This window comes from Sinohyriopsis cumingii, unplaced genomic scaffold, assembly GCF_028554795.1.
Source record: "Sinohyriopsis cumingii isolate HCF-2022 unplaced genomic scaffold, ASM2855479v2 utg000426l, whole genome shotgun sequence".
NCBI classification, from domain to species: domain Eukaryota; kingdom Metazoa; phylum Mollusca; class Bivalvia; order Unionida; family Unionidae; genus Sinohyriopsis; species Sinohyriopsis cumingii.
Window position 1 is genome coordinate 5551787 of NW_028315897.1, and position 72089 is coordinate 5623875.

The 72089-nt window shown below is 34.0% G+C and overlaps 2 long non-coding RNA genes across 5 annotated transcripts; one reads left to right on the forward strand and one right to left on the reverse strand.

Annotated features, from left to right (window-relative positions):
• Positions 1 to 7109: 7109 nt before the first annotated feature.
• On the forward strand, positions 7110 to 28361 carry LOC149774117 (uncharacterized). Of its 4 annotated transcripts, none has more exons than XR_016416970.1 (8): positions 7110 to 7157; positions 8532 to 8651; positions 9847 to 10095; positions 12437 to 12589; positions 14382 to 14558; positions 16544 to 16630; positions 21659 to 21846; positions 23845 to 28361. It is a non-coding gene; the product is annotated as an uncharacterized LOC149774117 (long non-coding RNA). The 4 variants fall into 4 exon arrangements; XR_016416971.1 differs by lacking the exon at positions 7110 to 7157 and adding an exon at positions 7169 to 7708; XR_016416973.1 differs by lacking the exon at positions 21659 to 21846.
• Positions 28362 to 38017: 9656 nt separating this feature from the next.
• Positions 38018 to 41624, reverse strand: LOC149774118 (uncharacterized). The gene is made up of 2 exons (XR_016416986.1): positions 41395 to 41624; positions 38018 to 40022 (listed from the first exon to the last, which is right to left on the reverse strand). It is a non-coding gene; the product is annotated as an uncharacterized LOC149774118 (long non-coding RNA).
• Between the last annotated feature and the right edge of the window lie 30465 nt (positions 41625 to 72089).

Genomic DNA, 72089 nt, shown 5'->3' on the forward strand with positions numbered 1-72089 from the left:
TTTCAAAGGATCGACTCCTCCGTGTTCCATGAACAGTTCTCGAAATTTTCCACAGCAACGCCGTAAAATGTCCACGTCGGAACGACAATACTTTAACATTTCTTCCTGAAAGTCGAAAGGGTCCGAGGCGTGAGCTTGGTGCCAAGCGTAGAAAGCTTCTCGTTGTTCGGTACGCATGTTGTCGGGGTTGTAATAGTGAGCCTCAGGCAAATGGGGTAGAACAGCATGTTGATTGGCTTCCGTATTGAAAAAGTGTGGAAAGTACCCTTTAGCCATTTCTGTCATTCCAAACGTTTTAGGCATTCGGCTCAAAGGCATGGCCAAGTAACTCATCGAATCTTTAAACTGTACTTGTCCCACTTGCATGAAAATGATTTTGGCTCCGTTCAAAATCACTTTAGGACGTTCGGTGCCATGTTCCGTATAGTACCTCAAAAGAAACTGTCCATCGTATCCGGAGAAATTGTGAGCCATCACCGTGGCATGACGATGACAATCTCCGTAACGTTCGATGTCCTCTTGGCTCCACGTCTTGTCGATGGGGTCTAAGACCCATTGGGCAAAATCGGCTAACGTGTTTGGTCCCCGAAAGATTTTTTCACGTCCTCCAGGAATCTTGCTGCAGTGAGGGCAATGACTGAAGATAGGTTCTTGAATGCACTTCTCACACGCTCGATGAGCCACGCAGAAATTAGGGATGTGAATGCCAGTCTCTTGCATGCATTCGAAATCGAAAAAAGATGAAATTGCCTTTCTTCTTGTGACCGTCCTCCTTCTCTGGTGGGGGTTGGTATTTTTGCACGTAACATTCGTGTTCCAAGTCCACGATGTGGTGACAAATGTGACATTTTTTCTTTCCTCGACATACGTGTGCCTTGGCATTGTTGGTAAGTATGCCTTGTCCACACGTAGGGCACAATCTCAGGAGTTGACAAGCACATTTCTTCTGTGAACCTTGTGTTTTCAAATGTTGTTGGTAACAGGTAGGGCTGACAAACGTGCGCAGACAAGTCGAACAAGGCACTGGTTCTTCGCTCAGACAGGGTGGAGAGGCCAAACATCCTGGGCATTTCAATCCACAATGCTTGTGTTGCTCTCGATTGTTATAACCATAATCACATTTCTCACAATAATAACCGTATCCCAGGAATCCGGTGATACTGGTAATGGTATCGAAATGGTCATCGTGATGATAAACATGAATGTATTTTCCGTCCTTAAAATCATGGCCTCGAAACAACAGAGACCCGCGCATTTCTTGAGGGTGCACTTTCAAGGTGTAGCGTGGAGCTAGGGCATCTTGCAATTTTTGCATCTCAGGAATGCCACAGGGTGTGTCTTTGGACAGGCCAGCTTGTTGCAACAGGAGTTCTGCTTCGTTTCGTTCTTTGGCTCGATCGGATCGTTGAATAGTGTTCCAGGTTCTTTTCCATTCTGTCGTGTCGTTCTTGTTGGCATAGGTTCGTCCCACCACGATGGCACGGGCTAAACACATCTGGTCATGAGGATTGTGAATTTGGACAAGACTACGCTTAATGCTGCCAAGCTCGTTCACCAATAACATCTTTTTGCGTCCTGTCCCTTGAGGAAGAGAGACGTGGGCCATTTTCAGTGTGGCTTTACCATCGGTGATGTCAAACTGGTCATTAGATTGTTGTACGTGTTGAATCTTGTCCATGATTTTGGAAGGGGTTAGTTCTGCAGGTCTGCTAAACTCGATCCAGACAGGGGATTTCAAACCGTCGTGATCTATGGATAGTGTCAAGCGATCGTCTTCTTTGGGTTGACATTGTCGCTTGAGTGCGGTAAGCAAAGAATCCCACATCTCGGTGATGAACCCTTCTGCTTTCTCCAAGGGTACGTCGGCCTTGAAATCTTTAAACTTCACCGTGTAGGTGTAAGCCGTGGTTCTAAATTTTCTAGAGGAACGCTTTTCCGTCTCTCGAATGGAATAGTATTTTTCAGAGTTGACTAAGGGTGACGAACTTGGTTTAGAGGTTTCAAATTCTGGTTCACTCATGTCCTCTTCAAAATCACTGGCATGAATCTGTGCCAAGATTTCAGCCCTGGTACGAGGCGATAGATCACGTTTCTGCCTCTTACTTTCTTCTTCTTCTTCTTTCTTCTCGAATGAATGGGATCGTTTCATCTTGAGTGCAAAACGTCAAATGACTCAAGTTTAAACACCATAGACTAATTTATAGTCTTGGCAAACCAGCGTATATAAAAAGGGTGTGTGTCTTGTCCTTTCACTGTTCATTTCACTCTCAAGCTGAGCACAACGATGGAAGAGACTACCCAGATGGAACGTTTCGTCAGAGCTTCGCGAGGGGTCATTAGAAAATTCTCTTCAGACCAGCCGACAGACTACTCTCCTTCCTTTCGAGATAAAAGTCAAGATACTTGCTATATCTGTCAGAAGAAAGGGCATTGGTCTTCAGAGTGTCCAGACCGTCAAAAAAGAACAAAAACAGGGGCTAAAAAAGACAAAAGTCAAGATACCTGTTATTATTGTAAAGAAAAAGGACATTGGTCTCCAGATTGCCCAAAAAAGAAACAAGAGGAGTCAGAAGAAAAGAAGGATTCTTCAAAAGAAGAGAGGGATTCTTCGGAAGAAGAGAGGGATTCTTCAGAGGAAGAAGAGGAAGAAAGAAGACAATTATATTTAAAAGAGGCAAAGAAACAGGAGAAGAAAAGAAGAAGGGAATAAAATGAGGAAAAAACGGTGAAGAAATTCAAAAAACAGAGAGACTAAATAATGAAAAAGAAGAAGTGTACGAACTTTTTAAAGTGTTCTGTGGTGAATTGTGAATTGGATTGTAAAAAAATGGATAAAAGAATACATGAATGATATAAGTTAAGTGTCTTTGAGTTTTGATTTTAAAATAAGAAGCTACACCCACGCACTCATACACAGACACGTACTATAAGGGTAAAATGGGTGGGTTTATTTTTGAGTTATTGGCAAATTGAAATTGTATTTCTTTTCGAGAAATGTGGGTGGCCCTGAAAAGGGCCTTTTTTCTTTATGGTGTAGGAGTGAGTTTAACCAATCAACTTTAACTGCCTTAAGCCTTTGCCACGGCCAACGCCTACTTCTGATGATTGGGTTGAAATCACTAAGGGTGGTACGACAGGCTTAGTCACAGGGTTGGCGTGTTTATCTCGGGAAGGTCGTATTCTCTTCGGTCGTGATAAAGAAGTCTGATACATTTGTTTCAGACTTCTTAACTCCGCTAAAATGTCCAACAGTACCGTAGCCGTTTGATTCTCACCCTCTTGTTTCTTTGCTGCTACTTCGTCTTGCTGTTGTTGCTGTTGTTTTTTTTCTTACCTCTTCTTGTTGCTGTTGCTGTTGCTGTAGGAGAAAAGCTTGTTCCGCTTCCTTTTGTCGTTGCATAAATTTCTCCAATTCTTCTTTCTGTCTCTGTTCAAAATTCTCCACTTGTTGTAATGAAGAAGGTAACAAAGGTTCCGGAACAAATTCTTGCGAGGTAAGAAAATCCACAAAATCCCAATGTACCTCTTCTGAAAGTAAGTCCGGGTTCCCTTGGGCAGTCTCCCATGCTGGTGCACCCCAATGGATCGTTTTCTGAGTTTCCGTCATGTTGAATCACTGTCGCATAGATTGACTGCACACAAGCGCTAGCGAATCTATATAGACCAACTGACGTCACAGACTACTCTCTTCGGATTGGATGCGGGCTGACTGAATTTTGTAACGCGTGTTTGGATTGGTGAATGAACTCAATCCGTTTCAATCCTGCCTCTACCTATAAATAAGCGCAGTTCAGTGCATTGATTCACCTGTTCTCGTCGCTTCAAGATGTGGACCGATGTGCAATCTTCTACGCTTGTGTCTTCCATGATGTTCCGGACGGACATACCCATGTATGTCCGATCCAAGTGGGCCGTTGTCCACAGGACAAACACCAGCCTGTGGATACGTAGGATCTACGTAGAAAGACAAGGATGCCTGAAAAGAGTGCTGATTTACGGACCAACAGTGAGACGTAGCCTAAGGACAAGAAGAAGACCAATGCGGTACCATTTATGTTAATGAATACATTAACATAAACCCAAAGGCCCTTTTCAGGGCCAGCCATATTTCTCGAAAAGAGATAGCCTTTCCATTGCCTACCCCTTTTTTTAAATTTAAATTTTAATTTAAATTTAAAAAAACTTTAAAAAAAAAAAAAAAAAAAAAAATCCCTAAAGCCCAAACTCTATTCCCCATGTTAATTTCCCTTGTCCCTAGACAGACCCAAACTCTATGTTAAATTCCCATTGTCCCTAAAGTGGCCCAGCGTTTTTCTCCATGTTAAATTTCCATTGTACGTATATTGTCCCACGATTTTTCTCCATGTTAAATCCCCTTGTACGTATATTGACCCACGATTTTTCGCCATGTTAAATTTCCATTGTACGTATATTGTCCCAAGGGTCTCCGTAATGCTAATTCCCATTGTACGTATAGTATCCCACTTAACTACTCTTATATTCACTATAATAAGACAGAGAGTATTCCAGACAGTATTCACAATGACATGGCATGCATTAATCAACTCAATATTCACCATGACAAGACCTGGAAGAATCAATGATCACCGTTATATGGCCTGGAGTAAAGAAACCAGTATTCATTCACTATGGCAAGGTTTGGAGTTATGTAGCCATTATTCACTATGGCAATGCCTGGAATAATGAAGCCAGTGCTCACTGTGACAAGGCCTGGAATAATCAAGTAAGTATTCACTCTGTCAAGGCCTGCACTAATCAGCTGAATACTGACTATGAAAAGGCCCTGAATAATCAATACTTACTGTAACAAGATCTAGAATAATCAAGTAGTAATCACTCGAACAATGCCTGTTGTAATTAAGTCAGTAATCAAAGTACAATGTTTCAGATGATTGTCTCTACTCAGTGTAACAAGGCCTGGACTAATCGAGTGAATAATAACCGTAACAAGGCCTGGAGTAATCAAGTCAGTAATCATTATGTGAAGGCCTGGTGTAATCAATTCAGTAATCACTTTGGCAAGGCCTAGAGTAATCAAGTCAGTAATCATTATGTGAAGGCCTGGTGTAATCAGTTCAGTAATCACTTTGGCAAGGCATAGATTAATCAAGTCAGTAATCAATATGTGAAGGCCTGGTGTAATCATTTCAGTAATCACTTTGGCAAGGCGTATATTAATCAAGTCAGTAATCATTATCACAAGGCATAGAGCAATCAAGTTGCTACTCATAACCATCTATAATATTGATAGCTAATTTTATAAAATCAGAAATAATAGGTGATTATACTTTTGCAGCCTAACTACTAGTTGTATAATAATTGTAACTTAATAAATTTGTAATAAATAAAGCACAACTAGATAACAGCATAAGTAACTTTCACAGAAGTTTAGTGTGGGTAGCTTTGGTTACATACTTGATATCCACTGGTGTTTTTGTTTTAAGAGAAGCTCTATATCTATGGTGAGCGTTCACTCGTTATTCCAGCAGCTGCCCTAGTTTTATAAAACCTGACGTTTTATATTTTCAGACAAATGGCCAACTGATTTTAGTACTCATAGCGAATTGTCATCCAAAATTAAAGGCATTCCATCAGGCCACTGGTCATGGGAAGGGACACGTAATGCAATGCACGGTATGATACAATTACACACATTATGTTTGCAACAATAAAGGGCCGATAAATTTATACTGTTATTATTATTATTATTATTCTTAGTAGTAGTAGTAGTAGTAGTATATATGGAATAATCCCCAGAACAGTGAAATGTAACTATGTGGGGTAATAATAACAATGCTTTTCAACTTTTAATATCTTCCATATATTCCCTTACTGCAACACTTCCCTTAAAAACCTTTCTTAGCTTTACAATAGTCCTTAAATGATTATTTTCAAAAATGGCATGTATGCATCATAAAACAACTTGCAATAACCCCCATAATGTAAGTTTATGTGACAGTAGTAAAATTCACTTCAAACATTTAATATATTCAAAATATTCATGTTATGCAGCAACTCCCCTCCAGATCGGTCCACCCTGAAAAGAATCATTTTAGTACTTAATAAAAAAAAAAGTCATGCAGGCATAAAAGCGAAATTTAACCCGGTGAGGCAATAGTAACAACACTTTTAGACCTTTAATATTATCCATGCATTCCTTTTCTGCAACGCCTCTCTTGAATATCTTAATTACCTATACAATGATCATGACATTATTAAAATCCAAAAATGGCATACAGTCATCATGTAAAAATTTCAAATAATTTTTTGTGGCTGTGAAATATAACCCTATGGTGGATACTAAATATCCTTTTAGACCTCGAATACCTTCCAGATATACTTTTCATGAAACAACATTCTTGGTGTACCACAATGAACAACGTAGTAGTCTTCATTATCCATGAAACATCAATAAACGGGGCTATTGTAATGGACCCATTAGATCTTGTCTCCTTCAGAACTAGTCTTTTTGGAGACTAATGTCTGAAAATCCCATTAAGGCTATAATAAGCAGCTGTGAAATGTGACCCCGCCATCAGAAAAATGTCGTCTTTGCCTATGTATTTTACAAATAATTATGTGCAACATTCTTAAACAAAATGTTTTGATTCAGTCTTTTTGAGCAAGGTTTAATCACAGTTGTTACAAACAAGATTAACATTAATGATTAAATATAAATCAATAAATAAATCATTCAATCAAAATTTTAATATATTTTTATTAAATATTTTATTTTTACAAACATATATTTCAAGTACAAAGCATTTTTTCAAATATGCCTTATAAAGGAAAATTAAGATTAAATAAATACATATTTCTAAAATAAATAAATCAATACATATTTCTAAAATAAATAAACATGAAATAATTAGATCGCTCAGATTGGTACCAAGATTTTTGGGTAAAGATTCCAGGCTTATTTTCTTGTTCTGATACTTAATGAAGAGAGAGAGAGAGAGAGAGAGAGAGATTCCGAGATTCCAAGTTATTCCTCGCAATTGCATGAGAAATGGCCAGCGACCCTTGCAATTTCTCAAGCAAGCAACAATTTGGAATTACAAGTTGTTGTGCGCAATTCCTGAAGAAATGTCCATTCTAAATTGAACCTGATTATCAACAATGGCGTTAGAAATATGGTACGTTCTAGGATGTAGTAATGCATCTAAATAGACATTAGGCACACAAGACTGTATCAAATATTGCTATTCTCTAATAAATAACTTCATTAAAGTTAATAACAAGGTAGTGACAGGGTAAAAAAATCAACATAATTGAGAAACTTAATGAAGACTATTCGCTAACAAAGCAGTCACGTGTTTTCGATGAGGGAATGTCGTAAAATTGTTAAATTGAAACAAGGTATACATGTACACTTAATTAGGATTAGCAATAAAACAACATGACGAAACATATATTTGTGGGGTGGCTTAGCATTAACACCAGCCATTAGGAATTATTATCACATTGATGAGAAATAGGATTTATGTACATTTAAGAAAATAATTTTAATTTTCCAGTGCCGCTCTAGTCGCGCAATTTTTTTTTTTTTACATATTCATTACTCACTGCGTGTTCAGTAGGTGTTTGCAAATTACAGCTATACTGAAAAGTTTCGTTGTTAATAATTCAGCAAAAAAACAAAACATTTATATACCGGTACAACTGATATATACAGGTGCTTTACACAGTAAGTATTGATAACTGAAATTTACAGTTAAATTCATTTATAAATGTTTGGATGTACCTAAAGATCACACACACACACACACAGATATATACATATTGTTTTAAATTGCTGATGAGTTCCGCATAGAGATGCATCTGTATGGTATTTTTTTGACATCTTTAGGTCCAGAGGTCCACATAGTTTTCTCTTTACAGTTTCATCAACCAAAATCCATCCACTTTACCAGTTTCAACTAAGTTCTCAATTATACACTGTCTTAGAAATACTCAATTTGCATTTATTCAATTCCAGAAATTTTTTCTTTCCAAAATATTTCATTGGGCATTTTGTTTAAAATGATTTATTTATTATACTAACATATACAGATTAAACAGTCTGTGTCAACTTTGCTAAATTTTAGGCCAGAAAACACTTCACTTTAAACAGTAATTATTAATATTGATCCAGGGGAAGTAACTTCTCAATGAACTGAATTAAGTTTGTCATGATGTACAGTCTTTTTCTTGTGCCTTAGACATATTTATTTCTGCATAGCACATTATTAAGAAATGAAATGATTTGAAAAAGACCAGCTTCAAATTTATTTTAAATGGACCTTTTCACGGTCTTTGTAATGTTGAATTAAACCTGCTTATTCTTTTGGGATCAAAGAATTTTACCTATTCATAGGCTACATTGTAGCTATGAAGACTGATTCTCTGATCATAATGTTATTTTATGTTTACACCAGAGTGTTATATTTTGGCCTTGAAAAGTTCACACATTTCATTTGTTATCTTTTTCAGGTCATTTTCTTAATTGGTTGTATATTTCCGATTTTCAGCTTGCTGTTTCTCAGGGTGACAAAAGATTGGCAAAGTTATCTCCCTTCTAAAGGTCATTAAAGATGGAATTGTTCCACTAGTTACATGAACTCAAGACCTGAAAGCCGTCATTACCAAAGGTAAATATTCATCAGACTCTCTTTGATGATTACAGGGCATTCAGGGACCTGAGCATCCTGGTCAATGATGCGTGAAGTTCTCAAAGGGCATGCCATTTCTCCCTGTGATACATCTCATTTTCCCCTTTTCATATTCTGGTCAGCCCTGGACAGTCTTTACAATAGTTGAAGGCTAGGCTTAAGTAAACAGGCAAGAAGCCGGTATGACTAATTAACAGTTAATGCTTATCAATGCAGTTATCTTTTTGAAAGTACTATCGGACGTACTTAAAATAAACCATGTTCCATTGAGTGCTTATGTAAGTCCCAGCAATTGATTTGCAAATAAATGATGCCCTGTATTGTTGCAGTGGTGTTTAAATTAAGTTGGTGATGATGTGAATATAAATCATGAATATAAGCAAAACTTTCTCAATGAGTCTGATTTGAAAATATTGTCAAATCATTGATATGATATAACAAAAATAATTGCTATTTAAGTACATGTGACTTCTTCAGGGCACTATAGTATTAATGGAAACCTTCAAAACTAGTGCAGAAAAAGTACATTGACTTGCAAACATGAGTTTGCACAATCTGTTCATGTTTTGGAAAAGGGACTTGTGATGAAAATAAACCAATAATAGGAAGAAAAAACAACAGCAAGGGGGAAAGTTCCATTTGGTTTGTGATATTTGAGTATGAGTACCTTAAGTGTGTATTTGTGAATTCATCTTGACAACAGTTCAGATCTGCAGTCTCAAGCAACATGTATTCAGGTATATGTGGCAGCTGTATCTTCTGTCATGCCCAAATTATATCCCACCTTATTTCCTTAGGGCCAGCTGGTAAGGAATTTTAAACTGTTTTTAATTAACATGCTTATTCTGAATTAGTTGGTTTTTTTGCACATATGCTACTTTGTATGTCACTATTTTTTAAATTTAATTTCCATTACAATAAATTCAGTAAATAAGACTCAGAAAATACATTCAAAAGTAATGTTTTTTTATTATCACCAACCTATTCCATTCCAATCTGTTGAAGTATTTTAATACTAAAGGATACTTGAAAATGCTGCTGATTGTTTATAAATGTCAGAGAGTGGTTATGCAGTTGATACTCTTTCCTTTCATAGTCACTTGCCCAAACTTTGGTCCATTTCTGGAAAGTGAAATCAACATAGCTGGACATAAGATTACTGATTATTTTCCAGTTCAGGTTAGTGGTGGCAGGAATGTGAAAAGCGGATTTCAAGTCAGTGGTGGCAGGAATGTGGAAAGTAAATGTGGAATGAAGAAAGTACTGGAGTTTTTCTCGGAGTGGAGGATGATATTTCTACAGAGATTTCAGATCCTGAGTTAGACATACCATACAAAAAGAAACCAAATGTGCAGGAAAATTTCACTTCAGAATTCTTGTTTGTCTGAGTACAAATGGTTACAACACAACTCCAAGACCGGAGGTATGTTTTCTGATATTTGCAAAATTTGTGGGAAAAGTACTGTATATATACTGTCATATAAGCCAGTTCATGCATAAGCTGATCCCTGACCCCTTCTTCTGAAGATGTAGGTGGCAGGGGACAGTTTCGTAAATTGTCTCCTGGCAAATTTCTTAAGAGGTTGGTGTGACCTTTTGAGCTATTTTTCTGTAATAATTAATTTTATGGATATATTTGTGAACTTTGTGTTTCAGGCTTGTGTTGTTCTTGAAATTCATGTGAGGCATATCCACCTCCCATAGTCATTGCACAGTAAGTGGCCATTGAAATACCAATAGTTGGCTAGGAAGTAGAGCTAGCCACCCATAGCAATAGACATGTGGGTTCAGGGCGAGTAGAATGTTTCAAAAACTGATTGGATGACAACTGTTCTGAATTGCATCAAGCTGTTTATTAGACAATGTTTTACAAAATAAACATCAGAAAAAGGGCTTACTTTTGCACTGTGAGCACCACAAGCTGCTATCAAAATTGGACTTCTGATGTGAAAAATGCATGTATAAAATACGGTTTTGGGGTGCATAATCTTTCTATTCTTTGAATTTCAGTGGGCTTGTCAGGTCAAGTGAATGATATGCTTATGTTCTGCTTCATTATACCTATCTAAAAGTATGGGCTATTTTGACCTCACTCATGTATTATTTTATTTATGAATTTGTATATTAGGCAGGTGCATGCCCCATTAAATTTGTATATTAAAGACTGTCAATTGCACCCTTACTAAAGAATGCTACATATTTGTTGGTGCATTGAACCACGTGTTGTATTTTTTTTGTTCCTTATGCATATTCAATTAATTATTGTACATTAGCCTCACTATAGTACCTACATAATTGTCTCTTTAGGTGGCAGGGTCCAGTTTCGTAAATTGGCCCCTGGCAAATTTCTTAACTTAAGGCTACGGTGTGATTTTTTAAGTTATTATTGTTTAGTATTTATAGATATGGATATATCTGTGAACTAGGTGTTTTGGCCTTGTGTTGTTCTTGAAATTGATGTCAGGCATGTACACCTTCCATAGTTGCTCTGCAGTATGTTGATAGTGAAATACCAATAGTTGGCTAGTAAGAAGAGCTAGCTTCCCATAGCAGTAGACACGTGGGTTCAAGGCAACTAGAGTATCTCAAAAACGGCTTGGATGACAACTATTCTGAATTGCATCAAATATTTAGTAGACAATGTTTTTCAAAATTTTCATCCATGGAAAGGGCTTGTGTTTGCACTGTGAGTGCCACATACTGTAAAAAATGGCATTTGGATGTGAAAAATGCATGTATAAAATAGGGATTGGGGTGCATAAACCTCTTCTGCTGTGAATTGCCATTGACTTCTCTGGTCAAGTGAATACTATTCTTATGCTTTGTTTTAATATAGGTATCTAAAAATATGGACCTTTTTGACCTCACTTGTGTATTTGATTTTTTATGATTTTTTATACTAGGTCGCTGATTACGGCATTAAATTTGTACATAAAAACTGGACCCTGTCCCCTTAAGGAAAATTGATAATTTTTTGATGGTGCAGTCAGCCACATCTATTATACTTTTTTTGTTTCTTTGTGTATATTTAAATAATTTGTATGCATTAACTTTATTATATCTCCTTCCTTTTTCCATATATCACTTAGTGTTGTATGTAATGCTCTTTGGAGAGGGAGGTAACTGTGTTTTGTACCTGAGAACTGTTTACATCATGACAAAGTAGCATATTTTGGACTTAATTTACTAAATATGGGAACAAAATGGTAACCATAATGTATTGTCTTGCACTTTCTGTAGCTGTCAAGGTTTTGCACCCCTATTTTTTATGAATAATATTCACATTTCAATACAGACACACCTAAACAATTGCATAGCATGTCAACATGTATTCTTTAAAGTAATTTAACTCCACAGGAGCAGATAGAATTCAGAGGAATCATACATAAACATACTGTTGTGAATATTGAATGTCACCAGTGGAAAGGTCTTAGAAATAATGATGCATATGGCATATTACTTGCTATATTTTGGTGAAAAGAATGAAAGTTTTAGCACACCGACATAGTTTCTACCTTCATGACCCCACTCTGAAGTTGACATAAGAGATTCATATCTCACACTAGGGTGATAATAGAAGATATTTCAATGTTATGTATATATTTTGAAATTTCTACGTTCAGTTAACAAAGGGGGAAAAGCTTAAAATTAAATGGCAGCTTCATGCATTTGACAATACACATACAGTTTCTCCCCTGAAAGTCTTATGTTTTCACTGAATGTTAAAAGTACATCAATATCACTGGTTTCTTTTCTTTTTGCAGGTCTCAGTTTGCATGGTAAGAGATTAGGATTAATCGGTTAGTCATGCTGAAAGAAACAGTAGCTTCAATCTCATCCAGATACTCATTCTGATCTAAGTGCACAAGAGAGTGACTTTGACGGAGAGATTTAGCTTCTGCGGGAGTTGTTTTGCGGTACGTGCTTATCAAAAGCTAAGCTGGTAAAATGATTTTTACCTTGAACAGGATTTTCCGCTATAAATATTTGTTCTATACCGTATCTTATTATTTACTATGATTTTGTTAACTTCAGAAAACATTAAAGTCAGTTTTAAATAAATTGGTGTCTGAGAAGAAATTTCTCTGTTAAATTGTATTGAGTAATTTGTATATGTATGGTCAATTTCATTGGCTATGTATCAATGAATTTATTTGATATGTCACTTTGTAAGTTTTAGGGTCCCACACATCAGTATATCAATACTCCAGCATTGTCTAATGTTAATTGATTAAACTTTGACTTCTCCAGACTAGCTAGACTTGTGTTGCAATTACCCCCCCCCCCCCCACAACACACACTGACACAACACTGATGCTGCTATTGGCATCTCCAGAATGATAATGAAAAGTACAGAACCACTTCTTTTATATCGGTCTAAGAGTAGTTCTAAAGCACATGATTTACTTAAATGTGTGATTTCTTTAAGTTTGCTAGAAGAGTTTATAGAAGCTTTTCATTTCTGTCACTGACACCTAACATAGGATTTCTGTCATTCTCTCCTAAAATTTATAACTTCCAGATCTCTTCTTGACATTCATGAGACATTGTAAAGGAATTTTGATTTTGTACAGATGCTATGGTGGTAAACAAAGACCAAAAGCATTGTAGGTTGTAAACAATTTGAAATCTTTCAAGAAATGCAGTCAGTCATAATTCACAATGTAAATAATGCAGTGCTTTTTGCAGCAAAGAGGTAACTTTTTCAAAAGCATAATACCATTTTTAGTTTTGAGCACAAAAAGTTTTCCTTTATACCTTTGTACTAGATCATGTCTAAATATGTGATATGTACACAACTTGTGACATAAACCATTTTCAGCCAAATTCTTAAGGTGGCAGGGTCAAGTTTCGTAAATTGGCCCCTGGCAAATTTCTTACCTTAAGGCTTTGGTGTGATTTGTTCAACTATTATTGTTTAGTATTTATAGATATGGATATATTTGTCAACTAGGTGTATTGGGCTTGTGTAGTTCTTGAAATTGATGTCAGACATGTACACCTTCCATAGTTGCTCTGCAGTATGTTGATAGTGAAATATCAATAGTTGGCTAGGAAGAAGAGCTAGCCTCCCATAGCAGTAGACACGTGGGTTCAAGGCAACTAGAGTATCTCAAAAACGGCTTGGATGACAACTATTCTGAATTGCATCAAACTATTTAGTAGACAATGTTTTTCAAAATTTTCATCCATGGAAAGGGTTTGTGTTTGCACTGTGAGCACCACATGCTGTCAAAAATGGCATTTGGATGTGAAAATGCATGTATAAAATAGGGGTTGGGGTGCATAAACCTCTTCTGCTGTGAACTGCTATTGACTTCTCTGGTTAAATGAATACTATTCTTGTGCTTTGTTTTAATGTAGGTATCTAAAGATATGGACCTTTTTGACCTCACTTGTGTATTTGATTTTTTTATGATTTTTTATACTAGGTTGCTGATTGCGGCATTAAATTTGTACATAAAAACTGGACCCTGCCCCCTTATTCCTAATCTGTAAGCTTTATGGAAGATTCATTATACAAGGGAGGTAACTTCTTTTTACACCCCTAAATTATAGCTATTTGCATCAGGACAAGTTAGCTTATTTTGGGCATAACTTAGTAGATATGAAAACAAAAAGGGGATTATAAAGTATTTACTTGCTTGTCTTGTAAGTATCAAGCTATTTACTCCTATTTTAATGAAAGTTATTCATATTTCATTGCAGGCACAAAAAACATTACATGACATGGTGTCACACATTCTTCAAAGTAATTTCACTCCACAGGAGAAATAGCACTTTAAGGAAATCATAAGTTGACATACTGTTATGAATGGTGAATGTCATCAATGGAACAGTGTTGCAAATATTGATTGATATGGCATCTTATGGACAGTGTTCCAGGTAAAAAGAATTAAAGTTTTAGTTTACCAACTTGTTACCTTCATGCACCAACTGTAAAGTTGACACCAAAGATTCATATGTCACATCTATGCAACAATAAGAAATGTATAAATGTTCAACATCTGTCTGTTGAAAATTATAGCATTAATAATCAACAGAAAGTCTGTACAATAAATTCAGAATGTTTTGGACATTACGATCATGATAAATGTAGTAAACATTAGACTGTTATGTTTTTGCCTTGTGCATGTTCCTGACTTGTTAATGGTTGGCATTTGTGTATAATGAATTTGCATAGTTTTCTGTTACATTTCTTTTTGCGACTTACATGGCGGCTGTGTTTTTACAAAAATATTACATTCTTCAATGCATTGTATTGGCAATTCTTATCATAGAGTGTCATTTGTCAATAGAGTGGACCATTCTTTCCTATTGATATACCAAGTACCTTAGCTAAAATTAGATCTGACCTACCTTTTCCGACTGAAGAGGTATTGGCAATTCTTATCATAGAGTGTCATTTGTCTATAGAGTTGTTCATTCTTTCCTATTGAGATACCAAGTGCCTTAGCTAAAATCAGAGCTGACCTACCTTTTTCAACTGAAGAGCTATGTGCAGCAGAGCGACATAGACCACCAAATTGTTTACTCCACACAGCATTCTTTAGAAAAAAATGAAACGCCTGGTTATGAAGTCTTTCTCATTTATTGTTTGTAGAGAGCCGAGACAATTTGTGAAGGTTATTTGGAAAAGACTTTATCTAAAATGGTTGTATCTTACTAATATCTGCCTTAACTATAGCAATATTCTTTCCATAGGGCAGATGTTTTGTGTTATATGAAGCTAAATGAGCAGTACAGACTAAAACATTGTGAATACAGTTATCATGCCTACCTTGAAAACAGACCAAAACATTGTTGATAGCGTTTTGACTCTGACATACAAATCATGCTTCTGTTTGACAGGGCTTTCTAGTGCATATTGTCTCCAGCCTGACTCTTGCTCTGATGCAAGTTGCAAGTGTTTGTGAATAAGTATCTTTTTCACTTCCAAGTGGAGATGGTTTTAGTTTAACATTTTTATTTGCTTTTGAAGAGTACGTAGCTTATGTACCAAAATTTGTACTGCATAATTTTATGTTTTGCATTAAGACCATATTCTCTTACTGCCTTTTCAGTCTGTGTCCTGGCATCACTGGTTATAATGTATACTTTAAGAATATTATTCGACTCTACCTTTTGAAGAATTTTTACAAGCAATTTACCTTCGGTTGAGGCAATCAAGACTTTTGTATTATAGAAATTTCTCCATGTCATTGAATCATGAACACGCTTTCTTTTCGGGCACAACTTGTTGGCAGTTGCCTGTGACAAAACCAGTTTTCTCCTTGTATTTTGTTCTATCAGAGGGGATATACTCTTTGTAGCAGCTTTACGTCCAGATTTTGGGTGATTTTGGGTGGCTGCTGTATAAATTATCTGTCTCCACATGAGCAATATTCTCCATCCTGTTGCCATATTGACTATTTTGACATGCTCCTGATTTGCCAATACCTGCTGCTCATTCAGATCTGTGACCATATCAGCCAATTGATTTAATTTTATTTGCATCACCATCATATCTGATGACTTAACATTTAAGTAGCTTACAAGTAATTGTATATCTGATATAACCCTCTTGGCCTTCAACACTGGAATTAACAATTATTTATTCCTTATTCCAACATGTGGGCCCCTACTTTTTTAAACTTTGGTGAACAGTTCCACCATATTGGATTTAAACATACATTTATTGCATTGCATGTCTTTTCTGTACTGTAACAACCATAACAGCATTCTCACATTGATATGGCTGAAAAACTGTAATTAATGTAAGTCTGAAAGTTTATTGATGTTAACTACGCAGTTTTCGTCTGATATACTGGTAGTCATTTTTTCACTGAGTACTGAATGAGTACTTATATCAATTGTTTTCCATTTTTCAGGTCTCGGTTTGCATGGAATAATATTAGGATCTGGTGTCTCAGTCATATCGGTTAAAGTACTTGTGTTGTTCTTGAAATTGATGTGAGGTATGTCTGTCTCTCATAGTCCCTGCACGCAATAAGTTCTAAATGCATTTTTAAGTTAATATAATTTGTTTGAAAAGTCACATAATTTATTTAATTTTTTTGTTTTCTCATTGGTTCTGTCTAATTCAGATTTTGTGTATAATTTGATCAGACAATTACAAGTATTTGTCTAGTTAATTATTGCTTGTGTAAGCATTATTAAATTGAAATTTTCTATCAATGCACCAGTAATTATGATTTTATTTTGCCTATAAAGTGTAAATACCAAAGTCATTATAACATGATCCTAGTATGACAACAATGAAAAACAATAATGTTTAGTTTGAATGCTCGTTTTTACGCTAGTGACATCACAGCATTTATATTGAAAGTTTGTACTTGCGCTGGATGAAGTACATGTACATCCCTTGGAATCGAATCATAGACACCACTGCACTAAACTGAAATGATAGCTCATAGATACAATATAGAAGTTTCAGAAATAATGCTACGAAAATTTGTGTAATGCTGTAAAAACTGAGTTGTAGGTTGATTTTGGTGTTAATCATCCTTAAACCCCATTTACACAGCTATGGTAATAGTGCTAATATTATGGAGTAAAAGGCAATTACACATCAAAGTACCGACTTAGGCATTGATCAGAATTCCCTCATAATCCAAATCAGTTTCAGGGTTTTAAGGATTAACTGGCGTGAATTGCTGTCAGAAAACAGAAGTCAAATCTGCCAATTCTAAACAAAGGAGATGCCAAAACAAGTATTTTCCAATGTGAAGGGAATTATAATTTTGTTCCATCTCAGAATCAGATATAACAATAGGTTGAAAGGAGAAATCTTACAAAGTATGGGAACTGTTGTTAAAATGTGCGGTAACATGAGATGAAAATGACTGATTGATATAATTTCTATCACACTGCATATATTAGTATCACAATCATTCTTTCAATATTAATAATATGAAAGAAACATTTAATATGCATTGTGATACTAATTATGCAACATCAAATGTTTTTTATTTGATCACATGCAAACAAAATGGGGCATCCAGTATATTGGACAAACCAGTCAAAAAATATCTAAATGTATCAACCAACATAGACATGCAAAATTATATAAGCTAAGAGAGATTTTCTTTTGGATCAGAACATCTAGTATTGGACATTAAGGAAGTTTTAATTGAACATCGGTACACAATTGATCATTCTACAATGATTATTAGTTCTGAAAAACTCAAAAGGGAAATGGTTTTCAGAAGTTTATTAACTTTATTTTTGAAATATACAGTATATTTACAACTTGTTAAACCCCACTCTGGTGGCCAAGTGGTTGGAGCATCCACCTCAGGTGTGGGAGGTCATGGGTTTGATCTCTGGCCGAGTCATACCAAAGACTTACAACAATGGTACTTACAGCTGCCTCGCTTGGCGCTCAGCATTAAGAGGTTAGTGCTAGGACTGGTCTGCCTGGTGTCAGGATAATGTGACTGGGTGGGACATCATACTACATGTCTGCGACATGATGCCCCAGTGCCAGGCATCACTATAAACTGCCACACTGCAGACATCATAGCAACATGACTGAAAACTTGTTAAAGTACATTAAAAATCCAAATCACACACACACACACACACAAATTGTTAAACAAACTGTACATGACAGTGTATAACAAAATGCAGGACGATCACTTGAGTTTTCACATGATGAATGTCAAATACCACTTGTGATAAATGGGGGCCCTGAGAGGCCGAGTGGTCTAAAGCATTCATTTTTATGGATCACTGCCATCTCACCTCTTTATGCATGGGTTTGAGTCTCAGGCTTGACCTTTGTGGGTACGTGAGAAAGCTTGCCAGTGGGTTCTTGTGAGTTGGTGTTTGTTTCCGGGCTTTTCACAGGTTCTTCTTCCACCATTTATATTGGCTGCTATGTATAGCCTATCTTGTGCTGAAAAATGGTGTTAAACCCTATAACAACTAAATCAACATCTTGTGATAAATTAAAAGTTGTTTTTTCTGTCTTATGCCACAAACATGAAAAAAGAAAACAGTATATTACAGAATTAGAAAAGATTGTGAAACTTTTAAAAATTGAACTTAACTGAGCAGGAAAAAGGAAGAGTAGATGGAATATAGGAGGGCAAAGTGAAAGGGGCTATACTCCATTCCAGAGCAACATGGTTTCACGGAGCAGAAATATGTATTCTGTCTTTAGAAAAGAAATGGTAGCAAAATGATGCATATGTTAATGAGATGTGATGCATTTTACAAGAAATTAAGACCTATTTTGAGCTTTTCTATAAATGATGAAGGGGACACTCTAAATATTGTAATAAAGGTGGAGCATGCGCATTTGGTTATAGCGCCCCGTTTTAAGGAATTCTTCGATTTGTGTGATTATTGGAATTTGGTGCAATGGAAATATCCTTAGCCCGAAATAATTAGCCAATTACTAGGAGCAAACATCACGGAGTGAAGTGTTAGTGACTTTCCGTGATGCCATGGGTCACTAGTAGTGAATTCAGGCCCAAACTGAATGAATGTCCCTGGAGTAAGATAGTCCATATTAAAATCTAGCGGTGTACATTGGTGGTGTGATTGCTAGTGGCAGTATTTACGGTAGGAAACCGGTAAATTACACAAAGGAAAAACTAAGAAGGGACACGGCAGTTACCGTTTATGTCGCTATGGTGGCAAATGGGGTGCAGTTATACTGGCAGAATGTGCCTGGAAACTATGGGTTGACTGGCCTAGGATGGCGTAGTTAAAATAATCCCCAGTGTTAGGGGATACTCATATAGTTTCTACAGCCTGAATGGCTGGTGGTACAGAAACCTGATGAAGATAATCCATGCAGATATGTGGTTGATAGATATTTGGCAGGTTGTTTTATTTGTTTTCTTGCATTGATCAGAGTAAAAGTTATGTAAAGAATAGACATATCGGTTTTTCTAATTTACAACTGAAGTTGTATGGAAGTCTTTGGAACGTTGGGGTAAACCTATGACTTCTAGTGAGAATCGCACCAGGGTTTTGACAACCGCTTGGTCAAGTAAAGACCCCTGGCTTGTAACAATATATTATGTACTTCTTAGATAGTGTTAGATGTAAGATGAAGTTGTTTGCATTGGCAACATGCACATTGGAGAGAATGTCGTCATACCTCTATATTACTTTCATGCATTGTAACTGAACTTTATTTGGATATTGGACTTGTAGAAATTATATATAATCTAAGAACTAAAATAATCACTCGCTTGTGCTCAAAATTCATCCTGCATTAGTCACAATTATACTATTTTTAGCAGTTGTTAATGTAGGGATTGTGCCAGGTTGGACAATGGCAGTTTTGAAGGTGCATATATTGGCACTTTTTATAACAATTTATCTGAAGTTTATGAAGGAAGATTGACTAAACAGAGCTCACAGACTTTTGATAGGTGTACATGTGAAGTAAGGCAAATATATATACTGTGTAACCCAAATTATGCCCATCAATTATAGGCCATTATTTTAACAGTATCTAAATACACAAGGTTCTTTTAAAGAACCCATATAACCAGTGAGGAAAACATAGGAAATTAATTTTCTTTAAAAGTCTAACTCTTTGCAAGATATGTAACTGTAGAGTGCCACACAATCTAAATGATCTTTTTAATAATATGAATGTGAATGTCACAACAATGGATAACTTGCAGAATCTATCATCGGAAGGTCATATATCTTATGCGTAAGCATTAAGATTCTTGAAACAGATGGCAGACAATATAAGTTCAGGTTCACATGGTTATGCCACTGATGTTTTTAAAGTGTTTTCATTGTTAGATCCATAAGTTATGGTTACAACCCCGGCCGAGTCATACCAGAGACTTAACAAATGGTACTAACAGCTGCCTCGCTTGGCATTCAGCATTAAGAGGTTAGTGTTAGGACTGGTCGGCCTGGTGTCAGGATAACGTGATTGGGTGGGACATCATGCTACATGTCTGCGGCATGATGCCCCAGTGCTAGACATCACTATAAACTGCCACATTGCAGACATCGTAGTGATATGACTGAAACATTGTTAAAGCTACGTTAAAAATAAAAAATCACATCACATCACATATGGTTACAATATAGGAGAACATTCATCAACATTGACAAATGCAATACTTGTATACTGAAGGACATGAACCAAGATCTGTATCTCTAGAACTGGGGATCAATACAATGGCTTAATATTTCATATAAAATAACCTCTTCTTGTATTGCTAAGAGAGTGTAAAGCATCTTACCTAACCTTACAAATGAGGATCAGATAGGTTTTATTAAAGGCAGATGTACATGTATTGGGGGAAAGCATCAATACATTTCAGAATTTATTGCTTTACACTAAAAAATACAAAATTCTGGAGTTATTAATATTAATTGACTTTGAGAAGGTCTTTCATTCTTTTGATTGGTCCTACATTAAGAATATCCTATCTTTCTTCAATTTTGGAAAGTCTATTATAAACTGGATATAAATTTCTTATAATATAAAATCATGTCTTAAAGTAAATTGCTACATCCCATCTTGGTTTTACATGCAGAGAGGGTGTAGACAAGGAGACCCCATATCTACATATATATTTATCCTTTTCGCAGGGATATTGCCACATATGGGAAGGGTGTTTGTGTCTCTGTGATTTGGATTTTTATTACAGCCTCAGTTTTCCAGTTATATCGCTAAAGTGTCTGCTGTGTGAGAGTTTATAGTGATGTCTGACACAGGGGCATCATGCCACAGACGTGTAGCATCATGTCTGAGTCACATTATCCTGAATTCAGGCCAACCAGTCCTAAATCTAAAACCCTTGAAACTTGCGAGCTTGGTGTTTTGACATTATCTCGTACATTTTAGCATATTTTTGTGAGACCTTGTTTATTTCAGAAGTAGTTCAATTACTTATTGACACATAATGATAATGTACTACTGTCATATCATTAAACAATTGACACTATTCAGTTCCAAAAATTGCTATTTTAATAGCTAACTCTGTTTCTACTAGGCATAACTAATTGGCTACCAAGAACTCTGTCTTCCCAACAATTTTCATTGGAGGTTCAATCAGTCCATAGGAGCCTTCTCCCCCAATTCATATTGGTTTTCTGTTTACTATGATGTGGAGGAATCACAACAGTTGCAGTAAAAGCTACCCAGTAACGGACAGTTCCCTTTACATTGTTAAAGAAACAGGTAATGTTTTCTCAACTTACACTGAAATATCACTTGCTTATCATTAGGTCACGTTTGTTTGCCACCATGAAGTTCATTCCCAGGATCCCTTCATTTTGAAGTACTCCAAAAAACATGTTTATTTATTTCCACGTGTTGTGTTGAAATTTGTTTTACCATAAAATGGTACAGTCTTATCAGTTACTTTTGGTAATTTTCTATTCACAGGGCTGATTTCTGGTGGATTTGGCCATTGTTCAACTATACTTTCCAGTAAAATAGACATATCTGACCCGGTGTCATGAAGTAATTTCATTTCATTGTTTTCCCAGTGCAAAGTACCTATCATCCTTTTGAGTCTTGTAAGTTTTATTATTGAGAACCATCTATGAGAGGAGTTGAGTTTCTGTCCTTACACTCATCCCATTCCAGGTTTCCTGGTTTTACCTTTGAGCTTGACTTTTGTTTTCTCTCTAAGCACCTGAAAATGTGCTTGAATTTTCATATTTTGACAAAATATTTTGGATTCTGTCTGTTGTTACCTCCCCATTTAGGTTTGAAATCATTTTTTTGATGGTTAATACCACCATATCTTCCCTTTGACGGATTTGTGTGATTTCACTCATTCATCTGATTTCTTGCAATTTGGAAATGTTATTCTGTATTGCTTTGCAGTGTCAATTTCATTTGTTGAGCAAGTTGATTTATTGTTATAGTGTTTTGTTCAAGATCTTAACAGCCTATACATACATTCTCTTGAACATAACCTACTATTCTACTTCACTATCAGATAATCTGTGTAATTCAAGTTCTACAGAAAATGGCACAGCATGTGACATAGTGTATGGCCCTTGTTCCCCAAGTCTCAGTCCTAAGTTAGAGTCACTGATAGCTTTAATGAATTGATCCTTTGCTGTGATTTCCATCAGATCACGACTTGCAGAAGGATATGCTAATCATGCAAGGTATTTGCTATTCTGGGCCAATTCTGCATTACCTCCCCATCTCTCTGTATCTAGGCTTTAACTGTGGGACTTGCGGTACTAATTCAGTTCCCATAGTAAACCTATGCAAACACCATGATATTAAAAACTCAATAACTTACAATTTGTGAGTGCTCATGATCAAACAAATGTTTATCAGTATAGGTGAGACATGGATATTAGCTGTGTACAGGAAAGGATATGAGCCACGGCATTTTCTAGACCTATATGTGTTTGAAACATTGTGTTTTCAATTCCGCATCCAAGAATCAGGTGCTAAGTTTAGTAATGAGTGTTCCAAACTCAAGACTGTTAAAGGACTGAAATTCCATCAATAAAACAATGTCTCTATTATTTCACTTACAACTAGGATAAGCTCGCAAAAGATTATTTCTTCTAAAATAGCAGCTTCAAACTACATCAAGCAAACTGCTAACTAGGTACAGGATTACACAGGCCTTTGATTTGAGCCACTGAGTGAGACTTTTGTCATGATCTACATTTCCACCAAATTGCAGGGTTTATTTTTGTTATGTTATTTGTTCCACTGTTATGTTGGGCACCATGCTATGTTTGCTGATAACTGTTTGAAAGTTTGCCTTGAGATTCTTTTGCACCAAGGGTTTCTTTTCAGTTTTCTTTAATAGATTGGTTACTTTTAACTTTTTTAATCTTATCCTGCAGTGCATGTAAATTGTGGGAAGCTTTATTGAATTATTTACTGAATTGCTCACTCTGAGACAAAATTGTATCTTACACATCATATGCAAACTGAATCAGCTTTCTATCCAAATTGTCCTTTAAGTCAAACATGGAGTACTCATTTCCATGTTCTCATTCTCGTTTCTATTTTTATTTTGTTTATCAATTTCACTAGAGGGAAATGTACCTACTAAAACATTCTCCAAAGAATTACTTGTTCTGTTTCCAATTTTTTGCTTCCACCACCAATACCAGGATAACACATAGATATTCAAAACTCAGTAAAGTCAGTTGAACCCTTGATATGTCCTAATTTTTTTATTTTATTTTTCAGGATCCCAATTCTGACACCATTTGTTAGGATTGTTCATCAAGGTTCTTCCAGTCCTAAACATCCTGGGTTCAAATGATACTTGCTTTTGAGGTCAAAAGAGGGTAAAAATATGCAAGTGGACTGTTGGTGCAAATATTTTTGTATAATGAAGTCTAAACACACATAAAAGATCACAAAGAATGAAGAAATATATCCTAGTATGATGTCGTAAATAAATATAGACTGTATTATGTTTGTCTTTTATTATGTTGTTTCTTTTTTCACTTATTTAGATAATCACAATTTCATTTAGTACATGCAGTGATATTGGTTTTGATTCATTACCATATTACAAACTTTAAAGAACAAGGCATTCACAACAAAACACAATGTGTAATTAAAAATAACAAATTTGCTAATTATCAATAGTATGAGGGATTAAAAAAAACTAGGTTAACAAAATATATACCAAAGGATATTTTCTGAATAATACTATTTATGTTTTCAGGGTGCAATTCACTATTTGGAAATCTACACTGTTTATTTGAAGACTCTAAAAACTAGCATTCATAAGTTTACATTTTGCATAAACACGTGTTAGCACAATTTGCTTACTAAAAATTGAACATTGGTTAAATAACAATCAAGATATATTAGCATGTCCTTAGTGAGTCATAAAATGGAAGTAATAGGACCAGTTGTTTGGAACTATTTTGTTCCACATAACATGCAGATGTGACCTCTGAGTTGCGTAGCATAGGTATAATATCCAAATTTGGATAGTAAATCACCAGATAGAAGAAATACCTATTTTTTGTGATTTACAGAATGGAACATATTAAATTTAAAACCCCACAATTATGGCACATCAAAATTAAAGCTTTGGTACATCTGATTATGTTGGTTCCATCATCAAAATCAAAGTTGTGGCACATCTCATTGTTTTGGTGCCAACAAAATCACACTTGTGGCAGATCACATGTTTTGTTGACAGCATCAAAAATCAAAGTTGTGACATATTTCATTGTTTTGTTGACTTTCTGAGAGTTATTCCACATGTTTTTACATCAGCCCATGTGATACAGAAGTGCCAATACGGAGAAAATACCCTGAAACTAGCTTAACCATCAAATTGCTATTATGGTTTACTTTTAGCTGAATATCAGCCTAATGACCATCATATGCTATTATGGTGTAATTTTTAGCTGAATATGACCCTAATGACCATGAAATTGCTATTATGATGTACTTTTAGACCAATGACCATCACATGCTATTATAATATACTTTTATCTGAATATGAGCCTAACAACCATCAAATGCTATAATGGTGTAATTTTAGCTGAGTATGAGTGTAATGACCATCACATGCTATTATGATGTACTGTTAGCTGAATATGAGCCTAATGACCATCATATACTATTATAATGTACTCTTAGCTGAATATGAGCCTGATGACCATGAAATTGCTATTATGATGTACTTTTAGACCAGTGACTATGATATGCTATTATAATATACTTTTAGCTAAAAATGACCCTAATGACCATCAACATTGCTATTATGATGTAATTTTAGCTGAATATGAGCCAAATGACCATCACATTCTATTATGATGTACTTTTAGCTAAATATGAGACCAATTGCCATTGCATGCTATTATGATGTACTTTTAGACTAGTGACCATCACATGCTTTTATAATATACCTTTAGCTGAGTATGAGCCTAATGACCATCGCATGCTATTATGATGTACTTTTAGCTAAATATGACCCTAATGACCACCAAATTGCTATTATCCTGTAATTTTAGCTGAATATGAGCCTGATGACCATCACATGCTATTATGGTGTACTTTTAGCTAAATATGACCTAATGACCATCAAATTGCTATTATGCTGTACTTTTAGCTGAATATGAGCATACTGACCATCTCCTGCCATTTTAATGTACTTTTAGCTGAATATGAGCCTAATGACCATCACATACTATTATGATGTAATTTTAGCCTAATGACCATCTCATGCTATTATGATGTACTTGTAGCTGAATATGAGCCTAATGACCATTGCATGCTATTATGATGTATTTTTAGCTGAATATAAGCCTAATGACCATCACATGCTATTATGATGTACCTTAAGCTGAATATGAACGTAATGACCATTGCATGCCCATTTATGATGTACTTCTAGCTGAATATGAACCTAATGACCATCTCATGCTATGTTGCTGTACTTTTAGCCTAATGACCATCACATGCTATTATGATGTACTTTTAGCCTAATGACCATCTCATGCTATTATGATGTACTTTTAGATGAATATGAGCCTAATGACCATCACATACTATTACAATTTTCTTTTAGCTGAATATGAGCCAAATGACCATCGCATACTAGTATGATGTACTTTTAGCCTAATGATCATCACATGCTATTATAATGTACTTTTAGATGAATATGAGCCTAATGGCCGTCACATGCTATTATGATGTACTTTTAGCTGAATATGAGCCTAATGACCATCACATGCTATTATGATGTACTTTTAGCTGAATATGAGCCTAATGACCATCACATGCTATTATGATGTACTTTTAGCTGAATATGAGCCTAATGACCATGAAATTGCTATTATGATGTACTTTTAGCTGAATATGAGCCTAATGAACATTGCATACTATTGTGATGTTATTTTAGCTGAATATGAGCCTAATGAACATTGCATACTATTGTGATGTACTTTTAGCTGAATATGAGCCTAATGAACATTGCATACTATTGTGATGTTCTTTTAGCTGAATATGAGCCTAATGACCATGAAATTGCTATTATGATGTACTTTTAGCTGAATATGAGCCTAATGACCATCGCATACTATTATGATGAACTTTTAGCCTAATGACCATCACATGCTTTTACAATGTACTTCTAGATGAATATGAGCCTAATGACCATCACAGGCTATTATTATATAATTTTAGCTGAATATGACCCTAATGACCATCACATGCCCACTAATGCCTCCTGATTTGTTGAAAAGTATGTTTCATCAATCCGTATACAATTCCTTTCATTTTTGACATGATGACAGCCTTTCAATAATAGCCATTATTCAAACAATGCATCTTCTTTAACATATTTCCATTCTATATTTTCATGTCTGGCAGAAGGCAGTATATGGAATTTGCTTTGTCCATCTTTGTGTTTATCTGTCTTCCTTGAATATGTGTTACAAGTCTTTGCTCTTAAAAAAAGTAAGAGAAAACAGTGAAAGACAACAAGCTTTGTAAAATTAAAAAAATATAATTTATTTTCCTAGAATACAAAGAACGTACGGTGTTGCAAGTTAATTCCCACAATAATCCAAGAATTACAGGCACAAGTCCTGATAATTTAAAGTCCTGAATAAAACTCAGTGCAAGTACTGAAGAAATTCAAAAATTGAAGGTGATGATAAATCTATTATAGCTTATAAAGTGTTGATGTGTCAAGTCTTTTGTTGAATGGCAGTAATATAATTCCAGATTTGAATTCAGTATAAATTCTAGTGAATGTCTTTTTTTCAACAATTGTATCATAGCTTGTTTGTATTTCCAGAGAAAATAATCACATGAATTCAATTATGTGAAGAACAAAAATTCATCACAGCTGGACACAACATAATTCAACTTGCAGGTGGTAGATTGTAAAGCATAAATAACCACATCCTCACAGTTACAAGATTATATAGATCTCTACATGACCTCAGTTCACAATTAGCATTTTATAAAAAAAAAAAATTACCTAATGGAAAATAACCTTCTGGAATGGTACTGATGTTTACAAAACAATGACCTGGATTATGTATAATTCACATAGAAAATTCCAAAACTTTGACTCCAGTTAACATAGTTACTTTATCTATTAAAACTAATCCTGATATCAAGCCCATACACAGAGTGAATAATTTAGCATGTATTAGTTGTTTACATAGAATTTAAAAAAATGTCAGTTTGGGTCAAGCAGAAATGAACTCAATTTTAGACAAGGTCAAGTCCAATAAAAATGTTACATTACAATATCATCTAATAAAATAAATTGAAATATAACTATCAAACAATTAAATTAAATATACGTGACATACGATATAGCTCTTATGCTTTTTTTTTTACAACCATTGTATCTGTAATGAGTATACTTTGTTCCATCCTTGTGTTAAACTACAGTATCACCCTTGCCCATGTTATAACTTTGACAATGTTATACTTACAACTTTATAACACTCATTGTGGGTGAACTAGGATGAACATGTGTTATATACCAATACGATTTGCAAAACAATACAAAGATCGCTTCTTTATATCATAATTCATAATACATACAGTTGTCATGTTCCAGCTATAGTATTATAAAGAATACTGCAGAAGATATGCTTTAATAAAAGTCGAGTCCCTAGTCTGACACCCAAAATACATATAACAACTCGTGATTCAATAGGTGAAAAAAATTATTAAATGTAAAGAATCAAAATAATAAACATATTCCACATAAAGGCTTCAATTTATGGTAAGTACAAAAGACATAGGAATTGACCTGGTTAATCAAATTCCCATGTATCAGGTTAATTCATCATTTGGAATTGTTCAATCTACGTATGAAGAAGTCCCTATTTTTTTGTTGTCTCTCCTACACATCTGATATCTTTCTCCTCCTTCCTTCCTTCCTATAGTTTCCACCTCTTCCTCTTTTCTCCTTCTTTCTTTCTTTTACTAATTCATATGTCATTCATTCCATCCTTAGTTCCTTCCTTCCTTCCTTTACACCTATTTCTCCTTTCTCCTTCTATTTCTTCATACTTCTTCCTTTAAATCCTCCTTCCTTCCACTCTTGACTTATCCTTCCACCCTCTCCTACCCATCCACCTCATGTATGCACCCTGGAAGCTTTTGAAGGAATAAAAAAGGGATATGTTTTCTTGCATCCCAAGCATACTTTTCAGAATCCATCACTCTCACTGACCTTCCGTCATATCAATGGGCAATCAACTTTACAAGGTCCAATGTACAACCACAAATCTCCGCTTACATAATTCATACATGCCTTATGCTCTGAAGTATGAATAATGTTACTTATATGAATGTAGTAATACATATACACCATCTGAATATTGATATATTCCTACACGGTAACCTACAACATATTTAATTAAGTATTAATTCATATCATATGCAACATAAGGATTAACTATATATATATATATATATATATATATATATATTCTCAATGTCTAACTGTGCATAATTATGTTTAATTGGTCCATTTTTAATTTAACTTGGTATCAACCAACCCACAATTGGTGGCTTTAATATGGGGTTATAAGAAACCCACTATGCCCAGAAGCTGATCAAATGGCTATGTTCCTACAAACCAATCTTAGTAGCTCCAGATCATGTACCACCCAAGTTGAATATCTCATTCACGGGTGCATGTAAATTAAAAATTATGTCATGAACAGAATTCATTACACCCACACGTTTGAGGATACAATTGGAATTTTATTCTCATATTTTTGCTCCGAAAATATACTAAATTATATATAAAGACTACACTATTTTCTACTCGCTTGAACATATTGTTCATTCCTCTCGATAATTCTAGTGTTGACAATGTATGTGGTTCAACTCATAAAGTCTGCCCCAGCTTTCTTGGCACCCACGATGCACGTTATCTGCATCCACAATTGTTGCAGGAACAGTGACCACCTCATCAGGCTTCCATTTCAGTGTTTTGCCTGCACAAGGCAGATAAGTGGTTGATGGTCTGTCTCAAAATTCAACTTTCTTCAGTACAAATATCGCTCGAACCGTGATATGTCAAACACATTTCCGAGTCATTTCCATCTCTGATGCAGAGTATTTCTTCTCGGCTGCGGACAATTTCCGACGTGTCATGAAAAGGGTCAAATCGTGTTCTTGAAGAAACACTGAACAAATTACTTGGTCATGTTTGGTAAAGACAATGACATAGGATGTCAGTCTGTCCTTCAAGGTTTGGAAGGAATGCTCACACAGATTAGTCCATGTAACCTTATTCGGAATCTTCTTTTTGGCCAGACTGGAGAACAACCAGGCAATTATGCCAATGTTTTCAACATAATTCCGATAGTAACTGGCTAATCTATACTTCGGTCTTAGTAGTAGGTCATTTTGGTGTTTCCAAGTTGTTCCAGCTTAGACTTCTTTGGTGACAGTGTGTCCTGGCTCAGGGTATGTTCCAAAGAGTCCAACATGTGAAATCTGATGCGATTTTGATGGACAACTGACAATCCCGTCTTTGATGGAACTGCCCTAGAACATCTGCTACAAGAGACAGATGGTCACACCACGTTTCCGTAGTCAGTATACGATTGTCCATAAAGTTGGATATACATCTGTCCAACAAGGGCTCCATAACTTCCTCATCATTTTTCTAAAGAGGCTAGGTGGGGTCTGGACTCCAAAACTCATGATCCAATATTGATACATTATGTCTGGTGTTGAAAACGTTAATTTCGACGTATGCTGCCGGGGACATGCCAATACCCCTTAGTCAAATCTATCTTTGAGAAATATTTCGCCTTATACACGTTGGCGAACATGTGCTCAGGATCCAGTAACATTTCAGCCTAGACTTCATCACCTGGTTTAAATTATGATAGTCCACGCAGAAACGATGGGTACCATCCTTCTTCTGCATCTGCCCATGAGGTGAACTATATGGAGAGTCTGCTGATTCGATTACTCACAAAGAAACCATTGATTCAACTTAGTTTCTCGCCACTTATAACTTTGCATTGCTTAAAGGGTAAGGTTTGCTTAGGATTCCCTTGTCCTCTGATGTCAAGCTCAATTCGCCAGGTGGTGTTCTCCCTGGGAGTTCACTTAAAACATCTGCATACATCGTTTGCAGTGTCTCGACTGGATCCTGTTTCTTCACGTTTGATGATGTCTTTTCAGTTATAAGTGGACAGCTCGAACCCGTGCTCACACCTTCCGTATCGCCTTCGGTTCCTCGATGAAGATAGTGGCAACGACAGCATCAGAGGTTGACTCCCGTTACCGGTACCTCTTCAACAGATTGCCACTGCACAACTTATCTATGTTCTTCAGTCGAACGCGATACGGTTGACCCCTACCTTAACGTTGACGAGATACGGTCCTCTCCGGGAGACTTGCATTTTATTGTGCTCTTGCGGAAACATCAACAACACCTTGTCTCGCCATTCATATTAGCATGGTTTAGCTCTCATGTCGTAGAACTTCTCTTGACTTGTCTTCAAAAGCTTGAGCTTTTTCCGCGCCAGGACACACACCCTGCAGTTTGTTACGTAGGTCGGTTACGTACTGGTAGGTAATGCCTACCTCTTCAACAGCGTAGTCGTCGGACCACAGCTGTTTCCTTACAGCTATGGTACCTCCTACAATTATCCCGTATAATGGATCAAATGGCCAAAATCCCAAACTAGCAAACTACCCCCCCCCCCAAGTACGAATATCATGTCTGGAATGAAGCGATCGCAAACTTTCGGACGGCCTTTACGCAACATCTTTTGCTTGTATTACAGGATCCCGTTGAAGAACTCGCTCAATTCGTGGGACTGGATATGATATGGTATAGTAGTTTATTTTTTTTTTCAATCAACGTCCGCCGATTCACCTCTTCAATCACTTTACACATAAACTGATTTCCTTGATCAGTCATTATTTCCTCAGTTACTCAGACTAATATCCTAATTTCAAGCAAATCCTCGATGACAGTTTCCAAGTCAATATTACGCAGCGCAACAGCTGCCGCCTAGCACGTAGCGTAATAGGTGACGGTAAAAATATACCGATGTCCATGTGGCGGCGCGGGTTTATTTGGTCCAATTAAGTCGCGACACGTCAGAACGGTTTAGAAATAAGAGTTGAACTTCCCAGAGCAAGGTTCTGGTGATCGGTATTCCTCGCTATCCTGCGCTACGTGTCGCACTAAAGACAAAATCACTGAACGTATCCCTGGACCCCCAGCTTGTTGAATCCTTTGACAGGATGAACACACGTCTCTCTCCTTGCCCTAGGTACGACAATCTTAATGAAGTGAACGAAACCCTTCTTTGCGTATCCGTATAATATTCCTGTCTTGCTGACAAACTTTAATTCGCCATCCGGAGTTATTGTCACCGTTTTCTCATTGGCGTGTTTCCACAACTGCGCCATAATTCAGTCTTATGAAGTTTTTGTAAGTTCGTTTGGCAACAAGTTTCCAACCGGCGGCTTCGTAGCTTGCACCGGCGTCGACCTTGCCCGCGATAAGTGGAACTGGTGGCATGGTGGCGTCGTCTCCGGTGACGTGGCCAAACGTGAAGTTTACCGGTTTATGGGACTCTTCAACCCCACGTGTCTCCTTGACAAAGGCATTCATATGAGCTGGTTTGTCCCGAAGACTGTCACTGGAAAATGTCCTGCGTGTTTTCGAAGGCATCATTCTCGTAGTTCCGCCGGTTCGCAAACTTCTCCGTAGTTTGAGTCCGTCCTGCTCAGTGGGATGAGTCCTTCCCTGTAGGATCACTCACGACCTTCCCCTCAAAAGGACGGTTACACCCGACTGGCGTTCCCATAACCAAGCAACGTGATTCAGAGTGAAGGAGTTTGTCTTTACCGCTGGTGAGTGCTCTTGCCAATACCTATCTGCCAATCTTCCTATCTTCCTAACGTCGGGTGCTTCCTTTCTGCCAGAAACACGGATAACTCTTGCTGGTGCGTTCTGAAAATATGTTGTAGTTCGATAAAGAGCAAATGATACGTATTAAATGTGACTACTGCTGATAACTTTATGGATCCGGGGGAACCGAAGTATTCCGACAATTCGACACTATCCAGGCTCAAGCATATCGGGCCTCTAATGGACTGCTCAAGAAACGTACAGGGAAAAAGTTCTTGTAATATCAGGGGACACCCTTCTCCAACTGATAAGTTAGATAATGATGTTCAAGTATTTAACAAGCGTTGAGTTCAATGGAGTAAGCCACCCTACACTTCAGGGCTTTAAAAATCGTGCTCAGAGCGTTTTAGATAATTTGCATTGAAAATGCATACTGTGGCAGAGCACTGATTTACAGAAATTGATCCGTCGTCAGAAAACGGACAATAACTCAAGCGATTATTCCGAGCGGCCTACAATCCTTGCCTTTGACCATTCACAAAGTCGCCAATGTATGCTCACCCAAACTAGAAAGTTGCTAAAATAAGCAAAGAAAGAAGAATGATTTCGTATGGATTCCATGCCACATAAACTGTCTGAGTAACAAACCAACCTGAACGAAGCCAGATACAAACATGTTACCTACAGCATTCCAGAATTTTATGAAAATTTGTCGCAAACAATCATTGACTGCAATCGTTAGGAATCGTGAGACACGTCGGATAAGTCAGACACCTGTATAATCATAGAAAGAAACATAAGAAGACAATTACAATACCCAACATTACACGACCCATACGATGCGACTTAGCAAATAGTACAAGATAATGGACAGCAGTATACTGATAATGGAGAGCCTTGTAATTCCAACACTACCCAACACTAGGTAACAATTAAACTTGTGATAAATATATGCCCCAATTACGAGCAAGATAAAAACTGTTTCAAGAACATACCTAAAAACCGATCTCTTTCAGGAAAAAACGTCCCGAATATGCAGAGGTCAAAAAGCAAACGCTTTGGATTTACATATGATATTTTCCTGGCATTCATAACTAAAACAGAGGCAATGTATAAGATAACAACAAGAGCGGACTCTTAGCTGTTTTGGATAGTAAATCATAAAGCACTGCCACTGAAGGAAGGTATTGGTTATACCATTCCCGACAGAGAAATTGGTTGGAGGGGCCTTTGAAGTAAAGGAGCATTAAAACAACTATACTACAAAGAGAACATAATAAATCCGAATAAGGGAAAGAAGATCATATCTGGATAGCGCAGTATAAAATAAACAGGTACAGAAGGAAAGAAGTCGAGGACATACGAATAAAGCAAGGGGAAAAAGAAGAAGGGGATGGGGATTAAGAGAGAGGAGCTGGCAAACAGGATTGTAACAGAAGGAGAGGAGAACACCCACGTGATCAGAGGAGAAGAATGACGGCAGGAAGAGAAGCAACAATACAAGAAAAATAAGAATCAGTCGGAAAGTAGCACGAATGGAAACAACAGGAAAGATACAAAATGTCTTTCTTGGGACCATAACACATGAAAGCAAGTTGTATCATCACCCAACATGTATAACAGTTAAATATTGCAATAAATAAGGAGTATGCGAATATGGTCATTGCGCCCCGTTTTTAGGAATTCGTAGATTTTTGTGATTACTTGTCTTATTATTGGAATTCGGCCAAACTCCTTGGTACAACCATTCGGAAAAGTACGTGCATTAAAAAACAAAGACACAATATTAAGAATGAAAATTGACAGGTATGAAAACTTAGACCTGGATATGTAACTAACACATATTTGCTGCTACCGTAGTGACCACCCCTCAAGAATAAGAGAATGGTCAAATCTTTGTAAAGACTTAACATGGGAAAATGACAACTAGTGAAATAGAAATGTTGACCGGACAACCGAAGTGCAATGGGAGACAGTCGTAAAGGCCGCAATGAATATAGCTGGGAGTAATGGATACCTGCGACCCGCAGTTTGCTTGGGATGCATTGCAATTACTTTTATCATATGAATTAGTGCGCACAACCGCATCAGCTGATGTATGACAATAATTCAAATAAGTTAAGTGATAATTTTCAATAGGGTGATATATGTTTTTAGGTAAACGATATCAGTCTTTTCAAATGTCAGTAGCAGGATAACGTATTAAAATATACATGATAGCATGTCGTTTCGTTTGTGCGGTGACAAATAACTCTCATTCCACAACCGCCACACTTTGAAAAAGGAATGCAAGATATTATACATATTCGAAAAGTAGTCCCTGATTGCGTATCGAATGGAAAAGTTTGTTGTCGATTTTTGAAGATATCCGTTCATTGAAAAGTAACCATAGATATCAAATTAATTTGAATAATGCTATCCTAATCTCTTAGTCGTAATATAAACAAACTCTGAAAATAATATCCGATTTCTAATTGATAACCTGATAGCATTTTATCCCCCCCCCCAAAAAAAAATCGTGGTCAGCATATAATAAACAACAAAATGACAAAATAAGAAGTTATTTTATCACTAGACCACTGTATTTACAAAACTGGCATAAATCGGAAAGCGTGCGATTATGTATGTAAGAACGAGGGTAATACTATAGGAACTCACCCACACCTGTGTTGGGTCATACGTAATAATTATTTTATAACGAACTGACATATGCATACATTTTGATAGACCGTTAGGTATACACACACCTACTTAACGGCCTGTAATATTGTATGGAATGGATATGTATGTCTTCAACATACAAAATAGAATGTTACTGGTGCTTATTAACAATGCAACATTTGGTCTTCTGATGATATAAATCAGTAGCAGAAAGCATGTCTTATAATTGTAATTAGTTCTAACTCATACATTCATACATTATAGTAATTGCCATTATGTAAACATTTTTAACAACTTGTTATAAATAAAAACAAACACAAGATTAAGAATTTAGCTCCTAAAGCTTCAAAATCTATATCAAATCTATTTATGTGATAGTATAGTATAGTACATTGCCAAACGTTTTCTCACATTGTGGACATTGCTAACGTGGTCACCAAAACCATGGTAAGTGGAATATGTTCAATTACGCGCTTAACTGGTCAGTTTCGAACTGGAATACGAATGTTTTGATTTGGTAAAGAATTGGGAAAGTTTTGGAAAACTCAATAAACAATTGTTTGTTCTAGTAGCAATTGAGCAACATAACGTGTATGGTGTACGTTCATAAACGTTCATACTAAAGTCGGTGTTCAATATATAAACACAGAGAGAGAATTTAGTGTTTAGCAATTTGACTCTTGGCAAACAGGAGACGACCGATTTACGTTACCATGTTATAGCTACCTTCATAGCACTAGGCTCTGAATATTTGATAATAAGGTCTGCACTTCCCTGATCTTCTCAAAAACTTGAATGCTGAACCATATGCAAAATAATGATCAGCAGGTACACGTACATCAAATCCGGACAGTTGCTATACATGCGTGTAACAAAACATATGTAAATGACAGTAATGTAGCAATGTCAGACAGGAGAAAATAATGACTACCATACGAAGAGCATACTGTAAAATCCTGGCGAATTTAGGATATTCTCAGACTGATATCCTAATTGTTGTTGTTGTTGTATGGTGTAACGCCATTGTTCAGCACAAGATAGGCTATGCATGGCGGCCAGTAGTAATGGTGGAGGAAGAACCCTGGAAAACCCAAGGAAGAACCACCGACCCGCTAAAAGCTACTGGCAGGCTTTCTCACGTACACACGTTAGCCGAGCCTGAAACTCGAACTCACGCAGACAGAGGTGAGATGGCAGTGATCCGTAACGGTAAGCGCTTTAAACCACTCGGCCACTCGGGGCCCCGATATCCTAATTAAAAACATTTCTGGATTTCTTGATTGCATCCTATCTGGACACTCATAACCATTGGATTTTATACAGTAGTGAATGGACATTTAGGTTTATTTGGAATTTAATTCATAAGATTGAAAGTGTATTTTTAATTTTCATTTATTCTTGATGGGCAATAAATTGATTATTGATTTTTTTTAAACATTGTGAGTTTCATAATGTAAGACCTAGAATTACAATAAACCCCCATGAGAGCTTTTTCATACATTTTCATATAGTCCGCTGCTGACTAAAATTTCAGAGTATTGAACAACCTCAACAAATCTTGTACTTGCAATACAGCAACAGACAATCTCATGGATATCGTTAAAGAAACGAATCATGTTGGTCCTCAATTTAAATATAATTAACCCTTGCTTATTATTTTGGTTAGTGTATTCATGGATGAAGTTAACTTCTTAAGAATGATCAATTTTATTATTGCATTGCTCTCTCTCTATCTCTCTCTTTCTCTCTCAGCGGATGGTTTCAAGTAGTCCCACACAATGTTTATTTTAAGGCAACACATTTACTTATTGATACCGTTCTACTATATCACTACTTTCAGAAAGAAATGCTAGTCTGGTAAATTATCAAACATTCTGGACAAGTACAAGAATTAGCTTCCATCCATATATCCAGCTGTTAACTTTGAGCGGAATATCAATGTTTTATAGAGACCCAACTTTACTTCAGGATTACTCCAGCTTATGGACCAAAGTTAATTTCATGTTCATACTTAAGTTCCTTAACCAGTTATGGAGCAGAACCAAATAAGCAGGAAGCTAGGTAATGTGATTTGCACGACTATGCTATTCGTGTGTTTCTTCAACTGCGAAAGATAGTTATAAATCCCTAAATTTAGTTGCAATCAGTACCTTTATATTTTCGCACGTGCACTATTAGTATGTGTGTCATGACAATGTTTCTTTTCAATCCTTTGAATTTGTTTTGAAATTGTTTAATACTGTGACAAGTTTTCTTTCTTTTAATGAATGCGTTGTTTACTTTCAAGTGTTTAAGTCCTTTCCAGCATTACATGTTATTTGTGTACAAGGCAAATACATGTTTTATTTCAAATTATCTTATTATTATTATTCACCCATACTATAATATTCGTATTATGATCATGGTAGCTTTATAGTGTCTTCAGATATAACTGAAATCTATTTTCTCATTATGTATATTAGTTCACAGGGGCGAGGTGCACCTCACGAATATTATCAAGGTAATGCGTGTGCGTGTGTGTGTATGTAAGTGTGTGTGTGTGGTTATTGTCTCCACTGGCAATATCAGGAGAAAGTTGAATATTTTTATTCTGATTCAAATGCATGCAACCCTGTTATGTCTACAATTTTCTTTAAAAGTATTCAACTTCTGACACCAATCGTAATTAAATATCTTCATGTTCCATGAACATTCAAAAATCCTGGTTCTTCTGGTACTATCGTAAATATAAAGATTTGTAGAAATGTTCGTGTTGAGCCTTTGCTGATATATATGCTGAAGAAAGTCAGGAACGACATGAGATATAACAGCATAACGTGTCCAGAGGAAATGTTGAATATATGTATATGCAATAAATACAAATAGTTATATTTTCATTTTTTATTGTGCATGCAATCCCGTTTCTGAGTTGCATATAGTTACGTATTCAGTATTATATGATGACATTTACATTCAATTTCTAGCATAACATAGGAAGCATTTCAAGGTACAACAATGTCCAGATGTTCTTAAATTAAATTTACCCTAATATAAGTATTACGTCGACTAGACATATTTTCATTCATGACACATATTTGTCAGGACTTGATTTCTAAATTCCTTATTTAATATCAGGATTAAAGAAAACTAGTAAATACAATCAAGATCTTAGACATTCAAACATATGTTAAGCGGAAAATCTTTGAATTTGCAATTTGGTGGAATAATGCACAATGTATCCGATTATAACACTCTTCTCATTATATACAAACAAAACCAAGCACTATACTTCTTTGACATTGTATTGGTGTGGACTTAGTGATCCATGCTTTGGCATACTGCAGACTGTAGTTGTATGTCTAGTTTCAAAAATAATATACAGGTCAGGATTCCTGCACAGTTTCAGCTTTTAAATTCTCAGATCATATCCCATATTAATCTAGGATATGAGAATACACCTCCGATACTTCATACTTTATATTATGCTAGTATTGTGGTTAGGGACAACACTGTACCTTCTGCCTTTAAGAAAGATACGGTCTGCATGTTGAACTCGTTCTCAGACTGTTTTGAATAAAATGAATTCGTATATATCTATACATCTATATATCTATCTATATATGCAATCACATCTAATTAAATAGCATGTGTTCGAAGGGCAACTTTGTCTATATTACAGGAATAACATTTAATTGCTGTGCAAATATACAATGCATTAGCTATGATCAATTGCATAAACAAAATGGTACATATTCATAGCACTCTACAAATGGAACGAATCGAGCTAATATTTTAATACATTTCAATCATAAGCAGAATTTTTTATGTAATTGTAATATATAATAATACAATGTTGCACATTATATAACCAATTCTAAACAACAAACACCTCTAATTGTGCAATATCTAGTAAATAAATTGTAAAATATATAAATCTTAAATGTATGTCCCTAACCTAATCCAATCTCTTTTATATACAATAATGCATACAGAAATGAAAAAATGTTGATTATAAGTGTGTTTCTTTATGTAAGTCAAGTTTAAGTTTGGTAATTTATCTAATACAAGAAGCAGATGATCACTTACCAGGTAAAATATCTTCAAAACACAGCAAGATATATTTTTTATACACACATTTTGAGATATTTAAATGCCTACCAACAATGAATGTAAATAAGTATTCTTGCAAACACGGTCTTTGACTGGTCCATAGCTACAGTCTGTGGCAATAAACTCCACCATAATTAGTCGAACAAATGATGCCATACTGCTGTCTTGCATATTGTTTACTTGGTGCCGTTAACATAATAATATTTACTTTGAACAAACTGCTGTATTGTGTCTTTGTATGGCAATAAATAATTGTATGTATTTAAAAATTTGAGAATCTTCTAGCGGGTCTTGTCGAAACTATTTAACTCACTGGCCCCGTTGACTCGGATGCAAACCAAAATTTCATTTTTATAACTGATATGAATATTTTCAAATTCTAAATTACAAGGCTGCTGGCATCTAATTTTCATTTGGAGAAACATAATAAGAACTTTGAACAATTCAAACCCATAATTAACAATATAATATAATAATATAACATAATTAAACACCTAATTATTATTGTAATTCAATCAAACAAATAATTATTAATCAACAGAATCGAACCCCTAGTTATTATTCTAACGCAATCAAAACCTGATTATTAATGCAAAACAAAACACTACTTAAATTGCGGCAAACAGTCTATATTAAAAAGCATCATTTTGAATAATTTCAGCATATGAAGTAAACAGTTTAGTGCTTTCTTGGTTTTGTAAACATCAAACATATTTAATGTGGGAATTGCCTCGTTCTCTTCTGTTATATCATCTTCACTCATTTCAAAAAGTCCATCAACCTTGAAAAGAAAGAAATTACATATTCCATACTATATTGAAGCAGAACATAGCTTATTCCTGTTTTAATGTTTACTTAATTTATAATAAAGCATAATCTGCATCAGGATATGGAAACGTTGTCCTCTTGGTTTATACAATCCATGTAATTATATTCTGTTGCGCCTATATAGACCATAAAGGTAATGTCTCAAATGAATTTATGACGCATATAAATCTTCTATGGGTTCGTTTTGGGGACGGAATGATAGTGCTTTCTTGGTGGATGCTTTGTGTTTGCTTAATGTGTAGCTGGTAAAAATATATCTCAGAACATGAGCATTTGTGGCAGCAAAATTCATTTGATATGTCTCCAAGGAATGTTAGCAAAGACTGTATTAATATTTCGATATTATCTTTAAAAATACATAGCTGTCTTATTGTAAATGTTATGTATTCCCTCAAGCCAAGTGTCAAATTCATATATGACTGTTTAATATGATTGTCTCATCAATTAAATACATATTGATCGCCCTGTGCAGTCAACAAGGTCGTTTTAATTCCCGGAGATACGGGTTGGAAATATATTTGAATAAGCTCAGGGGCATGGCCTTTGTGGAAACGAAGTCAACTTTCGTATAGGTAGAACATGCTTATCGTGTAAAATGATAATCATGCAAACATGACATTTGGGAAGCGATGCACGTACATTAAAATTTATTTCGTCAACTTTCGGGGTATTTAGCAGTAGGCGTTTTCTTAAACTTGCATACTCGATGCAGACCACGTTATCAAATTATTATCATCGTGTTAAGCGTACACAAAACCTAACTCTTTGGAATACAATCTACATCATCTTCATGCTAACCTAGATGTCCGTAGAATAGGCCAACCATTTCATACACCGGTCCAGCTCTTTTCTAGATTTTGAAGAACGTTATTTCGCAAATATTGTTTTAAATTACCGGTAGTGTTTGCACAAGGACAGAGGAAAATATGTGTCCTCTCTTTTATATCCTCACAGGTTGTGGACGAATACAACTTAAGCATATCTGACCAATTTTTACTTACGTCAACACGGGTTATGACTACCAACCTTAATTAATATTAACTTACAAATCTAAATTACTTTTATTAGCGCCTTCAAATATTTTTGTACGAAGGATTGATGATATATTTGATATTAATATTAGTGTAAGATGTTTATCTAAATTTAACATCCAAGACATACCTAATACAGAAACTAAGTTCATATATATATATATATATATTATATATATAACTTTTCCATATATACATATAATGTTGCTAGTCGTTTGCAATCTGATCTTTCATGTAATATTTATCATTGTATTAAATCTTGAAACGATTTGTTTTAAAGGTGGAAATGCTTGCCTTCAATTCTTCTGACCACATTGACATTGGAAACCATAGCCATCATTATCACGCCATCCCTGACACTTACTACACTGAAATCGAAAGGGAAAAAGTGCACAAATATTGTAAATTAAAATTTATTAAAACAAAGCTTCAGTAGGTGTTCTTTTCCTCTTTTGTCATATGCATTATAACTATTCATGAATGTATTTACTTAGGCTGTCTTGATTAACAGTGTGAAATGTATATATCCCTAACACTACCAAACAAATTGCACGCATTATGTACATATTTATACACGCAAAAACATATATATATATATATATATATATATATATATATATATATATATATATATATATATATATATATATATATATATATATATATATATATATACAGAGAGTGAGGAAGAGAGAGATAACTGGGTACCACTTCAACTTTTCAGTAGCGGCGGTTTGCAACTACCACGATAATATCAGAATATATCGCAATATATATATATATATATATATATATATATATATATATATATAATTATTTCGACTATATGGTAGTAAACAGAGAGTGACGTAGTAACTGGAAAGGAACGAAAACCAAAACTTTTTGCCGAATTTGACGACTATTCTTTTCCCTGGAATGTTAAATTGAAATATAGTTACGTCATTGTATTTTATGTCCTAAATAAGTTCGTCATAGTCGAGTATTTCACAAATAATGCTAACACACACCCTATAGGTTAAAGTGTTGAACAAACTTTAGTGACATTCCAAACTAAATACAACGCTGGCGGTGCTGATGTGCATGTGATTGCCTGATCGCAGTAATACAAACCATGAATATATCCTTATTTGAAATTTCAATATAAATCCAAGTTTCAATTTTAACAATGTCATTTTGAGCACTTTGCATTTCGCGAGAAAGTCAATTGAATGAAATAATTTGAATAAATAAATTCCTGCCCATTTCGGACACAACAAAAGTACAACATATTCTGCTCAGAACTTACCACACGAATAACTGATTTTAAGATAATCAACATTATAGAGTCCTATACTTGACGTAAGGTCACAGGTGCCAGTTCCCAAACAAATCTATTCCTGATGGAAAGTTTTATTTTGAAAGGATCCAAATATTTACAAAATAAAATCTTATTTATAATTGGAAGGTCTTTTAATGAACCTATAATATAAAACGCGGTAAACAACGGGCAGACCATGTATTTCATGGCGAAATTCCAATGTCCGGGATTAATGTAGCGCACTGGATGATCTACACCATTATTGTTTTCCTGAATCAATACTCCACCGACCCAAATTTGAATGCATCAAATTGCATGTTAAATGATTGGAATTTGGAGCTTAAGGAAGTGGTGCACTCTTAGATATGACCTTGAATGTATCTAAAGCCTTCTGATCTTTTTCAGACCAATACATTTGTGAGGGGTTCAACAATTATGATTCTTATTGAAATAAAAGTTCCGATGTTATCCAGCCATACACTGCAATCGCATCGGTTTTTTTTTACTAATAGGCAAAGCGAATTCAGAAATAGCCCTGACCTTGGCATCTAAAGTTAAACTTGTGTATGTCCCGCAATATGTCCTAAAAATGTAACACAAATAAGGCAAAACTCACATTTAGCTAAATCAATTGTCATATTTGCAACAGTGAGTCTGTTAAAAATATACGAATTGTCTCTAAGTGATCGTTCCAGGTCTTGTTGTAAATGATGACACCATTGATGCAAACTTCACAATTATTTAGGCCATACGTACACATGTTTATTGATGGTGAAAAGTACAAGGCAAACATTCCATCCAAAACGAAATCACTTTCAAAGTGACGAAGTCTATCTGGATTCACGAACGCGTAAATTTCATTTGCACATTCCGCGAGTGGAATTTGCTTTAATTCTTTCAAACGGTCAAATTAGGTGACACATTTTGCATATACATTTTTATCAATGCAGTCACAGATTCTTGGCAATGGAAATGAATCTGATTTGGTCATACTGTTTACTTTTCTATAGTCAGTGGACTTGTTGGAAGTATTATCTAGTTTCGGTGCAATGATACAGAATTTCTCTATTTGAACATTCCTGTTTGAGAGGTTTCATCCATTACCTATGCTGTTTAATAGGTTTGGAATCTACAATTTCAACGTCATTGTATATTTTATTTGTTCGTATAGAAACAGCTAGAAACAAGTTTTCAATTAAATTAATATCTATTTTAATGCATGTTGTTCTTCTTGCAGGAGATGTGAAAGTTTCTGGTCAAGATTATTAAACATGTTTGATTTCTTAAGACTGGTTAAGCAGGAGTCAACACAGTCTGATTGCAATTACTTAAATCCTCACTGTGTCGGGCAGGTACAACCCAACGGACTGCATGATTGACAATGATATATTTATCAGCATACTCCTTTAACGTACTGATATTGTTATTTTCGCCTCACTGGAATCCTGATAATATGATTCAAATTCTTTACTTTATTTTCAATTTTGTAACGGCCATAGTGTTAAGCCTGAAGAGAATTTTGAGGTATGGTCAAGATAACCAGAGCCATAACACCAGGATGAATTTTCCTTTTTGTAGATTTGTCATTACTTCGTTTCTGACTGAGCATATTGCAAATTATTTCTTGCAACTTCACAGGCAATTACCAACTCATATTTAAAATTAGAACCATACTCGAAAAGTAATATATTTGTATTTTCATTTAAAAGTTGCTTGTCGTTTCAAAATTGCAATGGTCGACAGTATTTCCAAAATCTATTTCAAACTGATAAAATAAAGAGTACTGAACTGAGTCTCTGACAGCAAATAACGGTAAACGAGAACCTGTGTCCCAATATTTTCCAGTACGTAAACAATATGATCGAATCATAATTTTCAAAGTCTGATGAAATCTGTCTAATAACCCATGGATTTCAGTGTGATGGGTAGAGAACTTGAATTGCTGGGTGCCCTTTTCATGTATAACTTGCTGCGAAAATCCTGACAGACAATTTCCGTATTATCAGACTAGATAGATTTGGAAAATCCAAATTAAATAAAATCATCATCAAAGCTTTTACTATTACTTTAGTTTTAATATTCACCATTGGAATTGCCTCTGGAAGTCTTGTAGACGCAAATGTTATGATCAACGAGTACTGGTTACTTGAATTGGTCTTATATAAAAGTCTGACAAAGTCTACCATCATTCTGCTAAATCGTTCGTCTAATGCATGCAGAGCAAGCAGATGAGCCATACATTGTTCTGTTTGGATTTTCCTACTATCTACAGGATCTGCAGTATTTTCAAACATCGCTGTTAATCTTTTGAGAATATAAATTATTCCAGATAATGTTGTAAGTCTTATTGATCCCTAAATATCCGCAAAATAAGTTTGATTGGCTAAAGTAAGAATTTCCTGTCAATACTTCGTTTTAACTTCAATGGCCACTCGTTACCAGCAGGTACCTGATGTGGTCTGTATTTTCACATAAGGACGCATTTGTAACAAAATAGTAAACGGGTACATATGTTGCTTCGGTTTTGCTAATGACCGTCTCTAATACGTATAAGATCCCGACACTGTTTAGATTGTCGTAGTTCTTGAGACTACGCTGGGTGACACATTTCCAGTACAGAAGGAACATTACCAAAGCCGCACTCTACTCCATGAACCAGAACACTCTCATTACAAGTAAAAACAAGGCCTATTACTTGATTGTGACGGACTCGTCTAAATTTTAATAGGAATAGCATTGGTCGAATCAACCATGAGCGATAGTGATCCTTGCTACATGACTCGTTTGTAATTCTCCATAATAAGGTCAAACTGAGATTTGACTGGGATTTGTTTGACCTAATATATTTATTACTTTCAGTACCTCTTAGGAATATGAGTATTCGGAATAGGTCTGTCATCATTTTGTTGCTTACTTTTCAATTTGTAGCAATCAGAAATAGCATGCAATTTATTCTTGCAATAGATGTACATAGGAAGAGGCAACTATTTCTGATCAGTCTGATCAGACACTTGATTCCTAAAGGTTTTGCGAGTTTGAAATTTGGAAGTGCTTGTATTATATTGAACTAGTTTATTGCAAAAAGACTGTTGAGTAGAAGACGTCCCGAGAAAAGAAACTGTATCACCTAAGGAATCCTATTCAGTCGTATGAGCAAAATTTTCAAAGGTTTTGACCTTGTGCTCATCAAAAAATTCGTAACGCAAGTTTCTACCCAATTCGTGAACTCTTCAGCCAAATGAATTGTCTGAGACTTTCGTAATCTTGACCGCTTTTTTAAGCTAAGCATCACAAATCAAATAATTGATCGACTTGGATTTGCCTTGTGTCTTTTTCGTAGTTTCTAAACGATTGTCGATAACCAGAAGCTTGCAACTCATAACCCTTCAAGATATCTCCCTTACGGAAATCATAATCAGCAGTTATTTACTGACAGGGAAGTGTAGATGTCACGAGCTTTGATAAGAAATACACTATGTACAACAGAGTCAAATGCTCTCTTGGCCATTTCAGATTTTCAGTGTCTTTTTGAAAATGAGGAAAATATGTATCTACTTACTTTTCATTAAAAGGGAGTTCTAACACAATATTTGAAGTAACATCAAAAGCTGAAATTGTTTGTAAAGTCGGGATTTCCTTTTCGCTTGACAGTTCCAACAATTTTAATACATCTTGAAATTCCCTTTCTACCTTTTCTTTTTCTCTCTGAATTTCTGGCTCTTCTTTATCACATTGCATTTCTACTTGCACTAGTATATATTGCATTTCTTTCTTTTTCCTCTTTCTTTATATGAAATTCTATTTGTCTCGTTCTGTCCTCTTTCAACAACTGCATTTTTATTCTTTCTTCAAATGAGTTAATTCATTTCTCCTCTTTCTCCAAGTGTACTTGTTTTTTTCTTCTTTTTGTAACTTCATGCGTACTGCATGCGTCTCTCCTTTTCTCCTAGTTGTGAAGCGGAAGCCCTCCTAACTAGATTTTCTTCCCGTATTTTAATTTCAACTCCATAAATTGCAAGTTAGAGCCTGATGGAGACACTAATAAATTCCTGATCATTTTTATCCAGAACAGTATTTTCTACCAAACATTGAACCAACACATTTTCTTTTCTTGCTTCGTTAAAGACTTTCTCCTGTTGAAGATAATATGTACTGGCAACATGGAATAATTCATTCTTTTCATGGAGTCTAGCCGTTCCTGAGTATGATTTGTTAAACAAGTTATCAACTTAAGAAAACTTAGTAAAACTTGTTTGTTACACTAATCCTTTATGTGCTTTAATACAAGGGACCTGACAATTCCAAACAAAGATTAATTTAAATTTTAAAAAGAAGGTTTTCTGAAATATTTTAGAATTGTGATAAAAAACAACATAAACGACGAAAATTATGTGCAACTAATTTTGCATTAAATATATGCTTCTTCAGGCACGAAATGTTTTAAAGTAACCGATGACGTCTTTTATTTTAAAACAACAATTACGTAACGTCATAAATGATATGCATCATCATAACATTTATATATGACAGGATCTAAAAGATACACGAATCTCTAATGAAACCTGAATTAGTAAAATAATAAAATAAACTAGAGACAAACAGTCATACATATAATTATATTGTTATATATTTTCATCATCTAAATGTAACAGACACCGGTGCTCTCAATGTGCAAACATAAGAGAAAGTACTTCTTTCAGTAGTGCTAATACAAAATATGTATTTTCTCTACGCGATAACACTAACTGCATATCAACTGATGTGATTTATTTAATAACCTGTACAAAATGTAGCATGCAGTATGTTGGACAAACACGTCAAGTTTCCAAGAGAATGAATGCTCGTCGCTTTCATATAAACAAATTATAGAGATCCTCAGTTTTCCTATAATGTTTCAACGCACTTTAACACCAATAATCACTCTCTACTTGAGTTTTATTTCATGCCAATAGATATTGTGCATGGTGACATGAACAGACTCATAAAAGAAACTTATTGCATTCATAAGTTAGACACTCTGTATCCTAATGGACTTAATGCTAATATATAAAATTGTATAATTTAAATTGATGTAATGTATATCCTTTATAACAATATAATTATATGTATGACTGTTTGTCTCTAGTTTATTTTATTATTTTGAAATATTTTGGAGAAATTCGTATCCCAAGGACGAACCTCCAATTGTCTCTTACGATTCGATGGTCTTAACCAAAACAACAGAAAAGAAGGAAAACTAGCACTTGTATACACTTCATCAAATAATTTTTCTTGCTAGTATACAAAGTGAAAAATGTTAAAAGAAAACTGTATTGCGAATTAAATCCGAAATAATCATAGAATATATAAAGCAAGTCCTAAAGATCAATGTTTAGAATAAACGTTAACGAGATTCCAAATTAAAGCTAACGATGGCCTGTGTCATTTGTTGGATCACATTAATAAAACCAAGAATGTATTCATATTTGAAATTTTACTATAAATCCAGGTCTTTATATCAAAGAATGTTATTTATTAGCGCTTTTTATTTCCAGAAATTACTAACTTGAATTAGATAATTTGACTAAAGAAATTATAGCCCAAATGAAATTCTACTCGCAACAAAATCACAAACGATTCTGCTGAGATCGTACAGCACTAATGAATGGTTTCTAAATAAGCTACATTTTATAATCCTTTACTTGACCTCATATCACATTTAACATTTTCTATAATAATCTTTTTTCCTATTGGCAAATTTAATTCTGGAAGGTTCCAAATGAGTACTAGATGAAATTTTAAAAGGTTTCTTGCTACGATTATGATAGTAAATTGTTATCCAACAGGACGAATCGATATTTCATGGATGATTTCCTATCTTTTAGGATTAGATTGAGGAAAAAATGTTGTTTAAAAGAAAAACTCAATGATTCAGGTCAGGCCGAAAGTGAACGTGATTTTGGGCAAGGTCAAGTCGAAATTAAATTATCAAAGCGTACAATAAAAACAAATCCTAATAACAAATGCAAAGCAAATATAAATAACAAGATATTTATATATCCATCTATATATACATATATCTATTTGAGAATAGCTTACTTTCAATTCTAAATCGTCATATCTCACACAAGCATCATTTTCATGGATACGAAATTTTTAATAGTATTGTCATTAGTCAGCCTCACACGAAATATGCCAAATATTCAATCTATTGTCAAAATATGCATTGATTACAATTTTCGTTTGATGACTAGTTAAAATCTTTACCTTTTACTGTTTTCTACCAATCTCTAGAACGACACAATATAATTCATATTGAACTCTAACAATCATATACATGTGACATACAACCACAACATTTTGATATTTAACTTAAAGCAGTGTTGAGTTTTATAATAGTCTACCTAAGTAATCAGTATAACAACATCTAGTGTGGTAAGGGACAATCGGCCTTGAATTATTACCACGAATCGTTATAGAACCATCTGATAATCAGACTTATTTAAGAACACGTACAACATACAATACAAACATCTGTTTAAAATTATTATGGATGAAAATATAATGCATTGAGTCTATTTATGTAAGATCATCTGATTAATATGCGTAAAGAAATGTGATGCTATCTTGTACAGTTGTACGGTAGGGCAATATTACTTGGTGTGAATGTACTAAGTATGCAAAGAGAAAACAACAGCAGAAGTGAACGATATTTTAGTTGTTATAATCCAAAAGTAAAAATGTAAGTGTCCCCTTCCTTTCCAGCGGTTTCAATGTATTTCAAAGATTTCGGTATAGCTCTACTTTCAAATGTAAAAAAGGAGGTAACCGGCTCTGGATGGTTGTAAAGATTGTTCATTGGTGGCCTGCAAGTTGAACCTAGCACATTAGTTCAAGTTGGTGACAAAATGTCCGAACACATTTTTCATTATAAGCCTTTCATTCTCCCCTCCTCCCTTCTTAATATCCTCACGTAATCCATATCGCATTTAGGTCATACAAACATTTGGTAATCATAACGGTGCATAATATTATATAATTTCATTATTAAACATGCATTGAACAAAGTATTCGGAATGTGAATGGTCGCATGTTAAACAAACACCCAGACTAAGTTTTTTCTTTGATCCAGTCGTGGGTTGAATGATTTGCTAGTTTAGTATCAAATCGATTAAACCGGTTGCTCCTATTTTCTTTACATATAATATAACAGGTCAAGGTAGATAATATACCTTAATTTTACAATCATACACTCCACAATGTCAACAAAAGTAGAGTCCCGGGTTTCAAAAGATAAACAAACAAACCAACTATCATTGTGTCCCGACAAAAGAAATAGACTGTAGTACCCAAATTATTGATATAAACTTAAGTTACTAAATGTACCAAAATGAAGAGAATGAAATTATTACATATTTCCTCGACTGTACCACTTTACAATGGTTTTGACGTTATGCTGAAGGCACAAACTATAAAAAGTTATTATAGTGCCCATGTCTGCTACAGCTGCAAATAATTTGGCAGGCAATATTACATGTCCAATTAGATGAATAGTTGAAAAAAATTTCTGTCATAGAAAAACATACACCATCTAATACTCCAGTCATATAAACCTACATAGACCATTTCATACCCAATTCTGCGTACAATTATTAGTCTACGCAAGTCAGAAGCCATACTAATACACTCAATAATTGTTAAACACTTGAAACAAATAATATATTTTGTATCCTCATATCACCTTATTATATATTAACACTTCGGTAGTAAGAAGTTTTGTTTTTCTTATTAATTTTAGCCTGTGCAAATTTTAATGCAATCCTGTGATCAATATTACTGATATATTATTATTTATATGTGTTCAATTAAATGATGAACCAAAGTAATAATCAAAATTTCAGGTCTGATAAAAATAAAAATGTCCCTTGTACATTTGATTAGGAATCTATCTGACAAACAAATGACAAACACTCACGAACGTATGGGCAAGACATCGAACTGTTGGGCAGTGGGTCTTTAATTTAAAGGAGCATACCCGATTATAAATATAATTTTGCCTGAAATTAGGCTGGCAATCAGTATATTGATTTATCATTCAATCTCAAATAACAATGGCTGGCAGTGTTGCCTGATACAGGCAAGATTTTAGTTTGCTTGAGAGTACACAATTGCGAGTATACATACAAAACAAATACTTCAAAATCAATTGTTTTTTTTTTAAAACGCAGAACCCCAAATTTTATACAGATCGTTGCATCAGAAGTAAACAAAAATGTATAATATTCCTTTCTTTCCACACATATTGCTTTGCAGCTTGATGGAATCAATAGTTTGTGCTAAAAAATTCCGGTAGCTCATAGAGTTGATATATTGTAAATCCCGTCTACGGATGACGAATTAAGACTAAGTATTATAATAAATTCAGTGCTGATTTCATAACGTATATGTATGACCCACGCTATGCATGTTATGATCCTATTTCCATAATATATCTGACATCATAAATTAGTAGGGCCAAACAATACAAATACTTAATGCAACTTAAAATGACCAGGTAACCATAAATACACAAAGATTATATTTATGATCGTCGGCTAATTTTAAGAGACCATTGGAGCGAACATAGCATAATTGGTTGTTTCATTTTACAGCTGTGACCATCATTCCTCAGACACCTTTTCTGAATGTATCTCTTCTCATCCAAATGTTGCAAATATTATTTGCGCTAAAGAATTACATCTAAATACAGCCAGAAGCAGAAAGGGAAGAAATACATTTGCCATACAAATATCAATCGACCTTTGAACATCAGTTTTCCATAAAAAAAACATAAAAAAGCATTTTGTTTACTGTTAAGTAAACTCCTAAAACTGCATACCAACGAAAACGGCATATGGTCTAAGTTAAGCATATTGCGTTGACTTTTGCGCTCGTTGGTATTAATCGCAACCGATAACATGTATAACATTTTTATATATGCTAGATGGATGCACAAAGTATCTTCTGTCAAAAAAGATAAAGTATTGTCGAATGAAGTATTACTTTTTGAGGACTTCATAGAGGCTGAAATCTAGTAAAATTTGAGATCATTTTTATTGAACACAAGCCTGTTTAGGAACAAAATTAACAATTCATTTCACATTATTTTATTATAACAAGTACACATATGTTGCAGATGATATATACAGCATATAGCATAACCAAAAAGCATGCCATAAATCAACTATCAGTAACAAACTGCTTCAAATATTCACTTTAGGCATAATATTGAACATGGCATAAATGCCCACTAAATGGGTAAAGTATGCTTTCATTAAAATTTCATACCGCGCACGTGTGGAAAAACATAACATTTTCAGAGATTGCAGCTTCTCTAAAAGGGAAAACGTCTTGAAAGTTTCATGTTGTTTGATGACTGCGGGGATAGTTTAATTTGTATAGGTACGTTTATTGCAACTGCACTTTTCCACATTTCTCACATGATATACCTCAAGCGCAGAAACCGATGACGCCATTGCACGCGACACATATCAAATATATATAACGTTTCTTTTAAAAACAAATGCATATCTATACAGAACAGAAAAAATATCATTTAAAATAAAGGAGAAATCTTGTTGACATTTTATGAGGCCGTTACAGAGGTCTAAAGTCCTTAGTCCTTTACTGCCCCAGATTAAACTTGCCCATCAAACAATGTAATTTCATAGTACTTTCTGCACTCCAACATTACCCCCGTTTACGAGAGAAAGCATGTGCAGGCCTTACAATATATAAATTATTCAATGTTAATGTGACAATATGTTCCACTACCTGCCATTTAAAGTCAGGGTGATATGACAAAATACCTTTGAAATGCATAGAAAGCAAAAACAACGATTGCTATAACAAATCGTGCCAAACAAAAAAAAATACTGTTGCAAAAGCACTAGCTCGATTTAAGCAGCAAAAACTATTTTTAAATGGTCATAAAAATATCCCTTTTATATATTTTCTATTACAAAATAATTTTATAAAATATTATTTTCTTGGTTTTACATAATAATTGTATTTGTTACAATACAATTTCAAAAGTTAGAACAATAGTAATACTTGTAACTTTTGAATCATAGTTACAAATATAATGATTTGTGAACCTTTAATAATATGTTTGACACACGTTTTTCACGCATTCGGTTGTAAAAGATATGTTCATACAAGTTTAGTTTCTTAATTAGCATTGACAAATATGGCAGTCAAATATATTCTGTCAAGTTTAAGCACGAAATAATTATTTCTGCGGATGAAGTGCAAACTTGGCACAAGTGATTTTGGTCAAAGTACACAATCGACAATGATTATATTTAAGCAAGCAATGGGGCAGATGTAATTATGCATATACATATTATTGTTATGCATGACCTATGATACTTAAGCTTACTGAAAGCATTCAAAAAGCTTGATGGCGTTTAATCAAATCCACCAGTTCGTTTTAACTTGCTTGACTGCAAAGTTACACTTGCAAATATAAACGTAGTGATACTGATTAAAATTAAATAATCCCTCTCGTTAAAACAATAATGCTTGACTTTTATTCGCCAACTAACAAATATAACAATAGTTGTTATAATGAGGATTATAACATTAAAAGATACAACTTATGTTTCCTGGGCAGATGTTTGTCTTATTATTTAAGCTAATTACCATCCCATGTATACATATGTGCAATTATCCGTTCTACGTGAGCAATGATATAATAATTGATTATTTCCCTATATTTAAACATTGGGTCATATCCATCGAGAATAATCTAGTTCGAAAGTACTTATGATAAAAGTATTCCACCTATGCGATCTGGCTAGCAAATACATATTTTCATGAATAAAAATGTTCAGGTAATAGACGCAAAAGGTGCCACTATGAATGCCATTTACGCATGTATGTATGTATGTATGTATGTATGTATATATGTATGTATGTATGTATGCAATTATGTATGTATGCATGATTATTTAATTTGTATTCTTTGTGGGGGGGGGTCTCCATGATTAAATGTTATATATTTTGGACTTGACCATGTCCCAAATCATGTTCATGTTGTACATGACTAGGAACATTGGTGTTGTTTTGATTTTGGCGAACAAATATTACGTAAGTGATGATTTTCCTATAAGTGTCGATTAAGAATTCAGAAAATTGTTAATGTAAACATGTTTATCTTAGTCTGAGTCTAGGAAATTGTAATGTCCCCATATAACAGGCTTTTGTACCTAATGTTTTCCACAGTCTTTATTACAACTGTAGTAGCAACTGTTATATTGTAAGCAGCCCAGAATGTTTTAGAATGGGACTTTCCGATAAATATACATATTATTGTCAGAAAATGCTAAATGTGATCTCACGTACGGGGTTTTGATCTTGATTACTTGAAAAAATTAGTCATTCTAGTTGCAACATCTTGAAACATAATCATTTGTATTGTTGTGATCAGTTTTGATTTGGATTTAATTATTTATTGAAAATATTATTCACTTGAAATGCAAAAGTGTACTTCAATATAAGTTTGGTCTGAAATATTAATTTGAAATTATAGTGAATACAGACAAGGACGTATTGGATAATATTATTGTGATTAATTGGAAGACTGTTTGTACATCATCACACTTCAGGCCACTGGTGCGTTAGTACATTCATTACTACAGGCATATTAACAACTTAAACGGTATATTTATTTCGAACATCACTGGAATTTAATTAGAAATGTATTCATTTGGCGATGTGATATAATACTGTTTGACTATTTGTGATTTAGTTCGCAATACTGTATGTTTTTTGAAAGCTTCAGTTAGTTTTCGCTACAGTTTATTACTTACTTTAAGACATTAGGGTCGTAATAATGTATACGTGTATGCATGAAAGTATGTATGTATGCATGTAAGTATACAGGTATGTATGTATGTATGTATGTATGTATGTATGTATGTATGAATGATGGTAGATACGCATGGATGGATATATGCAAGAATGTATGTATTAATTAATGTGTGTACCTGTGCTTATACAGATGTAGTTATGTATGGATAAATCAGTAGATAAAAGATTGGAAGGATAGTTACATTTATCAAGACATATTTCATATTTCAGTTTTCACTGAATACGAACTTTGAGTCATACTGATTAATCTGGTCCCATTTGTGGGTACGTACCATATTATAACGTAACATAATTAAAAACATAGGTACCATATCTTGAAAATGAATACCTAAAATGTAATATTATACTCCCAGTGAGCACAATTTCTATCGTAAGGGCCCGACATTGTTATTTACTGATAGTGTTATGAATACGACAGTTTGTCTATATTCTGGTAAGGCGTCACCCAAATACAATAATTAGTTTCAGATATTAAATGTCACATGCGTAGACAAGTCACAAAGCAGGTCGCAATGATACATCTATTATTTTCTTTGCATAAGTGCTTGAATAAACCTCGATAATAATTATAATTTATACAAAATACCTCATCAATTAAAAACTACGATAAAATTATAGATACTTTAAAAGAGACATAACTGAAAAATATTTAGCCCTTTCACTGCCTGGAAATGAGAGAGTAGTCAATTGATAGTTCACAATGTGAAATAATTGTTAGACATGGTAAGACCTTTCGCAGCCAGCCCAACATCTGATCTACATACAAACTAATTTATCTCATATTTTCTAATCTGCAAGATGTGTCGTTAGCTTTGTATTTTAATAGATAATTTAAGTTATTTTCTTGATAATTATGCTGATTGGCAATATCCCAACTTGCGACAGAAATATATCGAAGATACAAGGATGTTAAAACGTACACTCGAATAAGTGCAGAAATAAACCACGATAATCAGAACAACATTTTGAATATTCATTCAATCCACGCATGACAATGAATTTTGTTTTCCTTTATGACGAACATTGCTGGATCTTGTTTCAGCATGGTAGTGGCAAATATTGTAGAATTACTAGAAGAAAGAACAAGGAAGGTAAATGCCATATTCATTATTTTTAATTAGTTATAATTCTGGCTTGTATGATGAAGATTTTGTACGAGGAATTATTATTAATAATTTGTTATATAACCCCAAAATAGTCCAGAATTATAATTTATTAGGATCGAAAATTATTACGTTCCTGTTGTCCAGGTAACCAATATATATCAGTCTGTTAAAAATGCTTATGATTACTTTTACACAGTTGAATTGATATCTGTTTTGTTTGACAGCATTTACCAAATGAAGCAAAGCTAGTTTCTAAAGCATGTATTTCCAGTTTGAACACACATATTTCGTTTATTCTCTCTCTCTCTCTCTCTCTCTCTCTCTCTCTCTCTCTCTCTCTCTCTCTGTGACACACACACCTTAAACATAAACATCGTGATTTTGTTGAAAGGCTTTCTTTATTGTGTATCTCAAGAGCATCAGCTTTGTGCGTATATTAGACCTAATTTGTTGCACCTTTATCAATCTGTACATTTTCCATATCTAATTATTTCCTGGCAGTATTACTTCATTTAATGATACTTATATTTTTCTCTAATGTACAAGTACAAGATTAATATATCTAGCAAATTGCACCGCATCTCTGTTTTCCAGTCACTGTCTTTAATTGCATGCCATACATACAGCGTCTCTGTATTACACATATATTGTCTTTAATTTTATGACAAATATACAGCATCTCTGTATTCTAGTAAGTATCTTTAATTATATGCCAATTACGCAGCATCTTCTTAATCAAATTACATTTAATTGTATGCGTTGTGTAGACCCATTATGCTTGTATTTATGCACGCTATTGTTAATCTTATTTATAATAAATATCTCTGCTTTTTAAAATAAGCTGTGTAATCTTATGCACGCATTAGTAATTGCCTATACAGTGTTTTAGTTGAAATTGATAATTATTATCTTAATTATTAAATAGAGTTAAATTATAGATTAACATTCACATAGTTGACATTATAATTATGAGACATAATAAAACCTTGTTTATCACGGCTTGCAATGTTATATTTCTGTCGCATTTTAATTATGATTTGCAATAAGAGGTTGCAAAGTTTGTAATATTAGATTTATGCTATGATTACAGCATGACATTATCATACGTCAACATTTTCGTCAAATATATAACAATACTTGTTTGCCATATCTACAGAGGTTATTCTTCAATAACGACTAGAGTGATTATATAGCTGCCAGATGAATTTAAGCGTCTAAGATATCTTTATTTTTATAATTATTTCGTAACGTACGAGTTTTCTAGTATACAGTACTGTCAACAAATATTCTTGAATAATAAATGTACGTCAATTAGCTTCTGATTAATAATGTGTTATTGTACATGCAATGTTATAGCATACAATATGTTATATAGTTTAACGTTTTATCACATTGTGATGCAGAGCACCCTAGTCTCATCAAATTATTGATGTTGTCATCATAACAATACAACTGAGACAGTTAAGTTGAAAGTATACATTTAAGTGACTAGGTACTGCAAAGAACTGGAAGAAAGGTTTATGTACTATGTGTTTCATAACAGCCACATGATTCCATATGTTCTGTTGTGAAATTTATCCTAAAGGAACATTTCAGATTATTTCACATAACTTCGTTTTCCTTGTCCAACTTATATCCATACCGTACAGACTTCTTCATGTTATACGTCCAACTTTTTGTTCCAATGTTAGCAGAATGCCTGAGATGCCTGAGATGATCTATTATATTTACTTACCTGTTATATTCCAATGCTTGCAGAATACATGAGATGATCATGTAAATGTATTTACTTAATGTCAGGATGAATGTTTAACGTAGGCACTTACCATCTGAAATGAACGAAAGCTTACAATTAGTGCTGTACCATCAACGTAGGCACTCACAGTCTTAAATGAAGGAAATCATAATATTAGTGCTGTATCAAGAATGTACGTACTTACCATATGAAATAAAGGAATCCATATAATTAGCGCTGCATCATTATTCAGACGCTCTTTGCATAGAGTGGTATGGTATATTCTGATTGCCATTGATATTCAGTACACTACACAACTGTTTGCTCTTGATATTATATTATTATTGACGGAGGCTTACACAAAGCGGACTACGTTTGCTCTGAAATAAGCTCTACATTCAATCAATGTGTGTGCCGATCAGTGACAAATGAGAATAATTCCAACAAACTCACCGAAATCCAAGCGGAATACACCCACCACATTAGGCGAATTATACACTTATTAAAAATACCAGGTCGCTTAAACACATGGATATACATATATTGACACACGCTTATAACAAAGATACTCACAATAGCCCTGACGATTAAATTTATGACAAAGTCTGACCAAAAAAATCTCAATTGAAAATCATTACATCTAATTTATGTCACGTTTATGAGACATATATTCGGGTACAAATACACTATTTGAGTTAGATGTACTAAGTATGTCAACTTGGACATAAATAATTACATACTAAATCAGAAGAATTGCTGTGGCTCAGAGCACCTACGTTATATGCTACAATTCTGGAAAAAATAATATTAACAACCAATTCATTAAATAAATTTGCAAAAACAAACGATAAAAATGCTTATTGGAATTCATATTAAGCCTTTAGTTTGATCAGAAACCTATCTGCTAAATAATACACATGCACAACGTGTTAAAATCTAACTCTGAAATGATTGTATCCAGGACAATACTGAAATCAGACTAACTTTCTACCACAGTATTTTATGGTAGGGAAATCTTCACCCTTTATATGTCAGAAACATTCTTCAATGTGTTTAAAAACAGTCACACTTACAAGGGGGTCTAAAAGAAAATACAAGTCTATTTATATACAAGTGACAGATTAGCACAAATTATAAACCAAGATAACGATAAGGATGATGCTCATTAAACGAATTCTCAAGACTTGCCTGTCTCCTAGCTTAATTGGCCACTCTATTACGTGAATCATGAAACAAAAGCAAATCAATAAAAATAAGGATTCCTAAACAACTGTAGATATGACTCATTTACAAACACACACTCCTTAAAAGCAGATTCATTAACTACAACAAATATAGCACTATGTTGTACCAAGAGTACAGTGTAGATTTCATGAACTTTGCAAATATGTAAACGTTGAAATAACAAGTCCAAAACCATTTTAGACAGTTTATATTTTCAGCAATTTTCTCAAAACGACGAAAATAATGATCTGTTCCTTTTTTTTTTAATATGTTTTATTAACTCAATATGTATGGTGACACCAAAGCCTTAACGTATGTGATCTACTAGCCAGTTATAATTATTTTAATTAATATTTCATGTGCATTTTCCTTTTCCTTTCGCTCACTCACTGCGTCTGCATTTGCAGTACCTTCTGCCTCAGAAAGACTACAATGTTTAGCAAGCTCAAGGAACTCTCCCTTTTTTAAGGACTGTAACCCCTCCTGTGTAGGACCTAAATAAAATTCTTCACTTTACGTGACATGCTCAAAAATGTGAATTTAAAACACCAGGGACTAAGACAATTCGAAACCAAATTAAAATTAATTTGCAAAAGCATTTGTAAACTTTCTTATACATATTTTAAAAAAATTCGTATCCCTGACGAACCCCAATTTTTTTTGTTACACATATGTCTTAAATGAAGTAATAAAAGAGCGAAAGCCAACAATATTTTGTAAAATTAAAATTATAATGTATTTCCCTAAATACAAAGTGAAAAATTAAAAATGACTTACATTATGATGAAAGAAATTGTAAATAGTCATACAAGTTCGATCACAAGCACAAATTTATCGTTTATTCCAAATGAGTTCCAGATATGTTCCAAAAGAAGTTCACTCTATTGTGCTGATGTCCAATATATTTGATGCAACACAATTAACTAATCAGCAACGTCTTTAAGTTAATTCACATTCATTCTAAAATAGTTACTCAATCCAGAGTGTATGAAAAAATTGTAATTGTAGTGAATAGTTAAAGGAATATTCCCAACTGTATTGAACACAACTATTTGACCCCTCTAAATATGAAGTCTATGCCAGGAACAACTAATTAGCAGCACATCATCATTTATATTTTAAGCAAAGACGCAATACTATAACCCAGAGGTTCAAATAATGATTTCAAAATCACTATCTTGTCACCAAGGTCAAGTACTTTAAGTGACAGTCAATCTGGAATTATGATACCAGGGGGAAAGGCATCAAAAGAAAAACATTTCGGCAAGAAAATTTAATATACCTTATCAGGCCACACTAACGGGTTTACTCACGGAATGGAGGCAGTTGGGATCATCGAATATCTTCCAAGAGTATGGTTCTTGATATTTCACAAATAGGCTATAATTTCATTTCATTTCAAATGACTATGAAGTTTTCACTGATTTAATTAAAAAGATTTCTGGTTTAAGGGTTTGTTCGATATCTTCAGCTATAATCTTATTTGTTAAATAATGCGTTTAATATTGAGATACGATGGAATTCGTAATCAAAAACTAAGAAACGAAAAATAAAAATCATATTACATTATTTAAGTTAGTTTGTTGTAAATATTTGCTTTTCAAGAGCGTCTGCAAGCAATATAAGTTATTAACTAATGATGGATTTTAATCGGTGTGTTATTGTAGCGGACAATGGCTTTATTTTCTTATCAGAACTAGTATTTACAAAATTTTCATATGATTTTGGGATTTGTTATGAGTCCATGTAACAAAATACTTATAATATGAGCAATTATGTCCACGTATGTTCTGTTTGTGATTGTGGTGCTGCTGGCAACTTTTTATTTGGACTATGTGAGTAGATGAAAGATTGAAATTTAAGTAGAGCAAAAAAAAACAAAGAAATTCATATAATTTCTATGTATTAGTAGCAGTGAAAATAGTGAAAGCGATTTATGTAATAATTAAGATGGACAAAATAAGGAAAATATAATCCTTCAATATCATATCAAACCTACTTAAACGTGTTCAAAACTATAATCTAGAGTCAAGCAAAAAAATACTAAATGTTAAGGAAATATAAATTAAAACAAATCAACTGTTTAGACATATGTTAAGGAAGCAGATACTTTAACAAATGAATTCCATGAAAGATTTGTCAGTGATCCATCTAAGATAAGTTATGTTGCTAGAGGAACGAGAATGAAGAGATAATTTGAGTGTTGTTGACATAGCAAATTAAAATGTAATACAAATGCAACGATGTCTTGGTTTGAATGAGAGAGAGAGACAGAAAACATAAATAAATATATTGTTAAAGAAGAAGGGGTAACTACAAGGCCAAATTACAATAATATGAGAAATAAAAATAACATCAAAGTAAAACTTTAGAGAAAATATAAACATCCATAAATCATAAGACAAAATGCTTACACCTGGATACAGTTTAGTAGATATATACAAATATAACACAGACTATTTATTTAAGCAGCAGTAGCAATGCCTGATACAATCTATAGTTTAAAAAGCTGACTTCTTATTTTATGCAGAAAAGGTAATTCTTTATTAACAAAAAATGCCATTTTGTTATTATTTCTTTAATTTTCTGGTTTATGCAACAGTACTAAAATGTGTATTTTTTGTAAAATACAAAAGAAGTAAAGAAAATAAAATACAACAACGCATGTAACTATGGATATAATTTAAAAAAAATGCTTTCCTCCTTCATGATTTATATATCTTGTATCATATAACATTTTAGTTTTAGGCATGGGTGTCATAGTTGTCTGCATTGATTGTAAGTACTGTTGTTGTGTTTCTAATTTTGAAGATATACTTGTATGTACTAACACAGTTCTCTTTTTTCTCTGTCTTCGGAATAAATGTTGAAAACATTTCAACAACCTCTCCAGCTAGAATTTTTACCACATCAGTAATTTGATTAGCGCTTTTTTCAAGTGCTTAGGGGTCTGATGAGTTATGTAAATTGGAAGTGAAACCTTCTATAAACTCATTTTGTATCACAATATCACTTGCGTAAAGGAAGATATCATCACCACCATCTGTATAAATTATTGCAATGTTTAATGTTGAATTTATTGCTGGTATGTTGTTGTAATGCTTTTCCTTAAGTCATAGCCTTGTCTAACTAAATTTAATTGTTACACTAGCGTTTATATTGTCTATAACAGTACAAAACAGACCGGTTAATATTTGATAAACCAAAATCATATTACATATAATGCTATATTGGGAATTTTACATGCCAATCCTTCCACTGTTTGTCCGTCTGGTCAAAATAAATAAGCGCATATTATTCGTTCATCAACCCAAAATGTTTTATTAATTTATTCAGCTGGATTTTTTCTCAAATATGCAAATCTTCAAGATCCATAATTATAATAAAGATTTATGTAAGTAACACAACACACGTTGAATGATCAGAAAAGCTTTCATGTACAGTTGTAATCTTATATATGAAATTAAAATGCCAGGGACTAAGACAGTTCCAAAATTGATTGGAAATCAATTTTAAAAGCAATTGTAAACTCGCAGATATTTTAATGCAATTCATTTCCCCGGAGAGATATCGTTTTGTTAAGACAATAAACTTTGAACGAAGTAATGTAAAAGAGTGAAAATCAACAAGTCTTGTAAAGTCAAAGTATAATTATTTTCCTAAATTTAAAGTGAAAAATGAGAAATAACATATAGTATGGCGAATTAAATCGGAAATAGACATACAAGTTCTATCAATAGTAAAAAATTATCGGTTGCTCAAAATAGGTTCCGGAGGTATTCCGAATTAAGTTCAATATATTGAGCTCATGTGCCAATAGTCTTGACGCATCATAATGATATAATAATATATTCTTTAAATTAGTTCAAGGTAATTGTAAAATAGTTACTTAATCCAGACTTTATGGGTAAATTGTAATTCTTGTGAATGGTTACAATAATCACCCCACAACAGAATTGAGAACAATTATTTGGCTCTGCTATGTGTGATCAATATGATAGGAATAGAAAATTTGCAGCATATCATCCTTAATATCGAAAACAAAGCCGCAATAGCAGAACCCAGAGGTTCGAATAATGACTTCGAAATAACTAACTTATGAACAAGGTGAAGTACTTTAAATGGCAGCCAGTCATGAAGTATGTCACTTGGGGGAAACGTATGACAAAATTTCAAATTCGTCAAATGTATTACTTCTTTCAATGCCACGATATCATCTTTACTCAAACGAAATGTTATCGCAAAGTAATCTTGAAAATTAACACGCAAATTATAGTTTCTCTCAGAGTATTTGGAACAATATTGAAAAAATATTCATCCACAATTCCAATGGCTCTTAGGTCAAACAATTCATTAATTCATCAATTGGTTCTTTTCATATGTTCTCCCATGAAATATTTATTTCAATGCCTCGTGCATATCGTACCTCTAATTTGTATATAAATATTTTGCGAATACGCCGATCTCAATTAGGATATGTTAATAGCGGTCATCAAACATTTGATATGATTGCATGTCAACATTGTCTATCAAGTTCTAGTAATCTGTATGATTAACATAAAACCCTCTATACGGAAAACTTGGCATACTTGTAAAAAGGGAAGGACTGACTTATCAACCAATCATTTTCAGAGTGGGCTATTGTCTTCTTATTGAGCTTCGTTTCTATCAATTATGATTAAGTTTTATATAAGTAACGGGGCTTTTGGGACCATCGTGTATCTTCTTTGCATATGATTCACGGTTTGGCTTAAATAGACCATGTTGTCATTTAATAAAAAACGACTTCTAACTCTTTTCGCTGATCTGAGCAAAAGTTCTGATTGTTAGAGTTTACTGGCCATCCTCAGATATAATCTGTTTTGTATTGAAATCAGACGTTTAAAAGACAGTAGCGATGCAATTTATAATCCAAACCTAAGATAAAGAATAATACAAATTATTGTACATTATTTAAGTTCGTTTGCTGCTATTTATTTCTTTGTAAGTCCGTCTGTAAGTAATGTAAGCTGTTGATTGGAGGAAATCTACTCAAGATTGATGTTCATCATATCATTATTGCAGCAGTGACTTTAACATCTTAGCTGAAATAGCAGTTACATAACGTATATACAATTTCTGGATTTATTATGAATCCATTTTATCAAATGCTTATCATATGAACAGTTATATACAAGTATGGTTTGTTCGCTATAGTAGTGCCGCCGGCAACTGTCGTTTATTTGTAATAAAGGGGTAGAGGAAAGATTGTAATATAAGTTAACGGAACATCAAAATAAATTCTTAGAAGTTCACTACTCAACTAACAACGAAAAAAGTTAAAGCGATTTCTATACTCGATAGCATGGCCTAAAAAGGAAATATCAGGTATCAAGCAAAGGAAAATAGGCATAATTACTATCACAGCAACCTACTAAAAAGTGTCAAAACTAGCATCTAGAGCCAGGCAGAAAATAACTGTTGTAAAGGAAATAAAAGTTAAAACAAATCAACCAAATTAGACAGTACGTTCAAGAAGCAGATGCTTTAACCAATAAATTCCATGAATAAATTGTCAGTGATACATCTATACATAAATGGTTATGTTACAAGAACAAATACACTGAAGAGACGATTTGAGTGCTGTTGATATAGTAAATTAAAACATAAAATCAGTGAAACGATGTCTTGGCTTGAATGACAGTAAGATAGAAAACATAACTAAATTAAAGAAGAAGGGGTAAGTCCAAAGCCAAATCACAATACAATGAGAAACAAGAACGAGAAAATAAAATCAGCATAATGCATGATAGAAAATACTAACACCTGAATAAAATTCATCATATTTATATACAAAATAAATCAGATTATTTGTATAAGCAACAGCAGCATTGGCTGATACAATATATAGCGTGATAAACTGACTTCTTAATTCATGCAGAAAAGGTATTTTTTTATTAGCATATATGGCCATTTTGCTAATTTATGATTTAACTCTTTAATGCTTTTGTTTAACGCAGCAGTACTAAAATGTGTACTTTTCGTAAAATGCAAAATAACTACTTATTATAATAAAAAGTAAACTGTTACCATGACATACTTATAAATGTGCTTATTTGCTTTATAATGTCAATATCTTGTATCATAGGCATTTTTTGTTGTATGCATGGGTATCATAGTTGTATGCATTAATTTTTATTGTAGATATTGTTGATGTGTTTGTATTCATGACTGCATAACTCTACTAACTCAGTTCTCTATTTTGTTTGCTTTGATATTAAATGTTGAAAATGTTTCACCAACCTCTCGAGTTAGGATTTTTGTCACATCAGTAATTTGATTAGCGTTATTTTTAGTGCATATGGGTCTGATGACTGTTCGAAATTGTAAGTGCAATCACAAAAATCACTAGCGTAAAGGAAGATAACATAACCGCCATCTTTAAAAATTATTGTAACAATTGAATGTTGAATTTATTGCTGCTATGTTGTTGTGATGTTTTCATCTGAGTCATAGTTCTGTTTAACTAAAATTACTTGTTAAACTAGCTATGATATTGTCTATAAGAGTAAAAAATAGACCTGTTACTATGTGATCACTTTTGAACTTGAGCACGCAAAAACATAGTATATATAGTCATATACTGTGATTCTGACTTGCCAATCATTCAACTGTCCGGTCGAAATACATAAGCACATGGTATCCTTTCGTTAACCCAACATGTTTCATTAATTTATTCAGCTGGAAGATTTTTCTAATAGGCAACTGTTCAAGATCCAAAATTATAATAACGATTTTAAGTACTTAACAATACAAGTGTTGAATGATCATGAAAGCTTTTATGTACAGTTGTATTTTCTGCAATCATGATGTGGTGGAATATTAAACATACTATACATTCTGTAAGTGTATGTTGGATCCATCTTGCTCATTGGATTAAGTATATTAAATGTATGTGTGAAAGCCATATATTCATACTATTAACTCTGGTATATAGCATCTGTAAAATGCCAATACGATATTAGGCATGCTGATGTTGCCACCCATAACGCTCATCATAACTGATTCTGCCAACATTCATATAATTTTATCCCATGTTTATGTTCACTGACTCGTCATTATTATGTGTTTAAGTTTAATTGTACAAAAATATGTTTTGACCTGTGCATAAAATGATTTCGTTATTTCTTCTCTGTCATACATTTTTACATATTCAAATTCATCTTTTATATGAAAATGTGTGGCCCTGGTTAAAATACAAATTGTTAAATAGGGTTGACAGACAAGAAAATAATGCGCACCCTTTTTTAATTTCAAATCGTAAGTAAATGAACTAGTACACAAAATTATGTTCATTACTGACTACAGCTACAACATTGTAATATTATATAATGCTAGTTTTACATATTGTGTGTCACCTATCAGACTGACGAGATGATTAAGCGAATTGTATTCAGTTTTCATGATCAATGGTGACCATGTGTGAAAGGTTCTCATAAACAGTGTGTGATATTTTGCAATACATTTTTTCGATGACATTTGACCTACAGATTCGTGTTACATATTGGTGAAGAGTTGCGTAGAGTTAGCTTTTAATCAAATCCTGATGAAAATTCCCATAGAGCATTGAGGGAATGAACGTTTGATGTTAGGTAATACTGGATATTTGTAGTGAATTTCTGATAATCAGTGACATACAAATTATATAGATATCTAATGGCCAGGGGACATATTATTCATTTTAGTAACATTACAATGAACAATGGCCTACGGTGGTAAGCCAAATGTGGGAACAACTAGCTAATAATTTCAAGTAAGAAGTGCAGATTGTACTGGCAAATTTATAATTTTAGTGGAAGAGAGCTTTATCACACTTGTTTTAACCACATTTATAAGACGTTTGCAAAATTGAGTTAAACAATGCTTAAAAAAGACAAGGGATGTCCAATATTTCAGCTCCTTATATAATTCGTAAACAATTAAACATGAATGAAATCTCGTCTGCGTCAGACATATACGCTTACATAAATTACGTACGAAAATTGCATGCATCTCATCATTTTACACCGGCATCATAAGACTGCTTAATGATCATTTTCATTCAAGCTATGTCTAAGTTGGTCGCCGCGTTTCTTATATGATTGAAGTTGTACTTCGAAAATATTTGCAAATGATGTATATGACTGGGCTTTGCAATGGTAGAATTTGTAGCCTATCTAATGCTTTCTCATCTCTATATCTCTTTCTTTTTCTCTTTCCGGCCCTTTCCAGCTGACTTCTCCATTTAGACATTACATTTGGTATTTCCATGATAAGTCATCAGGAGACTGATTGTTCTGATTAGCCTGTATACATTATGACCCAGTTCTAAGATAAGCTGGCAGAATGCTGCATCAGTTCAAAATTTAGAGAAAACAATATGATATGGTTTGTCGAATGGCGTCATCATCTTTAAATGAAACAATATCACAAACTAGCAATTTACTTTTAAGACGTATGATCATCACTTTTAATTATACGGATCATATACAACATTCGTTTGAAACACTGTTTCTTTAAATAGCAGCTTTAATATTGGACTATTGCAAGTCAAACAAGTTAACAGAAGGTTACAAATAAAGAGCGGCCGTTATTAATCTGCCGCACTAGCCGTTCTCCTATGAGATCGCGCGTGAATTAAAGCGATCTGCAGGTTGCATTGGTTATGTGGCTCTGACCTCTATCGTGCATGGAATTATATGGCTGGGGGTGAATTTGTCTTATTGGTTTGACTAAGATGGTAGTGTAAACTGTATATATGCACGTAACACTTGCAATACACGATGCCTGAAAATAGTTCAACACATAACGACGTTACTGTAAGTATAATGTTGGACTTATTGAAGTGATATAAGCAAAATGTCTTTCACGTGGTCTTAAATACCAAACAAATTAAACCAACAAAACAAAAAAAAAAAAAAAAAAAACAAAAAAAAAAAAAAACCTGCTTGATTTTCGTTATAGAAAATGTAGATTTTTCCTTTTGTAACTTGTGAAGGCATTCAAATATAAATTAAAATATACGATAATTTGAAAGGACTGAAATAAAAGAAGACAATATTACTTTAATAAACATAAATCGGAACAGTTTAAGTATGTTTAGATGTAACTCCAGATTAGGACATGTCCAAGATGCTTGTAGGTTTACTTAATGAATACCGTGAATATGACTTTATGCGCTCGGATCGTGTTGAATTAAATATCTATGAAGATAATTCAATTTTAGTTTCAAGAAGGTAACTTTTTATTTTAGTTAAAGTAACTTTCATATTTGTCATTTAGACCATAAAATAGATTAGCTTCATAATCCTTAGAACATCTCCCACGCATTTTCGCAAAGAATGGTGTTATAAAGCCAACATTTTATGGTCCCGAATGCATGTTCCTCTTTCATTCGCATGCCCTTTGCAATCGTTTGGTAGAGGTATCTATCTATCTATCTATCTATCTATCTATCTATCTATCTATCTATCTATCTATCTATTTATACATATATCTATATATTTATATATGTGTCTGTCTATCTAACGATCTAACTATCCGTCTGTCTGTCTATCTATCTATCTATCTATCTATCTATCTATCTATCTATCTAAAGTAACTCAAGCAGTTGCCCAATTCAATATTGGTTCTTAATATTCAACATTCCTTATTTCAGTAATTTAGTGTGAATTTTGCAGTCGTTTGGTACAGGTATCTATCTATCTGTTTGTCTATCTATCTATTTATTTATACATATATCTATATATTTATATATCTGTCTGTCTATCTAACGATCTAACTATCCGTCTGTCTGTCTGTCTATCTATCTATCTATCTATCTATCTATCTATCTATCTATCTATCTATCTATCTATCTAATGTAACTCAAGCAGTTGCCCAATTCAATATTGGTTTTTAATATTCAACATTCCTTATTTCAGTAATTTAGTATGAATTTTGCAGTCGTTTGGTACAGGTATCTATCTATCTATCTATCTATCTAGCTAGATATATCTATCTATCTAAATATCTATCTATCTATCTATCTATCTATCTATCTATCTATCTATCTAGCTAGCTAGCTTGCTATATCTATCTATCTATCTATCTATCTATCTATCTATCTATCTATCTATCTATCTATCTATCTATCTATCTATCTATCAACTGCAACTCAAGCAGTTGCCCAATTCAATAATGGTTCTTAATAATCAATATTCCTTATTTCATTAATTTAGTTAACCGATCCTTAGTGCAATCATATATAGAACAAGGATTAAATTTGCTATGCAAAACATGTCTTGCAATATAAATGTCAGACGTCTAAAGACATGTCTACGTAAAGAAGAGGCATATAAATAATGCATCACTGATTTGTAGCCACCTCTGGTTGGCATAATCGGGTACTGAAACAGAAACCACTGGATTATGATTCTGATGCTTTGTCCGTTGCGCTACGGTTCCACTTTGCTGCCGATTTGTCTCTTTTCAAAGTGATAGTTTACATTGCTTTTTACATATATAACTGCACATATTTTATATATTGCATTATTTGGCATGAACATGGTCGATGGAATATACGCCTGCTATTACACTTCTATGAGCAAAACATGTTTACTTTGTTAAACTGATAATTATTTAGTACTTGCTATGTTTTTCTATTTACATGAATATTTTATATATTTACTCAATTTTACTTGATTAGTGTTTAATTAAGCTTAGTAAATTAGTGCTAAGTGCTAAGTAATGCCATTTAATAAGTAAGATTGATGGAATATACGCCTGCAATTCTTTCACCAGTTAAACTGGCCACCACGTGTAGCATATTTTGTGATGAGAGTTGGCGTTACTCCCAAAACAATTACTTCAAATACTAGCAATTGCGCATCCAATGGACAAAGGCGTTAATTTATTTTTATTTTATTTTGAGTAAATTCAACAAATATTCTAGTAATTCAAAGTAAACCAAACCTTCTGAGTGTGGATGGTACCCACTGCATTGGGATGCTTTGATAACAGGATAATCTACATATATGGGGATGTAAGGACTTAACTATTTGCAGAAATAAATCACGCTAGCAATGACATCATCCTGCTATACACACAGTTAATCAACGACGAACTCATACAATAATCTAAACAAATTTAAATGAATACAGTTAAAGACCGCATCAATATGGTTTTCGAACTTGCAAAAAACGGTATTCATTTCGTATAATCATCTAACATATGTTTGTTTTCTTTACCCTCACACGCCCGTTACGTCAAAAGAGACCAAACTAATATTGAATTGTATGTACTATATTTGTCTTGGTATTAGCAACGAGTATTTGCTTGATATTTATATTTATTCGACAACATCGGCTCTAAGTTTAACACAGCTAAATTTATATAGTTCCCTCTAAATTATACGGACAAGTTTGCGCATCATTATTTGCAATTTACAGGCAAACATAATTGATAAATAATAACATATATATGATGTGAATCGAATAGAGATGAACAACGGTTAAAACACAAGAAAATATCCTTAAAACTACATCGACACAAACATTTGTACTTGTACAAACAAACCATACATATATGATGAGTCCTAATATCACTATTAAACAACCGTTTCTATAAAATTTGACTAAGAGTTTTCAATATTTATATGTTATCTAATGAACAAGAACAATTTGGTGACACCATGACAGTAATGGGTAAAGCCTTCTGAACACTTACATGAACAACCTAGAGAAACCACGACAGCAAAGGATAAGGCCTTTTGAAATAACGATTTTACAAAGATAGGAATTAGGAGATTGTGAAGATACTGCAGATGGTGTCGATTCTAAACCAGACATATTCAAATTCAACGTGGAGTTTTGTAATAAGGCTTTTAAGTTTATGAAAAAAAAAACACAAAAAGGAAGCCGTCATGGAAAAAAGGAAATAACTAGAATGTGCTACATTAAGCAATATGAATTCATCTGAAGGAAAGGTTAAGAAAACTATTTGAAACAACGTATAAAAGAGGCCTAGAAGCAAATATGTCATTGCAGTACGACGAAAACTAATTAATAACATTGAAACAAGAAGGAGTAGCAACCGCTAACAGTATTTCGATGATGCACCTGTCTGTTATAACTGTCTTACTAACATTTCGGTAAAATGTGGTTTTTACACAAATGGCAAGTGTACATCTCGTGAGGAGAAACGGGATCAAGTATATCACGAAAGATTCACAATTCAGTACCACGTACTGGCTTTAGTTTCCTATGTATCTACATTTATAACAATGTTACTTTTTTTCTCATATCTTTAAATTTAAGATGGTTAATAAGGTCATACTAGTAGTTGTATATTGGGTAGTGTACACATATATAATAGCTTGTTCAATTTTCATAATGCATGTGCCCACGTATTTCGTTACTTTGGGTTATAGTACCCAAAGACAAGGACTTTAGCATCACGTTTTCTTCAAAAGAACAGAAACAAAGTAAAAGGAAACAAAAAGTCTAATAAGACTGTAATACATGCCCTTGTCATATGCGTCTTACAAAAGGTTTATAAAATACATATATTATATGTATATACTAAGAATAGAACATTCTTTTCAGATATGTTACTTACCCATGTCTTGAGTGTTTCATCCTGAAACGAACATAAGAAACTTTACATTAGTAACGTTGACATAACTTTGCTTTATTTCGTTTTAGAAGAGTGTATCATAGCCGACGCATCATTAGCATTACAATGCTTAACATCTCTAACATCTGCATCATGCACACATAACCAAAAACGAAGCTACAGTGTCGTTGGTACAGGTATTGTTTCGTAGCAGACACACCCATGTGTCGACCTAGTAATAATTATGATAGATACGCAGTCATTCCGAAGTCCCTAGGCAGACATCAGGGCATATATCAATAATTATAGAGCATCACACATATACAAAGAAACAGAATGAAAATTGCTATGACTGGATTATACAGGAAACTGCATCATAATATTAAGATAATTTTATAAATTCGAATGAATAGCATTATCATACAGGCTAGATATGTTTGTAACAGATACTCTACGCAGATTCTAACCATGATCAGTGGATAGATGGCAGCCATCGCCTTGCCTATACTCACGATCCCCATATGATAATATTATTTATTCTTATTGATACATGTTCAGTTAGTATAAATGAGCATTTTCTGGTAAATGATGGTTTTCTGCTACAGTGGAAATTTTAAGCATTTGCTGACAAAAGATTAAATACACTCTGTCGAAAAGGAATTATTTTGCTGATTTATCTCAAGATATGTGCAGGGAGCTTTACACTTATGGTTTATATATACCTAGACTAAATATAACTTGAACTATTTCTTCTGTGCATAATACAAATCAACCTTTTATTGTTGGCTTATTTCCAATATCGTTTATACGGAAGAAAATTAATTCCAGGACTACCCTCAGCCCTTCTCGAGAATGTGAGTATTTACTGATAAAATATCAGTGACAAGTTCCCAAACAGTAAAATATTGGATAATTGTATCCTTTCAATGTATGTGGATATTTAACAGCTCTTTCAGATTGTCATTCATGCTTCTATCTTTAAAACCGAATTTCCTCCCAAACCTTTGTAGGCATGTTGATCGTTTGTTTACACAGACTATATCTATATTAATTATGTGCGAATATGTAATGTCTTTTTGTGGATGCATTTCGGTCTCTGGTAAAGGATATAAAGTCAAATATA